The 72,089-nt window shown below is 49.3% G+C and overlaps 1 long non-coding RNA gene across 1 annotated transcript; it reads left to right on the top strand.

Annotated features, from left to right (window-relative positions):
- Window positions 1-16,661: 16,661 nt before the first annotated feature.
- On the top strand, window positions 16,662-57,444 carry LOC138265685 (uncharacterized). Its single transcript, XR_011199405.1, has 3 exons — window positions 16,662-16,953; window positions 26,403-26,485; window positions 57,106-57,444. It is a non-coding gene; the product is annotated as an uncharacterized lncRNA (long non-coding RNA).
- The last annotated feature ends 14,645 nt before the right edge of the window (window positions 57,445-72,089 follow it).

Raw genomic sequence — 72,089 nt, forward strand, 5'->3', positions numbered from 1 at the left:
CTTCGCGCATTTTAACGGTCGTCTTTGCCAGCTCCCTTCACGTATTTTAACGGTTGTCTTTGCCAGCTCCCCTCACTGCTCACGGTGGTCTCGTTTCGGTCGCAGCGGCGCTACCTCCACCTTCTTTAATGTCAGAACTCGTGCTTATTATTTATTCTCTCTCTATATATATATAATTAATACTTTATTTTTTAACGGTGTTTCTTTTGTGTCTCTGCTCTCCTGCATATTAACGTTCCTGTATTTCGTCTCTGTACCCCGTTGCGCTTTTAGAAGCAGCTAGGGCAGTGGTCTCCAAACTTTTTAATGCCCCCACACCCCCTTTGAAAAATAAAAATCATTGGGCCCTCCCTCTGAATTTTCACAATTATTTTAGAAAATGTGGCAATGTTTAAATATGCCTAGCCATATTTAAACATTGAAGTTAAGTCCTGTTACCTTTTTAAAAGTGCAATAACATGTTTCTGCTTAAAACAAAACACTGTTATATGTGTAATGCTTCTTTTGGGCAGAGCCTGGTGAGCCCCCTCCCCGGGACTACCTCATGCCCCTTCCCAGTTTGAAAACCACGGAGCTAGGGACTTTTCACGCATTTTCAGAGAAGTAAATAAATGGCAACGCGATTATGATGATAAAATGCGTGTCTTTGCTTAGGTGGCGCGCAGGCATACAGCTATGAATGAATGAATGTTATTGCTACCCGTGTGATCATTATACAGGGCAGGCCATTATCTTTACAAGTGTGTACTTTCAGGCCTGCCCTGCCTAACGATCATGGGGACAGCAAGACGCTCGCTTATTATTGCTATGTGTGACATTTGTATAATTTAATTCTATGGGTGACTTTTTAATGGCTACACTTTATCTGTATTAAAATCCAGCTATCTGAAATGTTGGCATCTATGTAGCATGCACCATGGGGCAAGAGCCTGTCGCACGTTGGTTGTCCACGCCACAGCCTATTTTCTCCTCACTCAGCAGTAACTGAGGGTCTTGTTGTCTGGATCCTTAGGCAGGGCAGGTCTGAAAGTATGCAGTTGTAAAATATTCAGTGTATTTATGAGTGCCTTTTTTTTTTGGGAGAAAATATTGAACAATGAAACCCATGAAAAATATAGATTTAAAAATTTTATGGCATGCAAGTATGAATGTGATATTTGCCTGTGGATTTTTGTCAATGTACGAGTTTACTGTTCATTTAAATACAGGTGGTGTTTGAGGTGTTACACTCCCCTAATAAATGTAACAGTTTTGTTTAGGTGATTTCACCAGCACTTTTGTCACACAGACAACAATGCACACACATTATCCCTTCTTGTTTTGCAAGTAGTCGAAACCTTTTATTTTTACAAAATATTGTTTTCTCTCCCACCAATGTGTATTCCTCTCCCCTTCCACTGCCACATACGCCACTCTCATGCACCCTGCTTCTTCTATAATATATTTAAATATTATGGGCCTCGTTCCAGCCTCGCTGTGGTGGTCCTTCCGCACTGGAGCCACCACATTAAGTTGTGGGGCTTGGTAGACGCCTTATATGCCAGCCTGATTGTCAGAGAAGTGCAAAGGTGATTACTCCATTCTGCACGTCTGCCAGAGTTGAGATGCCTATGGTCCCAACAACAAAACCCCTTCAGAGATACCAACTTTGGGAGCCTATAGCCCTCCCATAAGTGTTCTCTCGATCCATTGAGAACACTTAGCCATTTAAATTTTTTTTATCTTCCTCCAAGTCCTATCCACCAATTCCTTGCCTGGACAGCCTGTCAATTCCAGTTTACACCTGTACAGCCAAAGTAGGATAGCTTTATTTAGCCATATATTGGTGGTCAGCCCAAAATGGTGGCCTTTCCACTGGGGCATATGCACATTGAATAACTACACAAACCTGTCTAGCCTCATAATACTTGTGAATGTTTTGCAGCTCTATCCGCCTTTATATTTAGACTCCCGGAGAAAACACAGACCTACCATGGCTTCCAACCCATGCATAACAGGGTGCACACCTGCGCTTCAACCCATATAAGGAATGTGTCTGTTATATATAGGGTGTGTTTGGAAGAATGTAGAGAAAGCACAAGGCTCTAATAATCTACTCTACCACTCGCTATGGTGCGTTTTATCTGATGCGTTTGATCTATGTTTTGATTCCACTTGTCCATTCTAGCGAGTGGACAAATAAGAGGTGTTCTGTCCAATCAGAAACTGAATTAGCACTTAGGATGCCTTCAAATCTTATTATTGTCACATTTTCTCTGTGTTCAGAGACAGAGTTCAAAAATCAGTTTGTCTTCTTGGAGTGCAAATAATTTTCCTTGTGACTGCAGAGTTCCTGGATTTTGTAAGGTAAACTGTCTGACCAAAGTGAAATGAGAGGCTTTTGTTATCTGGTTTTTCTTAACACATTTATTTAACTAAGTCAACTTCGCAAACATTTCAAAATATATTTCGGTAGCTGTGAAAGGCCCTTTTTTGTACTTCTGTGTGAATTAAAAAAATATATATTTTATTAGTATTAAAAACAAGTCATAACACTGTACGTGGTAATGTGCAAATGAAAAATGTTTTCTGAAATCCAATTTTCACAGAATTTTGTTCATACACTACATAGTATTATCATTAAAGTTGTAGGATAATGAGCAGCTTTTGGGACATTTCTGGGAAATGTACTGTCTGTAAATGACAGTGTGCTACCACATCATGCCCTGGTAATATATTTATTTACAGTGAAGGTTTACACATAAACTGAGAATCACTCCTGCCCTGATGGCCAAGCTATTATTAAACTGAGGCAAGTCATGCATGGATCATGTGTTCCTATATGTGGGTTATATTTATTATACATGGAGCAAACATTTAGTGCATTGAATCAAACAAAAGAGGATTTATTTTTTTTTACAGCAGAACTGCTGAACTCGCATATTTGAATGTGCACTCATATCTGAGAATGAACAAAAAGGCGATTGTAAAATTCAATATTTGCCTAGAAACCCACAATCTGAGATCCATTTGCAGTTCAAGTATATTCCAGTTTGGTCGAGTAGATTATTCAAGCTACTTGACTTGCGTCTAGTAACATTTTTATGTTTTTTCGATGCCTGGAGCAGGTTAGTGCTCGCATTTTAAAATATGCCACACTTACCTGCGGAGAAATTGACATTGACAGCCATTGCCTTACATTCTTGTCAAAGTGGGCTAGCAGAGGGACCAAATTATCTCCCCCGATATTTAAATTTAGTCATCTCCGCTTTAAGGGCTAAAGCCAATTGTTGATCAAGTACCTTGTCCATTGTGAACAATAAACATTTGTCCCAAATATCATTAAATCCAGAGACCTTTACAAAGACCTGAAAGATCTCTTGCAACCTCTTTAGTGTTCCAGTCACTTGCGTCTAGTAATAGAAAAATAAAACATAAGCAGCATTCTGGGGAAATTACCCCCCACCCCGTGCATCTTGTTCACCTTCAAATCTGCACACCCACCCGTATCCATTTGATAACACCCTCTACCACCAGCCCAAATATCATCGGCATGAAAGGGCAGCCCTGTACTGCTGGAATTCACAGGAGGCGTGCCCGGTAATTCTTATTCTTGCACAGGGTCTGTTGTACAACAACCTACCATCTCCGGTACTTTGGGACAAAACTACTTCTCTCTAGGGTTCCCAAATGAAATAGCCACTCTTCAGAGAATGTATATGATTGTGTATTGTCTTACATCTGCCCCATTAATGTTTGTTTTATGGAAAGAAGAGTGATCTTCATGTGCATTACGGACATTTGTGGTATGTAGGTGAACCACACTACATAAGTGTGAGGTACTGGTTAGTTGAGGTACATCATCATACTTAGTATAACTCACATATAGTAGGGCTCCCCTGATAATATAGTTGATGTACAGTTAGCAGCTGAACTTAATAATGCATATATGTATTGTTTATGTGTGTATGGGCAGTCAATCTCTTCTTTCAGTTAATTGGTTAGTCCAGTCTACTGGTATTTTTGTACGAGCATCTATCCTATCTGCTCATTTTTTTTTTCTTTTTTCTGCGGGACTTATTGTTACAGTGGTTCAAAAATGAGAATCAAATACAATATCTGTATGTATTTTGTGTTTGCTTATTGTCAAATATCCTTCTCTTAAGGTTCACCCCCAAATTTTGGCCCTCCTTCTTTCTCAGACTTTTTCTTGTTGTCGGGCCTCTGAGCACTTTACAACTGCTAAAGTGTATGTGCTCTTGCATTAAATATGGTTATGTATGCTTACCCACAGTTGGCATATTTAATGTACTTATGAGTCCCTAAAAATTTTTACTTACCTATGCCCTGGATTTGTAAATTAAAGGCTACTAGTGTGCCCACAGTAATGATTGTGCATCCCAATTAAGTAGTACGTCAACATGACTTGCTTGTCATTCCAGATCCTGTGTGTGCAGTTCTAAACTTCCATTTTAATCTGTCAAGTTAAGTCTTTCCAGGTTCAAACCTTTATTTTTAAAACACATGTAACCCCTTTAGTGGGCCTGGTACAGATCAAAGGGCAGGGGCAAGTTGGACGTGTATTTGTAATTTTAACCTGCTGTGGTAATATAAAAACGATTACACTTGTCTTTCACCACCGCAAGGCCTAACTTGCACTTAAGCTAACATCCGGGTTACCGTGAAGCAGCCTGTCTAATTTCCAATTGAAAAAACAAAATTTTGACTTTTGTGTCTATGGACTCGCAATTCAAAATCACAACTTATGGTCAAGTCTAACGTTCATTTGTGTGGCTGAAAATGTCATATTAAGAAATTTGCTGTTTATTTTCTTAAATATTTACTGCCTACTGGCTGCCCCTGACTACATGTTTGGGTGGATGACGCATCACCTCTTGTGCATTCCCTCCAGACAGGCACACACCAAGGGAGCTCAGGTGTGACTGATGGACCATAAATATCCTGATGGCCCACCCTTGGCAGGATGAAATGGTGCAGCTGGCACATCTAAATGGGCTGGCTATTCTTCCCACACACATGGAAACATAATCCCCCTTAGCAAGTCTGCAACTAGTCACTGCACTTCCTGTCCTATTTGCACTTTCTTCAAAGGCCTCTTTTTTAAGTCTTCCCCCATTTCAGAGGCACCACTGGGCATAATAATTGGACCTTTTTTTCCCTTTCACTTGCTGCTTTTCTGTCCTTTTCTCTTTTTCTCCCTCTTGTGTTTACCCCGCACTGCTGGTGTCCCAGCATCCCCACCTGCCCCATGCAAAGCGCTTCTCCCACCTCTTTATTGCTGGACCACCGCCTCCATACCTCTCTTCCTTAACGACGGCCGCCACGCTAGTGCGCCACAGGGAAGCCTGTTTGTGCATGGACGCCACCCAGCACCAGGGACCCTGGTTCTCACCCCTTCTGCTGGTTTAACGCAAGCACTCTACGTGCCCTCAACCCCATAAGATCATCAGCATGCCACCAAGCTGACCACATGTACAAACATGGATCATTTTCTTGCTGCGCCTGCTCCGGCATACTCCCAAGTACCACCCCATGATTCCTCACTGCTCCTTAACACATGCTCCCTCGTCAAGCATGCACTATAAGTCTGAGACCTCGACTCAACAGCTCTGGACGTCACCATCTCGCTATGAGTTGGATCACCCCTGCAGCTACCACGGACATTGCCACGGCCATTACGCACAACTACAAAATCATACACAAGGACAGAGCCAACCTTCCTGGAGGTGTCATTGCCATAATCTACTAGAACAACCTCCGCCTTTCATCATCTAGTCGCATTCTGTCAACTCATGAGCATCTACATTTCCACATCCTGACCAACCGAAACACCTTCCTACGTGGCACCCTCATCTACAGGCCCACCTGCACCTCAACCCCAGTCTTTACAAGACATTGTCAACCTCATTGCCCCTCCAAGCACTCACTTCCTCCTGTTACATCCCACTCTGTGATCTCGATTTACAGCTTGATACCCTCAATGACCCCCAATACATCAAACATCCTGTACGACCCCACAATTCTCGGCGTCAAACAACTAGTCATCGTCCCTACCCACAAACCCCTTCACATCCTCTATGCCATTCTCTCAGCAGGGGACAACCTCACCTTCATCCACACCTCCAAACACTGTTGGCTTGACCAAGTGCATCTACTTAACCTACTCAAACACTGCACGCCACCACATTCCCTAACCCCCTGGCAAACATTGGGGTATAGTCACGGAAGCACAGATCACCAAACGCTGTCAACCACTCCAATGAATCCGCAGGCAAACTAAAGCGCTGACTCTGAATGTGCAGCCAATGTAGCCCCCCTAAGGAAATTGGCATGGAATCTACATAGCAAAACTTCCAAGTGGTTTACACAAGACCTACATCAATCCAAGCGCGCCTGCAGACGATTGTAACGCAAATGGAGCCTCCGCAAATCCACCAAACTGCACCGCCTGCAAAAATACTGACACAACGTACCACCAGAACATACGAGCCACCCAAAAAGCTGCATTTCAAGCATGCCTCAACACCAGCACTCGCAATATCAAAGAGCTCTTCATCCTTGTCAAAGAGTTCACGAACCGCAGGGCAGAAACCTCATCCATCCCTCCCTCCCAAGACCTCCGCAACGATCTTCCCCACCTTCTTTCACTGTAAGATCTGGGACATCTACAAAGGCTTCAGCATACAGAGCCCGCCTTCACCACTCAGCACCATGGACCTTGCTCCCCCACCAGATACAAACTGCTGAACCACCATTACTGTAGAGGACACCCAAAGAATAATGAACTCCATCCACTTGGGAGCACCCTCAGATCCATGCCCTCATCACATCCTCAAGCTTGTCATTCCCATCATTTCACCAGAGCTTTGCTGAACCATCAACCTATCGTTTAAGACTGCCACAATCCCCCCAGACTGTAAACACGCAGAAATCCGCCCGCTACTCAAGAAACCCAAAGCCGACCCTAGGGAGCTGAAGAATTACTGACCCATGTCTCTGCTCACTTTCCCAGCCAAGGTAACGGAAAAAGCCATCAACTATGAACTCGTAGAGTTCCTCGAGAGACACCGTATCCTAGAACTTTCCCATTTCCGATCTGGAAGCAATCACAGCACTGAAACTGCACTTTTGTCCACCACCAACAACATACGCATCATACTGCACAGCGTAGGCACTGCCGCACTCAACCTTCTAGACCTCTCTACTGCATTCTAGACAGTCTCCCACTTCAGCCTCTGTGACAGGCTGCTCGACGCTGGCATCTGAGACAAAGCCCTGAGCTGGATCTGGTCCTTCCTCACCAGAAGAACACAGAGGGTCAGACTACCACCATTCACATCAGAACTTAGACACTTGCTGCAGAGTAGCCCAAGGATCCACACACTGCCAGAAGCTTTTTAACCTCTACATGGCTCGCTCGCTAAAATCATCAAACACGAGGTAAAGATAGTCTCCTACGACAATGACACCCAACTGATCCTCTCCATGTCGGACGACTCTGCTCAAGCCAAGATGCATTTTCCCAATGGGAGGAGAGCAGTCTGCCCTTGGATGGACGTCAGCTGCCTCAAGCTCAACTCAGACAAGAAATGCTTGTGATTGCCTACACCCCATTCTGCCTGGAACGACTCCTGGTGGCCCCCCCACTCATGTTAATGCCCCCGCCCACATTAACCAATTGCGTAACCTGGCCTTTACCCTTGGCTTCTCTATCAATAACACAACAAATTAACACTGTCTCCTCAAAAAGCTTACACACCCTCTGTAGTAAAATGCCTCCTTTTTGCAGTCCACAACCCCCACCTACCCCAAACACTTTTTTCCTGCTATTGATGCTGACTCTACTGAGTACTGAAGTGTGTTGAGATCCTGCTAACCAGGCCCCACCACCAGTGTTCTTTAAGTTAAAATGTACCATTATTTCCCCAAATTGGGACACCCCTCGCACACAGATAAGTCCCTGGTACCGACCTCCAGGACCAAGAGCCCCCTTCAGTGACACCATTTCCGACCTCACAAGCACTTACGCCCTCGCCTCAACGGACTACATCCTCCTGGGAGATCTCAGCTTCCACCTGGAGAACAACGACGACGCCAACACCGCATCACTGACCACCAACCTCGGACTCAGACAACTGGTCAACACACCCACCCACATCGCCGGTCACACCCTAGACCCACTCTTCACTGCAAGCAACCACATCTCATTCAGCCACACCTCCGAACTCCACTGGACCGACCACCACTGCGTCCACTTCACATTCAAGAAAAACACCGAACACCACCGCACCCCACTACCGGCACACCGCCGCTGGGGAAAAGTCACCGAAGACCAACTAACCAGCACCCTCGCCAAGAACCCACCGTCCGACCCCACCGACCCGGACTCCGCCGCCATCAACCTCCAACAGTGGATCCTCAACTGCGCCAACACCCTCGCACCACTCAAGAGGCCCACCGTCAACCAAGAAAAGAAAAAAGCAGCCTGGTTCACAGATGAACTGATCACCTCCAAACGCACCTGCCAGAAACTCAAGAAAAAATGGCTTCTCGGGCGCACACCCGACAGCCTCGCAACCCACAAGGAAGCCACCCGCAAGCACCACCAACTTATCCGACTCGCCAAACGCTCCCACTTCACAGAACGCCGAAACAACAACGCACACAACAGCAAGGAACTCTTCTGCATCGTGAAGGAGCTCTCCAAACCAAACGCCAACGTCAACGATGTCCCACCATCCCAGAAACTCTGCGACGCACTCTCCACCTTTTTCTACCAGAAAATCGCCGCCATCCACGACAGCCTCAACACCACACCTCCGCCAGACCCCACCCCCAACAACTCCTCCCACGCCGACCGCCTCACCACCTGGACCCACGTAGATGACGCCGAAACCCGAAAGACCATGAACTCCATCCACTCAGGATCCCCCTCAGACCCCTGCCCACACCACGTCTACAACAAAGCCGACTCCACCATCGCCCCCCAACTTCGTAAGATCATCAACCTATCCTTCGACACCGCAACCTTTCCGGACAGCTGGAAGCACGCCGATATCCAAGCCCTCCTCAAGAAACCAAAGGCCGACCTCAAAAACTTCCACCCGATCTCCCTTCTCCCCTTCCCAGCAAAGGTCATCGAGAAGATCGTCATCGCACAGCTCACCCACTACCTCGAAGACAACTCCACCCTAGACCCCTCTAAATCCGGATTCAGACGCAATCACAGCATCGAGACTGCACTCCTTGCCGCCACAGACGACATCAGACAGCAAATGGACAATGGCGAAACTTCAGCCCTCATCCTCCTAGACCTATCCGCCGCCTTCGATACGGTCTGCCACCGCACCCTACTAACTCGTCTCCACGAAGCCGGAATTCAAGACAAAGCCCTCAACTGGATCTCCTCTTTTCTCTCCGGCAGAACCCAGAGAGTCCGACTCTCACCCTTCCGCTCCGAAGCCACCAACCTCATCTGCGGCGTCCCCCAAGGCTCCTCGCTAAGCCCAACACTGTTCAACGTATACATGGCACCCCTCGCACAGCTGGCCCGTCAGCATAACCTCAGCATCCTCTCCTACGCCGACGACACCCAGCTCATCCTTTCCCGTACTAAAGATCCACACACCGCCAAAGCCAACCTCCACGAGGGACTGAAATCCATTGCCCAATGGATGAGAAACAGCTGACTGAAATTAAACTCCGATAAGACGGAAGTCCTCATCCTCGGACGCTCCCCCTCGGCCTGGGACGACTCCTGGTGGCCCACCGTACTGGGTCCCCCACCTACTCCTGCCAACCACGCACGCAACCTCGGCTTCATCCTCTACTCCACTCTCACCATGTCCAAACAGGTCAACGCAGTCTCCTCCTCCTGCTTCAACATCCTCCGCATCCTCTGCAGAATCTACAAGTGGATCCCGACGGAAACCAGAAAAACGGTGACTCAGGCCCTTGTCAGTAGCAGACTTGACTACGGCAACACACTCTACACATGCATCCCAGCAAAAGACATCAAACGACTCCAACGCATCCAGAACGCATCCGCCCGCTTGATCCTCGACATACCCTGCCGATGCCACATCTCCCACAACCTGAAGGACCTCCTCTGGCTCCCCGTGGACAAGAGGATCACCTTTAAACTCCTCACCCACGCGCACAAAAAGCACTACACGACTCCGGACCCGCCTACCTGAACAACAGACTCAACTTCTACGTCCCCTCCCGCCAACTCCGCTCTGCCAACCTCTCCCTCGCCATCGCTCCCCGAATTCAACGCAAGACCTCTGGTGGCAGATCCTTCTCCTACCTCGCCGCCAAGACCTGGAACTCACTGCCGACCTCCCTGCGCCAGACCCAGGACCTCCTCACCTTCAGGAAACTCCTCAAGACATGGCTCTTCGACCGATAGCAGCTGCCCCCCCCCCCTCAGCGCCTTGAAACCCTAACGGGTACATAGCGCGCTTTATAAATTTAATGATTGATTGATTGGCAAAAGGTACCTGTGGTACCAAGGGCCCTGTGACCAGGGAAGGTCCCTAAGGGCTGCAGCATGTGTTGTGCCAACCTAAGGGATCCCTCACATAACACAGGCACACTGCCATTGCAGTTGGTGTGTGTTGGTAGGGATAAAAAGGCAAAGTTGACATGGCATCCCCTTCAGGATGGCATGCACACCAAATACTGCCTTGGCATACGTAAGTCACCCCTCTAGCAGGCCTTAAAGCACCCTGCCTTAGGGCTTTATTCCACAGGTGAGGGCATAGCTGCATGAGCAATATGCCCCTACAGTGTCAAAGTCCATTCTTAGACATTGTAAATATAGTGTGGCCATATTAAGAACATGGTCTGTGGGTTTGTCAAAACGAACTCCACAGCTCCATAAGTACTACACTGAGCACTGTGAAGTTTGATATCAAACTTCTCCAAATAAGAAACCCACACTGATGCCAGTGCTGGATTTATTACAAAATGCACTCAGGGCATCTTAGAAATGCCCCCTGTATTTTACCCAATCCTTCAATGCAAGACTGACTGGTCTGTGCCAGCCTGCCACAGAGGGACTAGTTTCTGACCTCCTGGCGTGAGAGCCTTTGTGCTCTCTGAGGCCAGAAACCAAGCCTGCACTGGGTGGAGGTGCTTCACGCCTCCCCCTGCAGGAACAGTAACACCTAGCAGTGAGCCACAAAGGCTCAGGCTTTGTGTTACACTGCCACAGGGCACTCTGGCTAGTGGAGATGCCCGCCCCCCTGGACACAGCCCCAACTTTGGGCGGAAAGTCCGGCGGAGATAATGAGAAAAACAAGGATGTGTCACCCCCTCAGCCAGTTCCACCCCTAAGTTGACCAGAGCTGTAGTGTCCCCCTCCTTGGAAAATCCTCCATCTTGTTTTGGAGGATTTACCCAATAAGGATAGGGATGTGCCCCCCTCCCCAAAGAGAGGCACAAGGAGGGTGTAGCCATCCTCAAGATCAGTAGCCTACTACTGCCCTTCAGCCCTAACACCCTCCTTTTCCTGAAAACCTAAAGGACTGCTGACCTCAAAACACCCGTGGAGAAGATGGAGACAACAACTGACTTGGCCCCAGCCCTACCTGCCTGTCTCCAGACTCAAAGAACCTGCAACAGCGACGCATCCTGCGGGTCCAGCGACCTCTGCCGACTCGGGGTACTGCCCTTCAACCCAAAGGACCAAAAAACTCTAGTGGATATGGGCTCTGTCAAACAACAAGGAAGAAACCATCTTTAAAGGGACACCCACCTCACTCCTGAAGCGTGAGTCCCCACCACTCTGCACCAACGCCCCAGCTTGTGTCCAGAGAAACCAACACTGCAGCGCGGACCCCCAGGTGACTCCAACGACGTGGCCACCCGGAGACAATCTCCCTGCATCCCCACGGTGAAGCCTGCAGAGAGAATCCAGAGGCTCCCCCTCACCGCAACTTCCTGCTAACAGAGATCCCAACGCCTGGAAGAAGCACTGCCCCTGCAGCCCCCAGGCCCAAGAGGAACCAACTACCGGTCCAGAAGTGACCAGCAGGCGTCCCTCATCCTAGCCCAGTCAGTGGCTGGCCCAAGAAGAACCCCATGCCCTGCCTGCATCACCAGAGTGACCCCTGGGTCCCTCCATTGATTTCTATTCAAAACCTGACACCTACTTTGCACACTGCACCTGGCTGGTCCTGTGCGCCTGTTTGGGACACCCCCCAACCCAGTGCTGTACAAAACTCCCCTGGTCTGCTCCCTGTTAGCAGAGTGGTACCGGAGCACCCCTTTTCTCCATAAGCGCCTATGCTACTTTGACCTCTGCACTTGACCGCCCCTGTGTTGCTGGTGCTGGGTGTTTGTGGTTGACTTGAACCCCCAACAGTCGGCTGTCTATGCCCTGGAGACTGAACTTGTAAGTGCTTTACTTACCTGCTAAATTAACTTCTACTTACCTCCTACAGGAACTGTTGAATTTTGCAGTGTCCTCTTTTAAAATAGGTTATTTGCATATTTGCCAGAACTGTGTACCTTACTGTTTTCATTCCAAGTTCTATATTTGCTTATGCCAAGTACCTTACAATTTATGTACTTACTTGAATTCAGAATCTTGTGGTTCTAAAGTAAATTAAGAGAAGAATATTTTTCTATATAAAAAACCTATTGGTCTGGGGTTAAGTCATTGAGTGTGTGTTCATTTGACCCTGTCACCAGGCAGGTCGCTCCCCCCATCTGCCATGCAGCCCCCTGTGGGTTGAACCTCCGTTGCCACTTTTGCCGCCTGACTACTCGCTCCCTTTTTTCTATTCCCCTGAGCTTGTGCTTCTGTGCCACTTGTTTTTTCCATTCTGTGCCCCTGTGTTTTGCTTTCTGTACCCCTGTGCTCTGTTGTCCCTCTCCCGTCGTCTTTTCCCGCCGTTTTTTCCCCGGGTTTTCCCCTGGGTTTTTCCCTTGCTGCTGAGCCCCTGCTGCCCCGCCCCCTTCACTCCCATTGGCCACCCCGCTCCCACCTCCCAGCTGCTCCTCCCTCTGCCCTCATATGGAGGCCGCAAAGCGGTGGTAGAGAGCGACCTTTGACCTTGTCACCAGGCAGGTCGCTCCCCCCATCTGCCACGCAGCCCCCTGTGGGTTGAACCTCCGTTGCCACTTTTGCCGCCTGACTACTCGCTCACTTTTTTCTATTCCCATGAGCTTGTGCTTCTGTGCCACTTGTTTTTTCCATTCTGTGCCCCTGTGTTTTGCTTTCTGTACCCCTGTGCTCTGTTGTCCCTCTCCCGCCGTCTTTTCCCGCCGTTTTTCCCCGGGTTTTTCCCCTGGGTTTTTCCCCGGGCTTTTACCTTGCTGCTGAGCCCCTGCTGCCCGCCCCGTTCACTCCCATTGGCCGCCCCGCTCCCACCTCCTCCTCCCTCCCTCTGCCCTCATATGGAGGCCGCGAAGCGGGCACGCCGCTGGCGCGCCTAAGGCAAGCCCGTCTGCGCCTGGACCGCACCCAGAACCCCTGGAACTCGCACCCCCCGAAACGCCAGACTGCACTACGACGCAAGCACCCTTCACGCACTAAACAGCAGACGAGACCACCCCTGCTACCGGGCCACCCCGAAACGCACCCAGGGGCCTTTCACCTGCCGGAACTGCAGATTCACCAGCATCCAACCCTCCACACCACCAGCCAGAGAACCCAACCACCTCCGCTGCATCCTCCTCAACACCCGCTCCGCTCGCAAGCACACCATCGAACTTTGGGACCTCCTAGACTCCACTGCCCCTGACGGAGACCTGGCTGAACGCCACCTCAGCACCAGACATTGCCATAGCCATCCCACAGGGCTACAAGATCTCCCGCAGAGACCGCACCAATGGAGTGGGAGGAGGAATCGCCATCATCCACAAAGACTCCATCAAAATCTCAACGAACACCGATGACACCCTCACCACCGCCGAGCATATGCACTTCCAGATCCACACCAACCCCAACACCACCCTCAGAGGAACTCTCATCTACAGACCTCCCGGACCCCGCCCACAGTTCAGTGACACCATCGCTGACCTCATCAGCACCCACGCCCTCGCTTCCACGGACTACATCCTCCTCGGGGACCTGAACTTCTACCTCGAGAACAACAACGACGCCAACTCCACTGCCCTGATCGACAACCGCGCCAACCTCGGACTCAAACAGCTAGTAACGACACCCACTCACGCCGCTGGACACACGCTTGACCCCATCTTCTCCGCAAGCCCCCACGTCTCCTTCAACCACACCACCGAACCACACTGGACCGACCACAGAAGCGTCCACTTCACCTTCAGAAAACCCACCACACACCACCGCACCCAACAGCTACCACGCCGCTGCTGGGGCAAGATCACCGGGGACCAACTGACTACCGCCCTCGCCCTGAGACCACCCACCGACCCAGACACTGCTGCGACCAACCTCACACAGTGGATCAACGACTGCGCCAACACCCTCGCCCCTCTCAAGACCTTTACAACCAACCACACCAACAAGAAAGCCGCCTGGTTCACCGAGGACCTCCGGATCTCCAAGCACACCTGTCGGAAGCTGGAGAAGAAATGGCTCCACGACCGAACACCAGACAACCACACAGCCCTCAAGAGCGCCACCCGCAGACATCACCAACTCATCAGGACCGCCAAGAAGACCGCCTTCAAGGACCGCCTAGACAACAACGCACACAACACCAAAGAGCTCTTCAGCATCGTGAAAGAACTCTCCAACCCCAGCTCCATCACCAACGACATCCCGCCATCTCAAGACCTGTGCGACTCCCTGGCCACCTTCTTCCACCGCAAGATCACCGACATCCACAACAGCTTCAACCCCGACCCCCCAGCACCCACCACCGAGTCCACCACCCCTGCGACTACCACTCGCACCAGTCGCCTGACCGTCTGGTCCAGCGTCAGCGATGAAGACACCATCAAAACCATGAACTCCATCCACTCAGGATCCCCATCGGACCCCTGCCCTCACCACGTCTTCAACAAAGCCAGCGCAGCCATCGCGCCCCACCTCCGGAAAACAATCTACTGTTCCTTCGAGACAGCAACCTTCCCAGAAAGCTGGAAGCACGCCGAGATCAACGCCCTTCTGAAGAAGCCCAAGGCGGACCCCAAGGACCGCAAGAACTTCCGTCCCATCTCCCTGCTCCCTTTCCCGGCAAAAGTGACTGAGAAGATTGTCAACAAACAGCTGACCCGCTACCTCGAAGTCAACAACATCCTGGACCCGTCCCAATCTGGTTTTCGCAGTAACCACAGCACCGAGACCGCCCTCATCGCCGCCACTGACGACATCCAGACCCTGATGGACAAAGGAGAAACAGCCGCCCTCATCCTCCTGGACTTATCAGCAGCCTTTGACACGGTCTGCCACCGCACCCTATCAGCACGCCTCCATGACGCCGGTATCCAAGAGAAGGCCCTGGCCTGGACCACATCCTTCCTCTCCGGCAGAACCCAGAGCGTCCGCCTCCCACCCTTCCGCTCCAAAACCACTGAGATCATCTGCGGCGTCCCACAGGGATCCTTCCCTCAGCCCGACGCTGTTCAATATCTACATGGCCCCCCTCGCCCACGTCGCACGACAACACAACCTCAACATCATCTCCTACGCCGACGACACCCAGCTGATCATATCCCTCACCGAAGATCCCCACACTGCCAAAGCTAACCTCCACCGAGGAATGAAGGCCATAGCCGACTGGATGAAGGACAGCAGACTGAAGCTGAACTCAGACAAGACGGAGGTCCTCATTCTCGGACCCACCCCATCAGCCTGGGACAACTCTTGGTGGCCCGCGTCACTAGGCACAGCCCTGGAACCCACGGACCACGCACGCAACCTGGGGGTCATCCTCAACTCCACTCTCTCCATGACCAGGCAAGTCAACGCCATCTCCGCGTCCTGCTTCAACACCCTCCGTATGCTCCGCAGGATCTTCAAATGGATCCCCCTCGACACGAGAAAAAACATTACCCAGGCCCTCATCACCAACAGACTCGACTACGGGAACGCCCTCTACTCAGGAACTACAAACAAGCTCCTGAGACGACTCCAACGCATCCAGAACGCCTCGATGTCCCCCGCCGCAGCCACATCACACTCCACCTGAGAGGCCTGCACTGGCTCCCCGTCAACAAAAGGATCACCTTCAAGCTCCTGATCCACGCACACAAAGCACTGCACAACACCGTACCCACCTACCTCAACAACCGACTCAGCTTCCGAAGCCTCCGCTCAGCCAACCTCGCCGTCGCCACAGTCCCCCGCATCCGAAAAACCACCACCGGCGGCAGATCCTTCTCCTACCTCGCCGCCAAGACCTGGAACACTCTCCCCACCATCCTACGACAGACCCAGGACCTGCTGGCCTTCAGAAGACTCCTCAAGACCTGGCTCTTCGACCAGTAGCACCCCCTCTCCCCAGCGCCTTGAGACCCTTGCAGGTATGTAGCGCGCTTTACAAATGCAGTGATTGATTGATTGATATTTACTGCCCGTGTGTGTACAACAAATGTTCCATTTAATACTTGTCTTTTAATTAAATATCACACGCAAGATAGAACATAGTGTGTCAAAATAATAGTCTTTCTTAGAACTGTAGTCTACAGCTGTTTGTGTGGGCTCTTTGTCTCTTACCCACTATTATTCCTCAGTCTAGTGTGGTGACATACAGCCTGCTAGTCAATATGAGTCTTTAAAGTCACAACATAATCTGGCTGAGGTCTATGCGTTTTTGTGCCCTCTGTTATAAAGTTTCAGTTTTAGACACCCACAGGCTCTGCACAAGAAAGTTCAAGCTTGTACACACCATGGAAGATCCACAGGCAGCTATCAAAATGTTCTGCACTTGTGTGACTAACGCCTCAACATTTGGTGCTGGCAAGGAAGAGCAGGCTATGTGGGATCGGCTCTGGATGTGGATCTTCGCAGACTTGACGGTAAAGTGCCTTTGGCTTGGTATTTTTTATTTTTTCAGTGCCAAGGTTTGTGCTGACTAACAGAAATGGGAGGGAGTCATTGGGAGGGATGGAGATGGCAAAAGCAACAGCAGTGGTCATCTACGTTTAGAAACCTGCGAAGCTCATGACCTGTTGCTATGTTCATTCAGTGTCTGATGGAGAGCTAATCTTCCTTGCTCCAGCGGGTGTTTCCATCGCTCTTCTGCACAAGCGCAGAGTAGGTTGTCCTACCTCCAGAGATAGGTTGTGGTTCCTTTTCTTTTTCATTTCTTTGTGCACAAAAAAAACTAAAAGGTCCTTTTTTTTTTTGGTGGTCAGTCAACAGCTACCTCCACAATGACAATTTCTAAATGCACACCCTTGCTGAGGTGTTGTCAGTGCTCAAACAGGATACTTTATAGTAGTGCTGGACCTTCACAATGCTTATTCACACACCCGCATCCTGAATTTTTCACACATGTTAACTGTGTTTCAAAGTGAGCAAGTAGCTTTTTAAGTTTACTGTGATCCTCTTTCGTGTCTTCACAAAACTGATGATGGTGGTGTCAGCTCATTGGCGTGGGACTATAGTCATCTTTGAGCACAAACAAAGGTTATCTTTCAGTGTTTCCAGCCTGTTTGCGGGTGCCTGACCGATCTTCCATGTTAGTCACCAGCTGTCGATAGTATTTCAAGCAGCTTGTTTCACTAGCAGCCTAAAAATGTTTTTTTAGAGCACACTGAAATCTTACATTTGTTTTTTGAGATTTTCTCGTGAACGCCATTTGAGCATAATCACTATGGCCCTCATTACAACATTGGCGGTAACACCAAAGGTCAGTGATAAACTTGCGATAACACACAGCCGCGCTCAAAATACACTCTCTTACAAAACACAAGCACATTGGACAATTCCAAATACACGCACCTTATACACATACACACACCACTCCCACATCACCCACAAACCCTTACTACCTAAAATATTGACGAAGGCCAGAGAGACAGCACAGCAAAGATGACACCATACAGAGGCACAAAACACCATCACCAACACATCCACGCACAAAACACCACACACCCCTAAACATCACCTCAGACATCACCCACACCACCCCATGTTCACCGCAGGTTTTCTGAGGAGGAGCTCAGGGTCATGGTGGATGAAATCATCCGGGTAGAGCCACAGCTATTCGAATCACAAGTGCAGCACACCACCATAGCTAGGAAGATGGAGCTATGGCGCAGAATCGTGGACAGGGTCAGCGCAGTGGGAGGGACAGCACCCAAGAACACGGGATAACATCAGTAAGAGGTGGAACGGCCCATGGGGGAAGGTGTGTTCCGTGGTCTCAAGACACCACATCGCGGTTCAGAGGACTGGCGGCGGACCCCCACCTCCTCCCCCACAACTAACATGGGAGGAGCAGGTCTTGGCTATACTGCATCCTGAGGGCCTCACAGGAGTAGCTGGAGGAATTGGTAAGTCAAAGCTTTCACTACTTCATCCCCCACCCTACTTGCATGCAATCACATACCCTCACCCTCCCCCCCCATCACTCCAACTCCTCACAGATGTCCCACTATCACAAACCACACATCCCAACACCAGGCCCTTCATTCAACAACAAAGCATGGGTACCCATCATAAATGCATGTCCACTGCACATACCCACACAGACCCCTAAACATCAAGCGCACAAGCTCCTACACAGGAATGCAACCACTGGGGTACAGGGTCACCCACCCATTGCACACCATGGAACACACAGATAAACTAGGCCTTTAAACCCCCTGCAGGACCCCTAACCAACGTCACCGGACAGGATGTTCCAGACATGTCCACTCCACCCACAGAAGAGGCCCACATTGATGACAGCAGCTCTGTCCAACTGGATCTAGATGACCAGCCCGGCCCATCTGGCACCTCAGGACAGTCGGTTCCCCTCACACTGGCAGAAGCCACAACAGAGCCTCCCCCCTCTGGAAACACCAGCACCCACCGGGCCCATACCTCTGTCCCCATGACACGTCAAGCAGCAGTGTGTCCACCACTTCAGGGAACTCAGGCTAACCCACCACCCCAAGAACAGCAGGGACTTGGGGGCATTGGCAGTGGGCACACGGTTCAGGGGACAGAGGCCCAGGAACACAGGGGAACTGGGAGGGCTGCTGTGCAACAGGGGGAGGACAGGCCTAGGGAACCCACTCTCCATGAGGCCCTCCAACGTCATGGGAACCTACCGCTATTCCCAGGAGACGATGGCAACAGTACTGTCCAAGTTTCAGGAGATCCAGCGGCTGCAGGAGGAACAGTATTTGGGGTTCAGGGAGGAACTCGGATCCATCAATACCACCCTGGGCACCATTGTAGGGGGTGCTGAAGGAACTCGTGAACACCAGGAGGGACACTGTGGCACAACAAGGGGCCCCTGACACTAGCCTGGACGATGAACTGCCCACCGCCGGCGCTAGTAGACAGGAGGCACCACCACAGGACCTCGACACCAGCACCCCACCCCCTGCAGATGGAGAACCACCCTGCAAGCGGTCCCTGAGATCTAGGACAAAGACAGAGCACGATGCCAAGACCCCCGTCAAGAAATAAGACCACCCTGATTGTCATCCTTCTGTCCCACTTTGTTCAACCACCAACTGCCCCAGCTCCACTTCCTATGTCCCTTTGGACAATGCACCTGTGAAACAAATAGACTGGACTCTGCCATGGACATTCCTCCACCATCACCCCTGACCATTTTACAACCCCCTCCACTATTTAGCACTTAAATAAACACACTTAAATCACAAAACAATCTGGAGTCAGTCTGTGCTTTCACAAATGTGAGGAAAATAGCAATATCCATTGTATTGTCAGCATACCTATGTCACACAGCTCTAGTCCATGAGGAAACATAGCAGAGGTCACACAGTGGGACCCACATCTGTGAAATCGAAAGGGAAAATGACAAATCAGGGTCCATACACTGGGTGAAAGTGACAGACAGATGAGAGGTAGAACAAGTGTATCAGATGTAGCAGGCAGTGATGTCGTCTTACCTGTGTCTCACTGGAAGTATTGATGAATCACCTTGTTTCTGTTGTCGATTTCCTGTTCTGCTTCCTCGTCTTCACTATCCACAGGCTCCACAGCTGCCACAAGACCTCCTTCAGGACCATCCTCCTGCAGAAAAGGCAGCTGTCGTCGCAAAGCCAAGTTGTGCAGCATACAGCAGGCCACGATGATCTGGCACACCTTCTTTGGTGCGTAGAATAGGGAAACACCTGTCATGTAGGCACCTAAACCTGGCCTTCAGGAGGCCGAAGGTCTTTCTCTATAACCCTCCTAGTTCGCCCATGTGCCTCATTGTAGCGTTCCTCTGCCCTTGTCCTGGGATTCCTCACTGGGGTCAGTAGCCATGACAGGTTGGGGTAGCCAGAGTCATCTGCAAATGTTGTTACAACTGTTAGACACACACTTACCCTTAGGGGCAACCCCATTCCCAGACACCTAGTCACACTATACAGGGTCCATGTCCTCACCTAATAGCCACACACAGTGTCTCTGGAGTTGCCCCATCACATAAGGGATGCTGCTATTCCTCAGAATGTAAGCGTCATGCACTGATCCAGGAAACTTGGCATTCACATGGGAGATGTACTGGTCGGCCAAACACACCATCTGCACATTCATTGAATGGTAGCTCTTCCGGTTACTGTACACCTGTTCACTCCTGCGGGGGGGCCAAGGCCACATGTGTCCCATCAATGGCACCTATGATGTTGGGGATATGTCCCAGGGCATAGAAGTCACCTTTCACTGTAGGCAAATCCTCCATCTGAGGGAGCACGATGTAGCTGTGTATGTGTTTCAGCAGGGCAGACAACACTCTGGACAACACGTTGGAGAACATAGGCTGGGACATCCCAGAGGCTATGGCCACTGTCGTCTGAAAAGACCCACTTGCCAGGAAATGGAGTACTGACAGCACCTGCACTATAGGGGGGGATACCTGTGGGATGGCGGATAGCTGACATCAGGTCTGGCTCCAACTGGGCACACAGTTCATGGATTGTGGCACGGTCCAGTCTGTAGGTGACAATTACATGTCGCTCTTCCATTGTCAACAGGTCCACCAGCGGTCTGTACACCGTAGGATGCCGCCATCTCCTCACCTGCCCCAGCGGACGTACTCTGTGGAGGAGAACAGCGAGCAGAGGGTCAGCCAACACTGATGTACGAAAACACAACTTTATTGCACATATTTTTCAATCCGATATGTGCCTGTCTTAGTGTGTATGCAAGGCCTAGGTATGTGTGACGCATTTAAACATAATGCCATGTGGCCCCCTGAAATGGCGGCTGCCTGACCTGTAAGGTGGGACAATGGGATATGAGGTAACTGCGCTGGCGTTGTACACCGTCGCAGACCGCCGCGCAATCCTGCATTGGGCCCTATGGGTCCCAGGAGCCAATGACGATGTACGCTGGCGATGACGGTACGCACCGCAGCGGACATGACCGCCGTTTTCTATCTGTTCACTCACTTGATACCTGATGTTCAACAGGAGATGACCTACACTGCAAGTGCTGCTGTGACCTCAGTCTGGAAGAGACAATAGCTCATGTGTCTGGGAAAAGGGCCCCTGCCTTCACCACGGAGGAGTTTGAGAAACTAGTGGATGGGGTCCTCCCCCCCCGTACACGCTGCTCTACGTTCCTCCAGACAAACAGGTAAGTACACTGTGAGCATGCTGTATGGGCAATGCCTGTGTGGATGGAAGATGGAAGGGGAGAATTAGGCGTGGATGAAACGACGGTGAGTGTATGTGTGTCATGGCAAGTGTAGGAATGCGGGCCAATGACTGTGACGGTGCGGACGGTTATATCTTCTCCTTATTCCTGTAGGTCAGCGCCCACCAGAAGAAGGATATTTGGCGTGTCATCGCCAAGGAAGTCAGGACCCTGGGTGTCCACCACAGACGTAGCACCCACTGCCGGAAAAGATGGGAGGACATTCGCCGCTTGAGCAAGAAGACAGCGGAGGCCCAGCTGAGGATGGCCTCCCAACGTGGGGAGGGGTGCCCGTCGCACCATGACACCCCTGATGTTCCAGATCCTGGTGGTGGCGTACCCGGAGTTGGATGGGCGCTTGAGAGCATCACAGCAGCCACAAGGGGGTGAGTACGCTCTCATTCAGCTGATTCAGCGCACATTGGAGGTGTCTGGTTGGGGGAGGTGGGCTGTGGGTACCCCTTGGCCAGGACGAGTTTTGTAGGTATGTTCCCTCCGTAAGGCAGGCTATGTGGCACCCCACCAGTGTTAAGAGCCATCTACACCTAGTCAGGCTCCTGTGACTCGTGTGTAGCAGTCGGGCATAGGCTTTGTACCCCATGTCCCTGTGATTAATTAGGGAACTCTAAGTGCATGGCGTAGTGCAGAGGGCTGCTGTGTCTGTAGCGTCCGCCAACTGTAGCGGTATTGCATGCACTGAACATGTCTTTCTTCTGTCTTCCCCACCTTTTTGTGGTCTACCTGTTCTTGTGTGCATTAGCATCATCAGGCAGAGGAGCAGTGGCACCGGAGCAGGAGGGAGCTGCATCCCACATGGCCCTGGAGGGCGAAACGGCGGGCGAGGGGAGGTCCACAGCGGGGACAGGAGCTGAGACCAGCGACACGGACTCCTCCTCTGATGGGAGCTCCTTTGCGGTGGCGGGCCCCTCTGTGCCCCCTGCATCTACAGGTACAGCCGCCACCCCCCCCCCCCAGCACCGCCCTCACAGCAGCACCTCAGCCCCTGCCCCTGTCAGCCCTGCTGCCCTCAGTGAGGAGGCCATTGACCTCCTCAGATCCCTCACTGTTGGGCAGTCTACCATTCTGAATGCTATCCAGGGTGTAGAGAGGCAGTTGCAACAGACAAATGCATACCTGGAGGGCATTCATTCTGGTCAGGCAGCCCAACAGCAAGCTTTTCATACGCTGGCCTCAGCACTGATGGCAGCCATTGTCCCGGTGTCCAGCCTCCCCCCTCCAACTTCCTCCACCCAGACCTAATCCCCTGTACCTCAGCCTATCCCAAGCACACTATCAGACCAGCATGCACACACCTCAACACACAAGGGTAGCTCTGGCAAACATAAGCACCACACATCCCACAGGCACTCACACAAGCATCATACCCATGCAGACATAACCAACATCCACTGCCTCCACTGTGTCCCCCTCCTCCTCGTCTCCCTCATCCCTCCCTGTCACTTCTCCACTCACACCTGCATGCACTACATCTTCAGCCACTACGTCCATCACCACACACCGCTCATGTGCACTCACCACACCACTACCAGTCACACATCCCCAGTTTCCTCTCCCAGTGTGTCTGTGATCCCTCCTCCCAAAGTACACAAACGCAGGCACCCACCCACCCAACACCCATCCACCTCAACAGCCTCCAGCCCATGCACCTTCACCCAAATTCAGCAGATGTACACCTCCTACAACCACTACCTCTTCCTCCACTCCCAAACCCCCTCCATCTACCCTTCCCAGTGTCTAAAACTTTTCCTGTCAAACCTTGACCTCTTCCCCCTCACCTCCCCCACCCCTTCCGTCCCCTGTGGCACGGCTTTCCAGGTCACAACCCAGCACCTCAGCCACCACATCAACGGGAACAGTGGTGCCAGCAGTAACCGGCTTCTGGAGTGCGCCAAGCAGCAGGGCAGCCAGTGTGCCAAGGAGCCAGACACAGACAGTCCCCCACCTCAGAAACATAAGAAGTTGGCCACAGCCCGGAGGGAGAAGGGCAAAATACCTGCCACCAAGGGCTCTCCCAGGACTACAGTTGGGAGTGTGAAGACAGCTGCGCCACCATCCAAGGTGGGGAAGGGGCACAGAAAGAAAGGGAAGTCGCCGCCAACCTGCACGGCGGACAAGACCGCTTCCCAGGACACCGCCGCCACCAGCACTGCTTCCCAGGACACCGCCGCCACCAGCACTGCTTCCCAGGACACCGCCACCACCAGCACCGCTTCCCAGGACACCGGCGCTACCATCACCGCGTCCCAGGACACCACCGCCACCAGCACGCTCACTGAGCCACCCACCAGCCCTGCAGGCCAATGAGCGCCGCAAGCACCGCCGCTACTGAGGCTGCCACAATCACTGCCAGTGGACACGCCACATATGCCAGTGGCACCACCGCAGATATGGCTGCCACCCTCCGTGGTCAGTCGTACGGAGCTGGTGGTCAGTTTCAGGGGCCTGGACAGCTTCCATGGCCCACCGTGAGTGGAGATTCACATCCACTACCTCTGTCCTTGGCAGGATGAAGCACTCTGGGAACCAAGCCCCCTCCTGAACCAGTGGAGATTCACATCCACTACCTCAGTCCTTGGCAGGATGAAGCACGCTGGGCACAAACCCCCCTCCAGAACCAGTGGAGACTGTTATTCACTTGTGAGACTGTGGCTTTGCACTCCCCAGGATGCAGCAGTGGGCAAACCACCCACTGAAAAGACTTGAGACTGTGGCGTTGCACTCCCCAGGATACATCAATGGGCATGGAGGCCCCTCATGGATCTGGTGTTGTGCACTCATCCGGCTGAGGTGCCCCCCCTTCCCTTCCCCCTGAGGTGCCTGTTGTATTTCGATCTGATGCCCCTGCAGTGTTCGCTCCGTTTTTATTGGATATCTTGTGTGGGCCTCGCCCATGCATTTTGGGCCCAGTGGTCCACGGACTATGTATGTGCAGCACATGGTCTTTAATTCTTGGTGTATATATTTGTTAATAGTGTGTGTGTGTATATATATATATATTTATGAGTACTGGATTTTTATTGATCAGAATCGTTAGTCATTTCCATTGTCCTTGCCTTCTTCCGGGGGCCTTGGGGGGTGTAACTGTAATGTATCAACATGTATTTGTGTGTGTGTGTGCTGTAGTGGGTGAGGGTGGGGGTGTTGCGTGTGTGTGTCACTCTTTTCCCTCCCCCCTCCCCTGTGTCGTAGGTGCAATACTCACTGTGGTCTTTGCCGCTGGCGTTCGTGCTCCTGGTAGAGGAGTAGGAAGACAATGGCTGGTAGAATATGGAGTTCCGGCTCCATGGCATCCTGGTTCCTCGTATGGTGTGTAGAGGTGAGCATTTTTCCTTCCAAGTTCTTTTTCCGCCGTGTTTTTGTTCGCGTTGAATCCGCCCCTGAAAAGGTGGCGGATTAGCCTCTCATGATACTGTGGGCGATACATTGTCTTCCGCCTGTCTGTTGGTGGTGACCACCATGCTGTTTGTTTGTACCACTGTGGCAGTAAGAGTGTTAAAGTGGCTGTCTATGTTGGCGGTTTCCACCACGGTTGTGATTACATTTCTTTTACCGCCGGCCTGTTGGCTGTTTTACCGCCGCTTTAACACCGACCGCCAGGGTTGTAATGAGGACCTATAGGTTTGTTGACTATACAATATTCTTTTTTTCCCGTAATTACTTCTTACATAAGGGTTAACAAGCATCTAACCCTCTCTGTAGCCACACATTTAACTACCATCTATTGAGGCAAGCTGGTTCTCTTTTTCCAAAAGTGTTCACTCTTTCACGTTGGTCTAAATATTGTCCTGACGACTTTTTCTCTACCTCCTCATTCTTACATATATTTGACCCACAGCGGTCATTCATTGTACTAAAGAACGCTAAATGGATGATCAGCTTTTTATTTGCTTAATTGCTGTGAAAATTAGGCAAGCTGATGAGAGAAGAGGACCATCTCCAACTATCTTTTTCTTCCTATTAAAAGGTGCAATGCCTTGGCGAAGAAGCAGACTTCTGATGGCTTATGTGCTCCTCCCACCAGAGCGGAGGCAGCTACTGTGGAGAGATATTCTTATGGTATCCATTCTCAAAAAACGAATGTGTGGGTGCAAATTGTCAATCAGAGGAACACATTATTTACCTTTGTTAATGTATATTCATCCATGTGATTTTATTTTTTTACTATTACGATGTTTAGATTTTCTTCAGTTTATATTTATTTTGTTATTGTAAAGAACAATGGATGCTACAAAGTACAACCAGATTCTGAATTTTATATACGCAGTAATGTGTACCCTGATGATTTCAGTAAAATAATGAAGCATGGATTACGGAGACTTTCCAAAAAAATCACCATTGATGGTAAGTTATTTTTCAAATTACTTTGGAATTAGAAAATTGTTATACATTCATACAATTTACTGTACTTGTTTGAATGAAGCTTCATGAATTGGTGATCCTTTCAATTATATTGATCTACCTACTTATGTGTTAACAAATATTGTTTAGTCTGATTCATTTCATTATATTTTATTTTTTTAAATGATTGTTAGCGTGTGTATATATATATTACGTGCTTTTAATGTATCTCTCGTGCAACATCTGCAGTAAATAGAAATCGTCCTTTAAACGTTCTCATGTTTTTTTGGCAAATTAGGTGAAAAGGTGTTCTTTGTAGGAAAGGGGAAGAAGGCACAAGTTATCGTTGGTGAAGAATTGGCAAAACACATTTTTAATAAGGTACATTCTTCACTAATTGGAGATCACTCTGGAACTAACAAAACTAAAAAGAGTATTGGCAGCCATTTCTAGTGGCCAAACATGACTGATATTGAACAGTGGGTGAGTTATGTGTTGCTAATCTTTCAAAATAACTTCTAGGTAAAACATTTATTTTCTTTTATGTTTTTATTGAGACATACTTGTAAAGCTATTATTCGGCAAGTTTTTCATTCCTAATAAAGGTATTTTTGCACACATCAGTCATTTGAGCAATCAGACGCTTTTAAAGGGTGGCTTATCACCCATGGAGGCTCAAATAGCTGTTGCGGACGTGCTGCACACTCTGCGATCCATGTCTTTAGATCCTTTGTGAGCTGGTTCAGTGAGTCTGCATGTCTGAGTTTGAGTGGAAGCGTGTTTGACTGGGCTACAAGGTAAGAAAACCATCTGCCTTCAGATGTGCTCTTCCTGATTCTGTGGATGGCAGCAAGGGTGGGTTTGGAGGATAAGATCTGCCTAGTGTTCTTTCACTAACCGGTACCCACAATTGGCACGGCACGGCACACAGATATGTCCATTGTAAATGGTACACCTGGTACCAAGGGCCTGTTGCCAAGGAAGGTCTCTAAGGGCTGCAGCATGCCGTATGACACCCTGGAGACCCCTCACTCAGCACAGACACACTGCTTGCCAGCTTGTGTGTGCTGGTTGTGAGAAAATGACTAAGTCGACATGGCACTCCCCTCAGGGTGACATGCCAACCTCACACTGCCTATGGCATAGATAAGTCACCCCTCTAGCAGGCCTTACAGCCCTAAGGCAGGGTGTACTATGCCCCAGGTGAGGGAATAGCTGCATGAGCACTATGCACCTACGGTGTCTTAGCAAAACCTTGGACATTGTAATTGCAGGTTAGCCATAAGGGTATAAGGTCTGGGGGTTTAACAAGCACGAACTCCACAGTTCCATAATGGCTAAACTGAAATATGAGAAGTTTGGTATCCAACTTCTCAGCACAATAAATGCACACTGATGCCAGTGTGGTATTTGTTTTAAAATACACCCAGAGGGCATCTTAGAGAGGGACCCGGAATACCAGTCCGACTCCTAGTGCTAGGCTGACCAGTTTCTGCCAGTCTGACACAACCAGACTAGTTTCTGGCAACATGGGGAGAGTACATTTGTCAATCTGTGGCCAGGAACAAAGACTGTACTGGGTGGATATGCTTCTCACCTCCCCCTGCAGGAACTGTAACACCTGGCGGGAGCCTCAAAGGCTCATGCCTTTTGTTACAACACCCCAGGGCATCCCAGCTAGTGGAGATGGACTCTCCCCCGCCCCCACTTTAGGCGGCAAGGCTGGAGGAGATGATGAGGGAAACAAGGAGGAGCCACCCACCAATCAGGACAGCCCCTAAGGTGACTCTTAACTTTTATAATTCCTCCATCTTGAGATTGGAAGATGCCCCCAAAAGCAATATGGATGTGCCCCCATCACCTAAGGGTGGAGGCACCAAGAGGGTGTAGCCATTGGCTACTGCCCCAAGACCTAAACACCCCCCTAAATTGAGTATTTAGGGGCGACCCTGAACCCAGGAAATCAGATTCCTGCAACCTGCACAAATAAGTTCTGCTGACCTGAAAGCCCCGCAGAGATGACGGAAACACCAACTGACTTGGCTCCAGCCCTACCGGCCTGTCCCCAGACTCAAACTGCACAGCGACGCATCTGTCGGGGAACAGCCACTCTTGAAAGAACTCTCCCTTCCCGCCAGAAGCGTGAGACTTCTCACTCTGCATCCAATGCCCCCACCTCGAGCTCCAGAAAACAAATACCGCAGAGGGGACTCCCAGGCGACTGCGATAACGTGAGTAACCTGAGTTGAATATTGTGGTTCTAAAATAAATTAAAATATATTTCTGATGGATACAACTACCTGTGGATTCCTCACCTTATGAATTGTATCCTTGCGCCAGCATCCGACGGAAAGTCTTCTTCCTAGCTGTCTACGTCGACGAGGACGTCATAATGGCATGGCTCCACGTGACTCTGTCTGACGTCAACGTGCCAATCATAGGTCCTTGTCGGCGTACTGACATCAGTTTTCCTTTTTTCCGTGCCTTCGCCAATGGTTTTTCTTCCTGGCTCGTTGTTAACTGTAACGATTTTCGGTGGTTACAGTGTCGCCTCCGAAGAAGTCCGGTTTCAAGCTGTGTAGAGAATGCGGGGGGTCGGATGTCAGTGACCGACCCCCACTCGGACTGTATTTGGTGCCTTAGTTCAGAGCATGATGTGGAAGGTTACTCTTCGTGTCAGAGCATGAATCCAAAAGCTCTGAAGGAGCGCGAAGCGAAGCTCTTCTTAGCCAAAGCAAAGAAGAAGGGCCATAAAAAGGATTCCTTCCATGTTTCTCCCAAAAAGCATAAGAAGCAGCGTCATCATGACTCTCGGCGCCGTTTGGAGCGGAGCCGATCGAGGTCGAGGTCTCGATCTTCACGATGCGAGAAGACATGGGAGATGAGTCCTACTGTCACGCCTCAGCAGGAGAGTCCGGAGTTGTCACTGGTCCCTTCAGTTTTGAGGTCGCTCAAAGTAGCCCTCACTTTTCGCCGGTGCCGAGGGATCCTGATGTTCTGCAGGCAAACTATTGGACTTGGGTTAAGTCTTTTGAGTGTGTGTGTTCCTCATTTATTGCCTGTGTGTGTACAACAAATGTTTAAAACTACCCTCTGACAAGCCTACTGCTCAACTACACCACCCAAAAATAGAGCATTCAAATTATCTAATTTTCCCACTATCAACCTCTAAGGGGAACCCTTAGACTCTGTGCACACTATCTCTCACTTTGAGATAGTATATTCAGAGCCAACTTCCTACATACATCAAAATAGAACCTCATATATTGTAAATGTGAGGGTGTCGCACATTATTTCCATGAATAGTAGTGAGCTGCTCCCGTGTTACAATAATGGAAAGACCTCCCTATCCCTGAAAATGAGATGTTAAAACTTTTAGAATGTAGACCAGTGTGCCAGTGACCTGGCCAAAGAGCAAAAGGCAGAATGGGAAGGGGAACAGGGTCATAGAGAAGCAATCACCAGGAGAAAGTAGAGAAGAAAATGAACCTGCAAGGATAAAATAAGGATAAAGGAAGAGTAGGACGGTAGAAGAAAATGGGATAAGGTGAAACCAAGTAAGTCTTGTTTGCCTTGGAACTGAGCAGCCCTATATTTAACATGGGCGGTCATAATACATTCAATGGCAAGATTTTTTTGGCACCACGTGCCATACTCACAAATTCATCTCAACTCCCAGCCCGTCCTCCTTGTGTAACATTGCAACCAATTAACGAACATCACAAAAAAGTCATACTCACACTTGTACTTAGCTGTCCGTCCCTTGCCCCCTCCCAACTTGTTGCCAAGTTTTGATGCAGCTTTAACTGAAGTTCACTGGCTTCCTGGTAAGCTGGTCCCCAGTGCCAGTCTTTCCCCAAAACAAGACACCTGATCCCAAGTGATAAGGCTCTGTAGCACCCTTCTAAGTCCCATAGTAAGTGTTACCTAGAGTGCCTCGGTACTGCAGAGGGTCGCTAAGAGCTGTAGCAGAACTTGTTCTTCTCTAAGGGACCCAGCACTGACCTCATGCAGACTGCTTGACAAGGTGCCCCCTAAAAGTGAAAACGCAACATAAATTATGGACTGTGTGCCATGTCCCCAAAACATTGCATGTAATATTTGTAAGTCACCCCTATAGCAGGCCTTATAGCCCTAAGGCATGGTGCATATTATTATATGCGTGGTCATATCTGCAAGAGAAGATATGCCCCTGCTAGGTCTGTTGTTTCTTAGATATATTAGGTGAACAGGGAATCCATTTTAGTTGGCCACTGATTAATACGAGTTGCCCAGCTCCATGATGTCTTTAATGAAAATAGGGATGTTGAACCTCTCAGGTTTTATAAGCCCTGGCGATGGATTTATTAATGCACGCATCCAGAGTGTACCTTACAGTTTCCTCCTGAAAACATAACAACTGCTTCTGAGCTAACTGACCAGTTCTAGCCAGTTTGCCACCAACAGACTAGAGTGAGATCCAGGGGTGAGATCCTTTGCTCTTTGGAGGTCAGACACAAAGCTTCTCAGGGTGAGGTGTTGGACACCCCTTCCCATAGCATGATCTGCATTCCGAGACAGATCTAGTCTCTGAAAGGGAGATGCCCACCCCCAGACCCCATCTGGCACCTGGATATTCAGGAACATTAGCTATGTAGGAGGCATTTTGCATTTCGAGGCTGGACACACCCCTAGGGTGACCAGCCCGAAATGGACACAGCCTAGGAAATTCTACTTGTGTCTGGTGGAATTTAGGACCTCTGGACATGGTGTTGCCCACTCCCCACAGAAAGTGGTCATCTACAGGGTGTTGTGACTCCAGGGTATGTAGCTGTAGCAAAGTACCCTTATTGTGGCATGGTTACCCCCACTTTTTGCTTGTCAGTATGCTAACCAGGACCCCAGTTACTGTGCACTCCCCCTGTACATTTGTTTGCTATGACTTCATACCTCCCACATTTGCATACTGGTGCCCCCATGTAAGTCCCTAGTATATGGTGCCCAGGGCGGGGAGACACCAGGGGTTCCCCATGGGCTGCAGCATGTTATGCCACCCATGGGGACCTATGTAAAATGTGTTTGCAGGGCTGGCATTGCAGCCTGCATGTAAAGGTGCATGCACCCTTTCACTGAAGATCACTGCACCAGGTCCCTGTAAGTCACTCCTAAGGCAGGGCCTCCTAGCCCAGAGGGCCTGCTGCAAGTACCGATGTCGGAGGGCACCCCTGCATGAGCAGAGATTCCCCCACAGACTCATCTCCATTTTCCTGGACTTCATTAGTGCGGGGATGCCATTTCACGCTTGTACTGGACATAGGTCACTACCTTTGCCAGCTACATAAGGGTAACTCTGAATATGGGCATGTTTGGTATCAAACATTTCCGACTTTTAGTCCAGGAAGGCAGATCAAAAGAATTTCCTTTAGGTGACGGAGTCAACACCCTTTGCCTTTGGGTAGAAAAAAGGTGTTAAATGACTTGTGAGGGGTAGCCTCGCCAAGCCACTGGTATGCTTTGATGGCCACCATTGGTGCCATCCTCTCATAAAACCAATCTGCACCAGTTGAGGGACCCCTAATCCCTGCTCTGTCCTGGAACTGAACAATGGAAATGGGAATGACCACTCCCCTGTCTATCACCACCCCAGATGGCCCTTTGATTCTGCCATCTTGACCTTAGGGTGGGCAGAGGCCTCTGGGGGCATCTTAGTGGCCATGTGGTTAGGTGACCAGTTCCCCTTCCAGGGCTATTTAGGGTCTTCCTCATGGGTGGGTTCCCAGATTCGACATGCAAGACTCCAGCAGGAATCATCTGCATCGTTTACTGAAACTTCTGGCCTCTCGAACCGCAGCTGGACTCCACAGGGACCTACAGTCCGCATCTACAGCTACGCCTCTGCTCTCCAACATTGTTTCTCTGGCTTCTTCTAGCAACTGCAACATTTCCCCGGCTGTGCATCATATGAGGGTGGCGAGTCTTCAGTCTGCCCTAAGAAGCAAACTTCCCGTGGAATTAAAGAGTCGCTCCTGTGCATCTGCAGGCATTCTGCTGCAATGATGACCGGCTGCATGGATCTCCTCTTCTATGGATTTTGTGGATCCTGCATCACAGTTGGTGGTCCTTTGTGTCCTCCCTACCAGCTGTCCAACTTGGGTGAAGGTAGGACCTTCCCTTCTCCATGCATAGTGTCTCTTGCAACTGACAAGGCTTGATGGCACCGCCTCCAGGGGAACTTCAGTCTTTGTGTTGCTCCTGTCCACATCACTCTTCCCTGTGACGCTCAGCCCTTCGCATGGTTATTCAGCGACGTGGGACTCCTTTTTAAGTGTCCTGCATGGGCCTCACCGTGACTCCTGTGCTCCTTGCCTGCGAGTCATCTGTGTGGGCTGCATCTTCTTCTTTGGACGCTCCGCACTGCCGAGGGTCGCTACGGACATCTCCTGTGGGTTTAGTTCCCTCTCCCCCTCACTTGGCCTTCCTGGACCCCAACAGCTCCACTGCTAGCAACTGCGATATTTTCCTTTTTCAGGTCTTGTATGTGTTTTTTTCACTCCACAGACTGACTGCAATTCTTCATCCAGCGTGGGACGTCGACCGCATCAGCCAGGAACTCTTCACCTGCCCCAGTGTTGACCGTCTTCTTTCCACCGTCGACCAACTCCTGCATCCACCTAACACCAACACCACCCCACCCCCACTCCCCCTGGTCTAGAGTTTTGTCTGCTGTTTTTCAGTGTTCTCAATTGCTTTTTAAGCCTATTCCTGATTGTTACTGTACATGTGTAGTATGTTTACTTACCTACAATTAGAGTATTGCCTAACTAGTGTTTGTATTACTCTAATAAAGAGCCTCTATTTTCGTAGCACTGAGTGCCTTCTTTCATTTGTGTAAGTGCTGTATGACTACAGTGGTATTGCATGAGAGCTTTGCGTGTCTCCTAAATAAGCCTTGGCTACTTATCCACAGCTACCTTTAGAGAGCCTGGCTTCCTTGACACTGACTCCACTTCACTCATAAGGGATACATGGACCTTGTATAAGGTGATCATACCATAGGTAGTTAGCACACACCAGGCCAGATTCCTACAGTACTCCAGTGATTGCTACCCTTCACTCTCAATACCGGTTCCCCTAAATTGACTATTTAGGGGAACCACTGATACAAGATTGTAGGAAGATGGCTCTGGATATGCTATATCAAATCGAGATATAGTCTGTACAGGGATTCACCAGAGTTTAGAGGCAACAAATATGATACTAATGCTGTTTTGTTGTACTGTGGTCGAGCAGTTAGGCTTATCAGAGGGTAGTGCAAAGCATTTTTTGTACACACAGGTAATAAATGAAGCATGCTCTCAAAGCCCTAATTTCAGGGCAATTCTTTTTAGATACCAAAACTTGTTTTTGTCCATTTATTTCTAGAACCACAAGATTCAATTTGCAAGGAAAGCACATTTACAAGTAAGTATCCAAAATATGTATCAATACCGATTTGTTTTAATTTGGCAATATAAATGGCTTATTTGAATATAGCAAATATGTTTTAAAAGTTGACACACTGCAATTTTCAGGAACAGTTCCGTAGGGAATAAAAGAAAGTACAGTTATGGCGGTAAGTACCAGACCTACAGTTCCATTCTCTGGGGGTTATAATACCATGGGTCTGAGTTTGAGTTAGTGCCAAGCACCCTCCACCAGCCACACGGGGCTGGCTTTATGCAGAGGTCAACGTTGCTGCCGGGTTTTACAGTGGGAACCTATGGCGACTGGGGGCACTCAGAATCAGGCCTGCTTCTAGGTAAGAAGCCTGATCATTTGAGGCTCACCTCCAGGTGTTAACAGTTCCTGCAGGGGGAGGTGAGAAGCACTTCCACCCAGTACAGGCTTTGTTCCTGGCCAGCAACATGTCTGGTCTGTCGCAGGCTGGCAAAAACTAGTCCGCCTACACTAGAATTCTGGTTGGCATTCAGGGGGCATCTCTAAGATGCCCTCTGGGTGTATGTTACAATAAATTGCACACTGGCATCAGTGTGCATTTATTGTGCTGATAAGTTTGATACCAAACTTCCCAGATTTCAGTGTTACCATTATGGAACTGTGGAGTTCATGTTTGACCAACTCCCAGACCATATACTCTTATGGCTAGCCTGCACTTACAATGTCTAAGGTTTTGCTTGGCCACTGTATGGGCATAGTACTTATGCCCTCACCTGTGGTAGAGTGCACCCTGCCTTAGGGCTGTAAGGCCTGATAGAGGGGTTACTTACCTATGCCACAGGCAGTGGGAGGTAGGCATGGCACTCTGAGGGGAGTCCTATGTCGACTTAGTCATTTTCTCCCCACCAGCACACAAGCTGTGAAGCAATGGGCATTAGGGGCAATAGGATTAGGGATGTGCCCTCCTCCCCACAGGGAAGAGGCACAAAGAGGGTGCAGCCACCCTCCAGGCCAGTAGCCATCGGCTACTGCCCTCCCAGACCTAAACACACCCCTAAATTTAGTATTTAGGGGCACTCCAGAACCTAGGAAACTAGATTCCTGCAACCTGAAGAAACGAGGAGGACTGCTGACCTACAAGCCTGCAGAGAAGACTGGCGACCACACCTGCTGTATCCCCAGCCCTACCGGCCTGTCTCCAACTTTGAAAACCTATGACCAGCAGCGCATCCATCAGGGACCAGTGACCTCTGAAGCCTCAAAGGACTGCCCTGGATTAAAGGACCAAGAAACTCCCTTGAACAACGGCCCTGTTCAAAACCAGCTACTTCTTTGCAACAAAGAAGCAACTTTCAAAGACTTCACGTTTCCCGCCGGAAGTGTGAGACTTCACACTCTGCACCCGACGCCCCCGGCTCAAGATCCAGAGAACACAAACTACAGGGAGGACTACCCGGTGTCTGCGAGCCAGTGAGTGACAAGAGACGACCCCTCCCTGAGCCCCCACAGCGATGCCTGCAGAGAATCCAGAAGCGCCCCCTGACCGCGACCTCCAACAAGGGTCCGGCGCCTGGAACCAACACTGCACCCTCAGCACCCAGGACCTGAAGGAACCAAACTTCAGCGCAGGAGTGACCCCCAGGTGACCCTCTCCCTTGTCCAGGTGGTGGCTGTCCCAAGAACCACCCCCTGTGCCTGCCTGCACCACTAGAGTGACCCCCAGGTCCCTCCATTGAAACCAGACGCCTGCTTTGCACACTGCACCCGGCTGGCCCTGTGCTGCCGAGGGTGTATTTTGTATGCCTACTTGTGCGCCCAATCCTCCCTCCCTTTCCCCCCCTCCATTCCCCCCCAGTCTGCCCCTAAGGACGCAGGTACTAAATTGCTGGCAGACTGGAACCGGAGCACCCCTGTTCTCCATAGGCACCTATGTGTTTTGGGCACCACTTTGACATCTGCACCTGACTGGCCCTGAGTTGCTGGTGTGGTAATTTTGGGGTTGCCTTGAACCCCCCCAACGGTGGGCTGCCTATGCCCCAGAACTGAGACTTGAAAGTGTTTTACTTTCCTCCTAATCTAACCTTTACTTACCTCCCCCAGGAACTGTTGATTTTTGCACTGTCCATTTTGAAAATAGTTTATTGCCATTTTTGCAAACACTGTATATGATAGTGCTTTTATTCAAAGTTCCTAAAGTATCTAAGTGAAGTACCTTACATTTAAAGTGTTAACTGTAAATCTTGAACCTGTGGTTCTTAAAATAAACTATGAAAATATTTTTCAATATAAAAACCTATTGGACTGGAGTAAGTCTTTGTTCCTCATTTATTGCCTGTGTGTGTACAACAAATGCTTAAGAGTACTCTCGGATAAGCCTACTGCTCGACCACACTCCCACAAATAGTGCATTAGTATTATCTGATTTTGCCACCTTCTTACCTGTAAGGGGAAACCTTGGGATTTGTGAAGACTATTTCATACTTTGAAATAGTATACACAGAGCCAACTTCCTACACATGGCCCCAGAGGTTCACACTCCTACTAAAGTCTTCTGCCCACCTCAAGGACCGTGTGAATCCTAAGGACTTGCGGTTCTTACTCCCTATCAGTTGGTGGATACTGCTCAGAACTCCGAGGCTACAGCTCACTGTTAGGTGCCTTTGGATTCCAGCTCATCTTCTGATCACCTGATTTCATTGGACGGACTGGATAAGAACCAGTTTTTTCATCCATACAATGTGATTCATAAAACTTCTTGGTACTAGAAATTGTTTATCCTCCAAATCCAGAGGGTAAAGTACATTGCGTATTTTGTTCCTCATCAGACAACCACATGAAGTCTTGTGTTTTTCCTTCACTTTCTTTTGCCTGTTATTGAAAGTCTTACTGTTACAGAAGCGGCAGCCTCCACTTCATATGTTCTGGAGAACGTAGCAAGGGTGAAAAGGACACTTTGTGATTTCATACCTGAAACGCCCAAAAAAGGCTCAACCATGTTGTCCTTCTAAAGTCTGACCTAAGCAGGGGAAAAGGCTGTAGTGTTGTTTGCTGCCCCCAGTTCCCATCTCAACCAGACCTGTATTTTCCTACTTGTATCTTGTTGTATCATACAAAAGTTAAGTACTTCGAAATTGACTGAGGTTTACCTTCCATTAGAGAAACCTTTCAAAAGTCTGTGTATGGATACCTACCTTCCATAAGCCACTACTTTGCCATGCAATCATCCACAACATTTTAGTTCCACTACTTGAGGAAATCGGCGTAGTGACGTCTGTTCTTTTCTGTGCCACACGCTGATGTGGAGAAGAGATACCCTGTTAATTTTTTAAGTGTATTGGACCCTTTTGTCAGTTTTTTGTGTTGACCCTTGGCGCCTCATGATGTCCCCGAAGAACGGGTTCAAGCCTTGCGAGGCCTGTCACCATATGATGTCTGGGACAGATCGGCATCCGGTCCGTTTGTGTTTGTAGTGCAACCCGAAGTTGTGCTTTGAGTGCCAGGCCATGCACCCGAAGGCTTTGAGGGAGCGGTCCCTAAAGCTCATGAAGGCCCGACGCTCGACTGCATCGTTCATGGTGTCACTCATGAGGAGTGCCTTGAGACTGTTCGCGGAGTCACCACCACTCATCATCATACTATTCGTGTCATTCAGGTCAGAGAAAGAAGTCGTCAAAGAAGGCCAGGCGTTTTCCAACTTCACCGCATCGCTCAGCCGATGCGACATGGGAGGAGTGTCCTTGCTGTGCTCCGCACCTCCCCAGTTTTCCGTGAGCCAGGGCGACCCTTGCCAAACTCAATGTGTTTTGAGGCCATGCGCCTCATATTTGGTCATTCTGACCCTTCTGTGGCACCTTCGAGGCCTAGGGGTTCATATGAGGGCCCTTTTGGTTCCACGCCAGCGTCTTTGGCCTCTGCCCCCAGTGGTCCCTCCGGATCCTTGCTGACCCTGGTTCGTGGCATTGCGACCTTCCCCGACACCAGCTAGGTCATCAGTGCTTCTGACATTGGTGGTGCACACGATCGACGTTGACCCAATTCTTACCCACGATGACCCGGAGAAAGAACGGCGCCTGCCGACGCTGCTTCTGACTTCGATGTGGTTCTCACCCCAGATTGGGTTTGGACCCTTATTACTATGGGTACAAATACAAGGAAGGATAGGAGGGGACGCTGGACCCTTTAGAATACCAGCTAGATAACCCTGATTTGGACTGGGCACAGGAATAGGGTGAAGCTAATGGTCTGGATACTTCTCCAGATGCTGGCATGCATTCTCCTCCTACCGTGGCTACGGCGGAGGGAACCTCTTATTCTGTTGTGGTCAGTAGGGTGGCTGAGGTCATTGACATGGAGCTGTCCACTGTAGCGGTCAGGACGAATCTCCTGACGGAGGTGCTTCAAGCTGGGGCTTCTACCGCCGAGCCTCCCCTTCAATGAAGCCCTTATTGATGTCCTTCCGGGTACTTGGTCCAGACCCAGAACATGGGCTCCTGTAAACAGTAGAATTGCTCGCCCCCATCAGCCTGCTCCAAACGACCCTAAATTCCTGGCCCATCACCCCTCACCTGAGAGCCTTTTCATCCAGGCATCATTCTCATCTGGTGCATTACTTTCCACTCCCCCGGATAGAGAATCAAAGACTAACTTGGTAAGAAGATTAGGTTTTCTTCCTCCAGTCTGGCGTTGCGGTCGGTGAGCACTGCATGCCTTTTGTGCTGCTTTAACCACTGCTTGTGGGATACGGTCGTGCAAGTTCTGCCGCAGATCCTGGAGAAGACCCGGGCTAACATCTCCCAAGCCTTTGCTGATGGGAGAGATGCAGCTAAGTTCACCATTCCCTGTGAAATGGACACAACCAATTCTACAGGTAAATGGGATGCGTTGACGGTGGCCTTGAGGAGCCATGCCTGGTTGAGGGCATCTGTTTTTCCAGGAAATGTCCAACAGACCCTCATGGACATGCCCTTTGATGGCACCTGTCTCTTTGGGGACAAGGCGGACTCAGCGCATGAGAGGTTTGAGTGCCGGGCTATGGCTCGATCCCTTGGCCTCTCTGTTTCACCTCACCACCAACAGTCCATATTTTGCCCCTTTCGTGGCAACGGAACGGGCTTCCTGTTGGGTCCCTTTTACAGCCACCGGTGATGCATAATCCTGCAGGCCCATGGGACAGGAAAACACAGGTTTTCCCACTCCACCCTGGTGCAGCCTCCAAACCTTCCTAGTACTGACTAGGAAGGTTCGGACCCTCCTATATACCAGTTGGTGGCAGGATTCGCATTCACCTGCCCCACTAGGAGACCATCACGACAGACAGGTGGGTTTTGCATATCATACAAAGGGGGTAATCCCCACCGGCCATGCCTCCATCTTACGGCCCCTTACCAGATGATCATCTGGCAATTCTCTGCTAGAAAGTCACGGCTCTCTTCGCCAAAGGTGCCATAGAGAGTGTCCCTGTGCCAGAAGTAGGTTGTAGTTGTTATTCCTGCTACTTTCTGGTGCCCAAAAAAGGCAAAGACTTATGTCCTATCCTAGACCTTCGGGCCCTCATTCTGTTCTGCAAGAAGAAGTTCAAAATGATCACTCTGGCTCAAGTCTTGTCTGCCTTAGACCCAGGAGACTGGATGGTAGCGTTATACTTGCAGGGTGCTTGTTTCCATATTCCCATCCTGCCTGCCCACGGGTACTGTCTACGATTCCTAGTAGATCACGAGCACTTTCAATTTACTGTGATCCCTTTGGGCCTTACCAGCACCCCTCGGGTGTTCACGAAAGTGATGGCGGTGGTTGCAGCTCATCTGTGCAGGTTAGGGGTTTCGGTCTTCCCCTATCTCGATGACTGGCTGTTGAAGGCAGACACGCCCCAGAAAGTTGTCTCCCACCTTCAGACTAAGGCGAACCTCCTGCATACATTGAGGTTCACTATAAACATGCCAAAGTCTCACTTGACTTCCTATCAGATGCTCCGTTTAATCGGGGCTGTTCTGGACACAGTGCAGTTTCTGACCTATCCTCCCAAAAAGCGAATCAAGAATATTCATGCTATGATTCTGATGTTTCAGCCTCTATTCTGGCTTTCGGTGAAAACAACTCAGAGGCTGCAGGGCCTCATGGCGTCCTGCATCCTGCTAGTGACACATGCCAGATGGCATATGCGGGCTTTTCAATGGGACTTAAGTTCCAGTGGGCACAGCATCAGTGTAATCTCTCCGACATGGTCTAGATCTCGGAGGGGACTGTGAAAGATCTGCTGTGGTGGCTTTGGAATCTGGATCTCTTGCTTCCCCCAACCAGATATATCAGTAGTGACAGATGCCTCACTACTGGGATTGGGCGGCCACATAGGAGAGGCGTAGATCATAGGCCTCTGGTCTCATGCGGATTCTGGGCCCAACATCAACCTTCTGGAGCTCCAGGGAATCACGCTTGCATTGAAATACTTCCCTCTCTCAAAGGGAAAGTAGTGCAAGTGTTCACAGACGGCACTACTGGCATGTGGTACTGCAACAAACAGGGTGGAGTAGGGTCCTGGACACTTTATAAAGAGGCTCTGTGATTCTGGACATGGCTGGCACATCAGGGCATATCGCTGGTGGTTCAACATCTGGTGTGATCCCCAAGCGTCAGAGCAGACAAATGCAGTCATTGAGTCAGTCGATCTAGAATGGCGTCTACATCTAGAAAAGGTGCAAGGTCTCTTTCACAAATGGGGAGAGCTTTGGTTATCTGTTCGGCTCTGTAGAGAGCACTCAATGTCAGCTGTTTTGCATGTTGAAGTTTTCATGACTGCACTCGCTCTGCAACGCTTTTAGTCTTGAGTGGATCTCGGGCTTCCTTTACGCCTTCCTGCCGATACCACTTCTGGTCCAAGTAATCTTTGTGGCTCGACTGGGCACGGAGAGTACGGTATCCAGAGCTATTGAGCATGGCCACCGATCTTCCAGTCAGACTGCAAATTAGGGAGGCACTTCTGGTGCAGCAGCAGGGGATGGTTCTCCATCTGAAGCTGTCCAATCTTCGCTTTCCATGTGGCGATAGAGCGGCGGCAGTTGACGGCTTTTGACCTTCCACACGAAGTCTGTGAGTTTATCTTGGCAACCAGGAGTCCCTCCACCAAAATGGTATAAGCTTGTCGGCATCAATTTGTGTCATGGTGTAGAAACAAGTCTCTTGATTTCCTCCACCGACCCTTTTCTGTTACCTGTATCATTAGCTCTTCGGAAGGTATGTATTTCCAGGATGTCGGCTCCGAAAAAGTCAGGGTTGAAGCCTTGCAGGGAATGTGGAGGTTGCATGTCTGTGACTGATCCGCACAACGATTGTCTTTGGTGCCTCAGTTCCGATCACGACTTCCAAGAAGGCGGATCCTGCCAAAAGATGAATACGAAGGCATTGAAGGAACGCGAGGCAAAGCTTTTCTTGGCAAGGTCCAAGAAGGAGAGGAAGCAGCACCATCGGTCCTCTTCTGGAAAGTCATCCCATAAGAAGTGACGTCATCGTGACTCCCGACGTCAGTCCAGAAGTCGGTCGAGGTCTCCATCGTCCCGGCACCAAAGGTCTTGGGAAGTGAGTCCGACTGTGTCCCCCTCAACCTGCGACGCCGCAAACGTCCCCGGCCCCGTCAGTCTTTGAAGTTGTGGATCCTCAGTCATCTGGCTTCGCCGGTGCATCCTGAACCTGAAGAGTCCAGCCCGGCACCGGCTCCACAGGCTTATCCTTCGTTCCCGGCTCCGGGTACGGATCCTGCGGCATTCCTTAATGCCATGTTCCAGATTTTTCAAAATATGGCTCCGGGAGGTGGTGCGCCGGCTGGCCCTACTGGTCCCCTGGCTTTCAATCTCGTTCCAGCTCCATATAAACCGACGCCGTTTATACCATTTTGTTTGGCTGGAGATTCAAGTCAGGCCCCTCTGCCGACAGTGCAGCCCTCGACGTCGAGGGAGAGACCTTTGATGCTGGTGTTGGAGGTGATGGGGTCGGATGTCGGCATCGGATGCGGGTGCCTTCTCCATGGCGCTTATGGATCCATCTGCGGCGTCGGTGGATCCGGAGAACCTGTCATGACGCCTTCCCGGCGCCATTCACCGACGTTGCTCTGCTCCATGACTTAGACTTTTAGAGGAGAGGGAATATCAACAGCAATTCCTCGAAGAAGGGGAGATCACTGACCCCCAGGGTGATTTCCCTGGGTTGGACACAGCAAGTGGTCTTGAAACCTCTCAAATATGATCTGCCATCCCCTGATGAATATACAGAGGAGGCAGCCTCGTACCAATCTTATTAGGAAGGCCGCAGCATTTCTGGATCTTCCTTTACCGACAGCGCAGGTGAAGACCAACCTTTCGACTGAGGATTTGCATTCTGCTACAGCCGTGGTGGATCCTCTTTTACCATTTAATGAAGCCCTGATGGATCCGATCGAAGAGGTTTGGAAGAAGCCTGTTTTTTTCTTTGGCTGATAGTAGGTCGGTGGCCAGGCATTATAGATCTGCGCCTGGGGACCCGGAGTTTTTATCCAAACACCCTTCACCAGAGAGCTTGGTGGTCAAGCATCCTGCTCTTTGAGGTCGGCCCCTGGTTCGTTTCCGGGAGTACCCTCGGACCGGGAATCCAAATGGATGTACCAATCGGCCAGGAAGGTGTGTTCTTTTTGCAGCATGGCTCTAAAATTGCCAATGCAACATGTATTCTGGGCAGGTATATCCATGCCATAATGGATGCGACGAAGACTGTACTTCCGGACATGTGCCAGGATTTGTGTAGTCTTCTTTCGGACGCTCGGGTGGCGGCTACACAAGTTATTCAGACAGGGCTGGATACCACGGACTCTATTGCAAGAGCCATGGGGACTTCCGTTGCCTCCAGACGGCATGCGTGGTTACGCACTTCCGGATTTTCGACAGACGTCCAGTCTATGTTGCTGGATCTGCCCTTTGATGGGGCAAAACTGTTTGGTTCAAAAGCGGACTCTTCGCTAGAGCGCTTTAAAGAATGTAGGGCCACAGCTAGATCTTTGGGTCTGCAGGCTGCTGCTACCCCATTTCGATCTCTTAGACGGCTGCATGTTTTTGGAAGAGGTTCTTCCTTTCGTGGGAGATCGCAGCAGTCCTCCAGCCTCCCTTATCGCTCATACAGGGGGCGGGGTAGAGTCGGCACAAGAGGTGCCACCCAGCAGCAGCACCCTTCCTCTTCCGCTGGAGGGTTACCTCAAGGAAAGAAGCCCTAGTTCTCTCACCATTGTTTCTTATACCTCTCCGGTAGGGGGAGGCTTTCACTCTTTCTTCCCATATGGGAGTCTATAACAACAGACTTCATCAGTTTGGTGAGGAGAGGTTACGCCCTTCCCTTTCGGGAGATCCCACCTCACTTCCCTCCCCGTCTTTCCTTTTTGTTCAGAAGATCATCTCTTGCTGTTACAACAGGAGCTTCTCTCCCTATTATTGAAAGGTGCAGTGGGGTTGGTTCCAGAGTAAGAAAGGGGTCAGGGGTGTTATTCCAGGTACTTCCTGATCCCCAAGAAGGATGGTCATCTGAGGCCTATTTTGGACCTGAGGATTTTGAATTGGTTCCTCAAACAGGAGAAATTAAAAATGCTGACTCTATCACAGGTGCTTTTGGTGTTGGACAAGGAGGATTGGATGGTGTCGGTCGGCTTGCAGGATGCTTATTTTCACATTCCCATTCTCAAGTCGCACAGGAAGTATCTCCGGTTTGTGGTAGGATCGCAGCACTACCAGTTTGCGGTCCTTCCTTTTGGTCTTACTTCCGCACCACGGGTCTTCACGAAGGTGATTGCAGTTGTTGCAGCACACCTCAGGAGAAAGGGAGTAGCAGTATTCCCTTACCTGGACGATTGGTTTATCAAAGCTCGGTCTCCGGGGCTTGTGCTGCGTCATCTGCAGCTGACAACCCAGTTGTTGTTCAGTCTGTGTTTTACAATAAATGTGCCCAAGTCTCACCTAGAGCCCTCTCAACGTCTCCTGTTCATAGGGGCAGTACTGGACACAACATTGAATCGAGCCTTTCCTCCGCCACAGCGGATACAGGACATTCAGGCGCTGGTTCCAATGTTTCAAGAAGGAGCAGTAGTTCCGGTCCTCAAGGTCCTTTGTTTGCTCGGTCTGTTCGCTTCTTGCATTCTGTTGGTCACGCATGCACACTGGCATATGAGGGCTCTTCAGTGGTGCTTCCGCAAGCAGTGGCTTCAGCACAGAGGAGATCTCGGGGAATCGATGAGGGTCTCCAGAGACACTGCAGCGGATCTCCGATGGTGGGCTGTGGAAGGCAACCTTTCTCAAGAGAAGCCGTTCTCGCAGCCAACTCTGGTGGCCACAGTGATAACGGATGCCTCCACCGTAGGGTGGGGAGCTCATCTGGAGGATCTGGAGATCAAGGATCGTTGGTCTCCAGTAGAGCAGAGGTTTCATATTAATCTGCTGGAACTACGGGCGATTCGTTTGGCCCTCAAGGCCTTCCTCCCTTCCCTTTGCGGTCAGTCAGTTCTGATTCTGATGGACAACACAACTGCGATTTGGTATATCAACAAACAGGGGGGTGTAGGGTCGTACCTTCTTTGCAGAGAGGCTCTGCGACTCTGGTCCCGGGTGCGGGACCATCGGCTTTGTGTAGTGGCAAACCTTTTGGCCGGGGTCCTAAACGTACATGCGGACAAGCTCAGTCGCTTCTTCTCGGACAACCACGAGTGGTGTCTGCATCCGGATCTAGTTCTTTACATCTTTCGGATGGTTTTTTTTCCCTGAATAGACCTCTTTGCCACTCGAGAATGCGCATTGTCAGTCGTTATGCAGCCTCCAGTATCCGATGCAAGGAGCGTTGGGGGGCGCTTTTCAGATGTCCTGGTGCGACCAGTTGCTTTATGCGTTTCCTCCCATACCCTTGATTCCTCGGGCCCGGTCTTGCCGAATCTTCCCCAAAACCCAAGTCATTCTGAAAGCTCTGGATTGGCCATGAAGGGTGTGGTATGCAGACCTTCTCCGACTCACTGTACCCTCCGCTCCGTCTCCCTCTCAGGGCAGACCTCCTTTCGCAGGGGCAGGTTCGACACACCACCTCCAAAGCCTGCAGCTTCATGCCTGGCGATCGAACGGGGCAACCGGAGTTCCTTTTCTCTCCCACCAAAGGTGGTGGACGTTCTTTTATCAGCCAGACGACACTCCACCAAGTTGGTCTATGCAAGTAGGTGGGCTAATTTTGTTCGTTGGTGTGGGGAGAAGAAAATGTATCCCTTAAGTGCCCATCTTTCTGATGTTTTGTTGTTCGCGTTGTCATTGGCTCAGCGTGGTTGTGCTTTGCCCACGGTTAAGGGCTATCTTTCGGCCCTTTCGACTTTTTTTATATCTTCCAGATCAGCCCTCCCTATTCAGATCTCCTTTTGTTGTTCGATTTTTGAGGGGGCTTACTAATAAATTTCCTCCCAGGCCTTTTATTATGCCGCAGTGGGACTTGAATTTGGTGTTGACTTCCTTGCTGCCCATTAGGATATTTGTTTTTCAAAACGGTGGCCATCACTTCGGCTAGACGTGTTAGCAAACTGCAGGCTCTTTCTGCTCACCCGCCTTTCACCACTTTTTATAAGGATTAGGTGGTTTTGAGGACCAGGGTGGCTTTCCTCCCCAAGGTGGTGTCTCCATTTCACTTGGGACAATCAATAACTCTCTTGACGTTCTACCCTCCTCCTCATCCATCTAAGGAGGAGGAAAGACTCCATCGTCTGGACCCTAAGAGGGCTCTCAGTTTTTATGTCGACAGGACGAGAGAGTTCCGGTTGGATGAACAACTCTTTATTGGATACGTGAGGAAGGGGAAGGCCGTCCACAAGAGAGCGATCTCCAGGTGGGCCGTTCTTTGTATTAAAATATGTTACTCATTGGCAAAGAAGGATCCTCCTGAGGGGATCAGGGCTCATTCCACCAGGGCCAAGTCAACCTCATCGGCTTTGGCCAGAGGTGTTCTGATGGTGGACATCTGCAAGGCTGTGACTTGGTCTTCCCTCTACACCTTTGTGAAGCATTATTGTTTGGATGCAGAGGTGCGAATGGATGGCAATTTTGCGCGGTCGGTGCTGCAGGATTTCCTGGTTTGACCAGACAGACACCCTCCGAGGTGGTACTGCTTTGGGACTCTATTCATTAGGTGAGGAATCCACAGGTAGTTGTATCCATCAGAAGAGCAAGTTACTTACCTTCGGTAACGCTTTTTCTGGTGGATATATTAGCTACCTGTGGATTCCTCATGGTCCCTCCCGCCTCCCAGTTGTCTGTCTGGTCATACCAGGATCGGCATGGGTGTGAAGAGACGAAGAAAGGGAAGGCGGTGCGAGAAGTGCAACATCTCACGATGGGTGCTTCTTTGCATCAAAAAGTGCTACGCTTTGGCTAAGAAGTTTAAAAAAAAAAAAAAAAAACGTATTTATTTTTATTTATATTTTTGCCAACTTCATAGGGATTCGAGAGGTACCCATAGTTTGTGGGTTCCCCTGGAGGAGAACAAGAATTTATCCCAGACGACTCGGAGAGGCATCGGTCGACTGCACCATCGGCTTCAGTGGGGCCTATTCACCCAAGGTCTGATTGGACCCTTTTTCCTATGGGGAGGAATTGGATGGATCCCTGGACCATTATGAATACCAGGATGACCATGCTGTGGACTGGGAACAGGATTTGGGTGAAGCAAGTGGTCTGGATACTTCTCCTGACGCTGGCATGCTGTCTCCTCCTAGTGTGGCTACGGCGGAGGAAGCAACTTACAGTATGGTGGTCAGTAGGGCAGCTGAGGTCCTCAGCCTTGAGCTACCTACTGTGGAAGTCAGGTCTAATCTCCTGACTGAGGTGCTTCAGCCTGGGGCTTCTACTTCAGAACCCCTTCTCTCATTCAATGAGGCCCTCACCGATGTCCTTTTGGGTACATGGTCCAAACCCAACACAGGGGCTCCTGTGAACAGGACTATTGCTATCCGCCATTGGCCTGCACCGACCGACCCAAAATTCCTGTCCCAACACCCCACTCCTGAGAGTCGTGTTATCCAGGCTTCCACTTCTTCAGGCGCATTCCCTTCCGTACCCCAGGATAGTGAATCCAAAAGGCTGGAACAATTTGCCAAGAAGTTGTTTTCTTCCTGCAGCCTCGCACTGCGGTCTGTGAACACTGCATGTTTTTTGTGACGTTATACCCACTCCCTGTGGGTTACAGTTGCGCAAGTCCTGCCGCAGATACCGGAGGAGGCCCGTGCTATCGTCTCCCAAGCAGTGAAAGATGGGAGAGATGCAGAAAAGTTCACTATCCGTTGTGGGCGGGATACGAGAGACTTTCTGGGCAGATCGGTTGCAACAACAGTGGTCTTACGGCGCCATGCCTGGTTATGCACTTGTGGCTTCTCGGGGGATGTCAAACAGTCACTCATGGACATGCCCTTTGATGGCACCCATCTCTTTGGAGACAAAGCGGACTCTGCCTTGGAGAGATTCAATGATTCCCAGTCTACGGCTCGGACCCTTGGTCTTTCCTCCGCCACTCGCCCACCGCATTCAGCTTTTCATCCATTTCGTGGAACACGGAAGGGGCACCCTGTCATGTCCTCAACCCAGCCATCGTGCCACACACGCTGGGCAGCCTATGCATGGCCGAGGTCGCGGAATTCCACGTGGCTGTGAGACAGGGAACCATAGGTCTGTCCATTCCACCTCAGCCCCCCCCCCCCCGCTGCAGTCTCCAAACCCTCCTAGTCCCGTCACTCCTACCCAGTTAGGGGCAGGATCCGCCATCACCTGCCCCTCTGGGAACTTATCACCACTGATGGGTGGGTTTTGCAGATCATTCGGAAGGGCTACTCCTCCCCACCCTCCTTTGGAATCTGCAGCACCACACATGCCACCATCCTCCCATCATCTTCCGGAGGATCATTTTGTGCTTCTCCACCAGGAAGTCATGGTTCTCTTGGCCAAGGGAGCTATAGAAAGAGTCCCTGTGCCAGAAGTGGGTCGTGGTTGTTATTCCTGCTACTTTCTTATACCAACGAAGGACAAGGGCTTACACCCAATCCTAGACTTTCGGGTCCTGAACTACTTCCTCAAGAAGGAGAAATTAAAAATGGTCACCCTGGCTCAGGTTCTTTCTGCCTTAGACCCATGAGACTGGATGGTAGCGTTGGACTTGCAGGACACTTCTTTTCACATCCCCATCCTGCCTGCCCACAGACGTTACCTACGATTCATGGTAGGTCACGAGCACTTTCAGTTTACCATGCTCCTTTTCGGCCTTACCACCGCCCCTCTGGTGTTCACAAAAATGATGGCGGTGGTTGCAGCTTATCTGTGCAGGTTAGGGGTCTCAGTTTTCCTCTACCTCAATGACTGGCTGTTGAAGGCGCCTTCTCCCCAGACAGTTGTCTCTCACCTTCAGACTATGGAGAACCTCCTGCACAAGCTGGGGTTCACTATAAACGTGCCGAAGTCACACCTGACTCCCTCTCAGACGCTCACTTTCATTGGAGCTGTTCTGGATACAGTGCGATTTCTCGCTTATTCTCCAGACAAGCGAGTCCAAGACCTTCAGGCTATGATTCAGATCTTTCTTTAGCCTCGGTCTTGGGTTTCGGTGAGTGTGAGCCTGCTGGGCCTCATGGCCTCCTGTCTCCTGCTAGTACACATGCCAGATGGCATATGCGCACTCTGCAGTGGGACCTAAAGTTCCACTGCGCAGCATCAGGGAAATCGCTCAGACATGGTCCATATCTCGGAGGGGACTGCGAAAGACCTGCAGTGGTGGCTTTAGAATCCAAATTGTGTCAACAGCAGATCCCTCTCCCTTCCCCAACCAGATCTCTCTATAGTGACAGATGCGTCACTTGTGGGTTGGTGTGGCCACATGGGAGAAGCAGAGATCAGAGGCCTCTGGTTTCCGGCGGAGTCGGGCTCCACATAAAAATGCTGGAGCTCCGGGCAATCAGGCTTAGGTCAAAAACATTCCTTCCCTCTCTAAGGGAAAGTGGTGCAGGTGTTCACAGACCACACTACCGCCATGTGGTACTCCAACAGACAACTCGGGGTAGGGTCCTGGACCCTTTGTCAGGAAGCACTACGCCTCTGAACATGGCTGGAATATCAGGGCATTACGCTGATGGTTGAACATCTGGCAGGCTCTCAACGCCAGAGCAGACAAACTCAGCCGCCGACGCACAGTCGATCACGAATGGCGTCTCTATCTGGAGGTGACGCAAGGTCTCAAGTGGGGAGAGCCTTGGTTAGATCTGTTTGCCTCCGCAGAGAACACGCAATGTCAGCTGTTTTGCACGTTGGAATTTTCGAAGACGGCACTCGCTCAGAGACGCTTTTCATCTCGAGTGGAGCTCCAGCCTCCTGTACGCCTTCCCGTCTAGCCCTCTTCTACCCAGAGTTCTCAAGAAAATCAAGTACGACCGGGCCCAAGTTATCTTGGTGGCTCCGGACTGGGCTTGAAGAGTGTGGTATCCAGAGCTATTGAGCATGTCCATCCATCCTCCACTCAGACTGCCTCTTTGGGCGGATCTTCTGTCACAGCAGCAGGAGACGGTTCTCCACCGGCACCTGTCCAACCTCCACCTTCATGCGTGGAGATTGAGCTGCAACAGTTGAATGCATTTGCCCTTCCACCCAAAGTCTGCAATGTTTCTTGGCAGCCAGGCATCCATCGACTAAAACTGTATATGCCTGTTGTTGGAATAAATCTTGTGGCATGGTGTACCAACAAATCTGTTGATCACATTTGTGCCCCTCTGTCAGAGGTTCTTCTGTTCATTATTTAGCCCAGCAGGGCTCTGCTTTGGGCACCCTTAAAGGTTACCTGATCAGCCCTCACTCTTTAAATCTCCTATTGTCAGTAGGTTCTTAAAAGGGCTCACCCACTTAATTATCTCCCACTCCATTTATTATGCCTCAGTGGGATCTTAATCTTGTACTTACTTATTTAATGTGTACCCCCTTTGAGCCAATGCATAATTGTCCCTTGCGGATCCTCGCATTCAAACTGTCTTTCTTTGTCGCTATCACCTCTGCTTGCAGGGTAAGTGAGCTCCAGGTGCTTTCTTCAATGCCTCTAAACTTGTCTGTACACCCTGACAAAGTGGTGTTACGCATTAGAGCTTCATTCCTTCCTAAGGTATTTACACCATTTTATGTAGGCCAGTCCATCACTTTGCCTACCTTCTACACACTCCCACACCCTTCCCATGAGAAGGGGAGAGACTCCACTGTCTGGACCCAAAAAGAGTGTTGGTGTTCTACCTCCATGGTACTAAAGATTTCCAGGTGGGCAATCAACTCTTTGGCTATGTGGGTGCTAAGAAAGGGAAGGCGGTGCAAAAGCATATCATCTCTCGATGGGTGCTTCTTTGCATCAAAATGTGCTACACTTTGGCTAAAAAGCAACCTCCTGAAGGCTTGCGTGCTCATTCCAACAGAGAAATTGCGGCTTCCACTGCGTTAGCACGCGGAGTTCCTGTCCTGGATATCTGTCGGGCAGCTACATGGGCATCCCTGCACACGTTTGATAAGCATTACTGCCTGGATAGTCAGGTCCGTCGAGGCGGCTACTTTGGTCGTTCAGTCCTGCAAGACTTTCTAGTATGATCTTTGTTCGCAGCCCACCACATAGGATGGCATTGCTTGGGTATCAATTCTAAGGTGAGGAATCTGCAACTAGAAGTCTCTATCAGATGTACAGGTTAGTTGCCTTCGGTATTTGAAATATCTGGTGGGAGACACATTCTAGTTGCAGCTTCCTTACCGCCCGCTCATCCTCTCCGCTTTGCGAAATTATTTCTGGGGACAGGTGTTCCACCCTTTCAGGTCCTTAGCTCTGTCACACCAATCTCAGTGTTCTTAGCGGCTCTGCGCTCTGGCGTGGAAAGTCGTTAAAAGAAACTGACATCACTGCGGGAGGGCGGCGTCAGTGTACTACTCCAGACGTCATCAAGGCATCAGTCGATGCCTGCGGAGTCGAACAACGCCACCTACAGACGCCCAAGGGTATTGCTCAAAGAAAAATCTCCAGATACAGTCTAACGCCTGGGGGGAAATTCTAAGGTAAGGAATCTGCAACTAGAATATGTCTCTACCAGATATTTCATTACTGAAGGTAAGTAATTTGTACTTTAGGCCATTTGTGAGCTTGCATAAGGGGTCGCACCCCTTATCAGTATAAAGGTTTAAACATTTTTTTAAACAAACCCTGGTTTCTAGTGGCTTCTGCACCCCACCCCCTGCCAAAAGGGGCAGATCGGCCTAATTAATAAAGGCCAATCTGCCCCCGGGGGGGGGGGGGCAGAAATGATATTTAAAAAAAATTGCTTGAGGGGGGAACAACCCTTGCCGAAGGGGTCACTCCTGTTCTCAATATAAATAAAAGCATCCCTGGTGCCTAATGGCTTCTGCCCTCCCTGGGGGCAGATCAGCCTATTTCTGATGGATACAACTACCTGTGGATTCCTCACCTAATGAATACTCCCATTGCGCCAGCGTTCGACGGAAATCTTCCTAGCTTCTGCACGTCGACGAGGACGTCACAGTTGCCCACGCGACGCTGTCTGACGTCATACAGGCAATAAGAGGTCCTCGCCGACGTCCGTTCACTTTTTTCCGTGCCATTCGAAAAGGTTATCTTAGAGGGAGCTACTGTTGCTGTTCGACAGTGAGTGTGTTTTTTGGATCTATTTTTTTCTTTGAGATTACAATGTCGCAAAGAAAGTCAGGATTCAAGCCCTGCCGTGAGTGTGGGGGCAAAATGTCGGTAACTAACTAAGACTGTTTGTGGTGTCTTAGTTCCGATCATGATGTTGACAAGTGTGATTCGTGTCAACATATGAATCCTAAGGCCCTGAAAGAGCGCGAGGCTAAGCTTTTTCTGGCGAAGTCGAAAAGGAAGGAAAAGAGATGTCATCGAAAATCCTCGTCACCGAAGTCTCATCGGCGTCATCGGGACTCCCGGCGTCATCGAGAATCACGGCGCCGGTCGAGTAAAGAGAGGTCGAGGTCACTATCAACTCGACGTCTGAAGACTTGGGAGGTCAGTCCCACTGTCACTCCCCATCCGTCGACGCCGTTTCCTTCTCCAGCCTCACCGACTTCGCCTGGGTCATCGGGCCAACCACCTTCAGTGTTTGAGGTTCCACAGCCTCAAATATTTTCTCTGTCGTTGCAGACGTCGAGGTCGGTGTCGCCTTCGAACCAGGCACCCCAGTACCCGGCTTTCCCGGCCCCTGGAGCTGATAGTACCGCATTTTTAAATGCGATGTTTTCCATCTTCCAGCAGATGGCTCCAGGTGGTGGACCGGCTGGTCCTTCGGGCCCTTTGGCCTTCAACATGGGTGCTCCGGCTCCGCTTCGACCGGCACCCTTTATGCCCTTTCTCCCCCTGGGGAACGTGGGCTCGGCGCCGGTATCGGCTCCGGTGGCTCCTGAGACTTCGGCTCCGGTGGCTTCGATGTTTCAACCAGTGGCGCCGTCTAGACCTCCTGCAACTCCGAAGCAGTCTTCTCTCCATGCGACTCCTCGATCGGCGTCGTTCTTCAACATCAGCTGACGCCATGTCGACGCCGAGGATAGAGGAGAAGCTGCACTCGAGGAGACTTGCTCTCCACCTCCTTGAAGAGCAGGAGTACCAGAGACAAAACATGGAGGAAGGAGAGATTGAGGACTCTCGTGAGGGTCTCCATGGGCTGGACACTGCTAGTGGCCTAGATACTTCCCCCGAGTGGGACTTGTCATCTCCTGGGGAGTATACAGAAGAGGCGGCCACTTTTTATTCTGTTATCAGGAAGGCAGCTAGCTTCTTGGATCTTCCTTTGCCAGTAACTGAAGCCAAGCAGAATTTGTTGACAGAGGTGTTGCATCCGGCCTCTACATTGGCAGAACCACTTTTGCCGTTCAATGAGGCTTTGCTGGACCCTGTTTTGGAAGTCTGGAAGAAGCCGGGGTCTTCTTCAGCTGTCAATAGATCTGTGGCTGGGAGGTATCGGGCTGCACCGGCTGACCCTGGTTTTCTTACCAGACATCCAACACCTGAAAACTTGGTGGTCCAGGCTTCCTGCTCGGCAAGGTCTGCTCCTGGCTCTTTTCCATCTGTGCCCTCGGATAGAGACTCCAAGAAGATGGACATGGCACCCAAAAAGGTGTTCTCTTCATGTAGCACGGCATTGAAGTCCACCAATGCTACATGTATTTTAGGAAGATACCTTTATGCCCTGATGGACGAGATTGCATCAACGCATACGGAGGTCCCTCAGGGGCTGTTAAATCTAGTATTGGACGCTCAGGCAGCTGCAACTCTGGTTATCCAATCTGGGTTGGATACAACTGACTCCTTTGCTAGGGCAATGGGCACTGCTGTAGTTACGAGGAGGCAGGCTTGGCTTCGTAACTCATGATTTTCCTCTGATGTGCAGTCGACCCTACTGGACCTTCCTTTTGTTGGGAACAAGCTCTTTGGTGCCAAGGCGGATTCGGCCTTAGAGAGGTTCTAGGAGAGCAGGGCCACGGCCAAGTCGCTGGGCTTGCAAGCCACTTCTTCTGCCTCCTCCAGATTTTTTAGGAGGATTTGATTGTGGCTCCTCCTCCTCCTCCTCCTCCTTTCGAGGGAAATTCCAGAAGCCTACCTCTGCTCTCTCCTATAGATCTTTTAGAGGGAGGGGTAGGGTCCGTACCAGGGGAGCCTCTCAGCAGCACTCTGCCTTTTCCTCTTCCTCTGGAGGGGTGCAGCAGGGGAAGCAGCCTTAGGCTTCCAACAATTACCACTCACTCCACTCCTGTAGGGGGGAGGTTACTGAATTTTCTCCACAAGTGGGAGGTCATAACTTCAGACTCCTGGGTTACCAGCATTGTGAGAAAAGGCTACACCCTTCCCTTTTGGGACTTTCAGCCCCCCATCCCGCCCCGCCCATCTTCTTGTTCAGAAGAACACCTCCTGTTGTTGGAACAGGAGGTTCAAGTCCTCCTTTCAAAGGGCTCGGTGGAGTTGGTTCCAGAGCAATAAAGGGGTCAAGGTTGTTATTCAAGGTACTTCCTGATTCCCAAGAAGGATGGTCGTTTGAGACCAATCCTGGACCTAAGTATCTTGAATTGGTTCCTCAAACAGGAAAAGTTCAAGATGCTGACCCTAGCTCAGGTGCTTTTGGCACTGAACATTGGAGATTGGATGGTGTCTGTCGACTTGCAGGATGCTTACTTTCATATCCTGATACTGAGGTCGCACAGGAAGTATCTCCGTTTTGTGGTGGGGTCGCAGCACTATCAGTTTGCGGTCCTCCCGTTTGGTCTTACTTCAGCACCTCGAGTCTTCACGAAGGTGATGTCGGTGGTTGCGGCAGAGCTCAGAAGGAATGGGATAGCAGTATTTCCTTATCTAGACGACTGGTTGATCAAAGCCAGGTCTCCGGAGCTCGTGTTGCATCACCTGCAGTCGACAACCCAGTTGTTGTTCGACCTGGGCTTTTGGGTGAACATGCCCAAATCTCACCTAGAGCCCTCTCAGCGCCTCCTGTTCATAGGGGCAGTACTGGATACAACATTGAACCGAGCCTTTCCTCCGCCTCAGCGGATTCAGGACATTCAGGCGTTGGTTCCAATGTTTCAAAGTGGAGCAGTCATTCCAGTCCTCAAGGTCCTACGTCTGCTCGGTCTGTTTGCTTCTTGCATACTGTTGGTCATGCATGCTCGCTGGCACATGAGGGCTCTTCAGTGGTGCCTCCGAAGGCAGTAATCTCAACACAAAGGGGATCTCGAAGGCTCGGTGAGAATCTCCAGAGATGCTGCCATGGATTTGAAATGGTGGATTGCGGACGGCAATCTTTCCAGAGGAAGGCCGTTCTCGCAAGCTACGCCTGTGGCCACAGTAATAACGGATGCTTCCACTCTAGGGTGGGGAGCTCATCTGTGGGACCTGGAGATCAAGGGACTTTGGTCTCCAGTAGAACAGGTGTTTCATATCAATCTGTTGGAGTTACGGGCTGTACTTCTGGCTCTCAAGGCCTTCCTCCCGTCCCTTCTTGGTCAGTCGGTTCAGGTCCTGACGGACAACACTACTGCGATGTGGTATATAAACAAACAGGGAGGGGTAGGGTCGTACCTTCTCTGCAGAGAAGCTCTACGGCTATGGTCCTGGGCAAAGGACCATCAGATTTGCTTGGTAGCAAATTATCTGGCCGGAGTCTTGAACGTACGTGCGGACAATCTGTCGCCATTTCTCGGCCGATCACGAGTGGCGTCTCCATCCAGATCAAGTCCGGTTAATCTTCCAGATGTGGGGGTTTCCTCGGATAGATCTGTTTGCCATCCGGGAGAATTCGCACTGCCCGTTATTCTGCAGCCTCCAGTATCTGGTACAAGGAGCTTTGGGGGATGCGTTTCAGATGACCTGGTGCGACCAGTTGCTTTACGCGTTTCCCCCCATACCCTTGATTCCTTGTGTGTTGAGTAAAATTCGCCAAGACCGGGCTCAAGTCATCTTAATTGCTCCGGATTGGCCAAGGAGGGTGTGGTACTCGGACCTTCTCCAACTCTCACTGTGCCCTCCGCTCCGTCTCCCTCTCAGGGCAGACCTCCTCTCGCAGTCGCAGGGGCAGGTTTTACACCCCCACCTCCAGAGCCTGCACCTTCATGCCTGGAGATTGAACGGGGCAACCTGAGTTCTTTCTCTCTCCTGCCTGATGTAGTGGATGTTATCTTATCGGCCAGGCGACACTCCAATAAATCTATCTACGCTAATAGGTGGTCTAAATTTGTGGTTTGGTGTGGAGAGAGGCAGATTGATCCCTTACGTGCTCATTTGTCAGATGTTTTATCTTTTGCTTTGTCTTTAGCACAGAGGGGTTGTGCAGTGGCTACTGTTCAGGGTTACTTGTCTGCCTTGTCAGCCTTTCTCTGTCTTCCAGACCAGCCTTCTTTATTTAAATCACCAATAGTACTTAGATTCTTGAAGGGCCTTATGAATAAAATCCCTCCAACTCCTTTCGTTATGGCTCAATGGGATTTGACTGTGGTTCTAACTTTCCCTATGGGGGGCCCCTTTTGAGCCTATGCATTCTTGCCCCATAAGATTATTGGTTCTTAAAACGGTTTTCCTGGTTGCAATTACCTCTGCAAGGAGAGTGAGTGAGTTGCAGGCTCTATCGGTAAAACCCCCTTATACATCTTTTTATGGGGATAAGGTGGTGCTGAGGACGAAGGCTGCTTTCCTTCCGAAGGTTGTTTCACCCTTTCATTTGGCCCAGACAATTACTCTATCCACGTTTTATCCTCCGCCTCATCCGTCAAAGGAAGAAGAGAGACTACACCACTTGGACCCAAAGAGGGCGCTAAGCTTTTATATAGTCAGGACAAAGGATTTCAGGCTGGAGGATCAGCTTTTCATCGGATACGTGGGAAAGAGGAGAGGAAAGGCAGTCCACAAGAGAACACTCTCCAGGTGGGTTGCTCTTTGCATTAAAATGTGTTGCTCTTTAGCAAAGAAGGATCCTCCTGATGGTATAAGAGCTCATTCCACCAGAGCTAAGTCGGCCTCTTCGACCTTGGCTAGGGGTGTTCCTGTGGTCGACATCTGCAAGGCCGCAACTTGGTCATCCCTTCATACTTTTGCGAAGCATTACTGCTTGGACTCTGAGGTCAGAAGGGATGGCCATTTTGCACGGTCAGTGCTGCAGGATTTCTTGGTTTGACCATTCAGGCACCCACCACCGAGTGCGGTACTGCTTTGGGACTCTATTCATTAGTTGAGGAATCCACAGGTAGTTGTATCCATCAGAAGAATGAGTTACTTACCTTCGGTAGCGACTTTTCTGGTGGATACATTAGCTACCTGTGGATTCCTCGCGGTCCCGTCCGCCTCCCCGTTGCCTGTTTGGTCTAACCAAGTAATTCTTGAGTGTGCTACTCTTGGTTTTGAGGATTTGTATATATTATGTATATATGTTTATATCTATATATAGTTAATATATTTATTTACTTGTTTTTAAAAAAAAAGGGTAGGTTGAATTCTCAGAATGATGTGTTTGTTTGGAATATCATTAAATATTACTATTGTTCTTTCATCTCAATGGCCTATTATTCTCAGGCACGTAAAAAATGTTGGTACTGACGTCGGCGAGGACCTCTTATTGCCTGTATGACGTCAGACGGCATCGCGTGGGCAACTGCTCGTCGACGTGCAGAAGCTAGGAAGAAGATTTCCGTTGAATGCTGGCGCAATGGGAGTATTCATTAGGTGAGGAATCCACAGGAAGCTAATGTATCCACCAGAAAAGTCGCTACCGAAGGTAAGTAACTCGTTCTTTAATAGCATTATGTCCATGGCAGTGAAGGGCTTAAGGACATGAAGACAACACCCGCTTTAGCAAGAGGTTTCTGTTGACCCGGTGACAAAGTTGATGCAGGATACATTTGGGACTTTCCTATGGTAGTAGTATGACTGTTTTGCCATTATCATGCTTTTCAATACTGTATTTGAGATTTAAGGTGACATTGCTATTTGCGTGCCCTCCACTTGAACGTCATATTGGTTCTGCATGGAATAGTTACAAGGTGTATTTTCTCTTCTAGGGAATGACGACTCCAAACGGGAATGAACAAGAAGGAACTGACCATTTTTATCTCACGAAGAAAGAGGGGACATAAACATGGACTATGTTATGAATTTAGAGTTTGATAGGTTATGTGGAATACCCTTTCCCTAAGATTTCTGTGAAATAAAGGTTTTTTTTTCTAATTGTAAAGGCTGCTGATTAATAAAATGGACAAAGGAAATGCATAATCCATGGCTCCGGTCTTGAGATTGAATCATAGTTCATAATTTCAATAATTATCAAAAGTAAATGTGCTTTGCTAATGTGTCCCTCATTAGTGCTGACCTACCATTAGTATTTTTTTGTGAAAGCTAACTACCCAACTGCATCTCCAATAACTTTATTTTTAACCATTTTTAAATTGCATTTTCAATATCACAATCTTGAATAAATTACATCTATGAAAGTTACATTATCATTAGTAAAATCCGCAATCCAGCTACATCGTCATTAATAAAATAGTTTCACATCAGTATCAGCATGAGTCCTTGGTTCAGTCCTTAAACAGCAACATTGGAAAAAACAAGTCATGTGTTGATGTTAACTCACATTCTGCTATTACCATAAGTGCTATTCAATCTTCCTATCTCAAGCAGGTACTGCAAACATTGAAAATCAACAGTGACATCCATGAAGCTATAATGGCCACTAGGAAGCTATTCGGGGACATCAAAGGGTGTAACAGAAGGGTGTTGTCACTCACCCATGGACAGGCTGGAAGGGATTATGATGGAGGTGTGGGAATGTGGATAAAAGGGGATGGGGGAGGAGGGGGTTATGTCCCCGCCAGGGTAGGTTTAAGTACGGGCCACCAACTCTTGAATGTGTGCAAGTCAAGTAATAGTGCTTCCCATTCCACATTTCTGGGGTATTTGCGTAGTCCTCATATTTCTTGCCTCCTGAGCTCCTCTCCCTGTCCCCACTTCAGTATTGCCGCACACCAGAGGGCTATATCTAACAATACCTGGGCTTTCCAGTGCATGGCAATTAGTCTGCATGCTATCAGCAATGCTTGGTTTATAAACCGGTTCGCAGCTTTATCTGTTTTTGAGCACCTGAACAATCCCAACAATCCCAACAGTGCAACTTCCATTGTGAACACATCCAGTCACCTCTCAGCAAGTTGGACACTGACACCCATAAGGTTACAGACTGAGCAACTCCAGAATACGTGCATCGTGTCAGCACCTGCATGTTGGCATCTCGGGCAAACAGAGGAGGACCCAAACATTTAGGACAGAGTTGCAGGAGTGAGGTAAGCTATATGAAATATATTATGCAGGATCTACTGAACTTGGTATTCTGCATCATCCTGGGGTATGTAAGTACTGTTTCCAGTATTTCCTTGTCGACTCGCCACCTAAACCCCACTCCCTAAGGACTACATTTAACAGGTTGTGTGCGGTGTATGCTAGTGCACAAACAAACCAGGTGACAAGTCTACAGCCTCAACCCATTATATACAGTGTGTGTATGAGAGGGTGTTTATGGGGTTGCCATGGAGCCAAAGATGGCAGCCGTGGAGTAAATTTGCTCCAGGACCTGAATGCCGCAATCAACATTAATCCTGTCATTACACACACACACACAGAGACAGACACAGTGCTGCATCAGACTGTCGACTGGCCAGAACCAACCTTGCATACCATACCGGGCATGCCCGGCACAGGGGGAGGGGGAGGGTGTAGGGAGCTGGCTACTACAAAGACCACAGCTGACACTAGCAGACTTTTACCCCACGGAACATGATTTTAGTCATCCTGCATACAGTGATCCAGCAACGTATTGGCGCGGTAGACTGGGAACACACCATGGGTAAACCGAAATCACCAAAACCTCACCCCGTCCACCCTATCCCACGCTCCATCATGGGGAGGAGCCTTGACACGGGCAAAGACCTCCAGCTCTCCACAGGACTTGGGTGATAAACAGGCCACCATCCTACTTACCAATAAATCCTCTTGCTCATCAGTAGAAGCGCACATAAAGGAGATGTGTGGAATTTGGTCTCCTTCAGAAGGACCTGCGAAAATTGACTTCCCGGTTCCCCAACACAGAACGTAATATCACAGAGATGGTACCACAGCTGAAGACCCAAAAACAGACCACCCAAGACCTTCTGGACAAAGTGCACTTGTTAGGTACATGCTGAGTCATGCCAGGCTAACGCCAATTGAAGCATGCCAATGAAACTCATGACCAGGTTGTGACCCTGCCATTAGCAGACTACCTGTAAAAACCAAAGATCACGGGCCAGCCCATCCACTTCTTTCTTCAACACTGTAGGTGGCTTTTTAATCAGTCTGCTCCACACTATTAACGAGGGCTTCCTGAGGCACCGTACTGCAGTATCTCTCGGATTGCCAGCCTAACTCTAGCAAATACACAGCTCGAATCCACTCATAAGGAGACAAACCTTGATAACTGCTGGTGTGGTGGTCCCCTACAAGAACAGAAATGACCCTGCCTACAGGCTGGATATTACAATTGCAATCTGCCATTATTCAGTATGTATCACTCTGACCTAATAGTCTGTATTGATTGACTCTTATGGAGCACCTGTTTGCGACCCTATCATCCTTCGTTCTAGGTCCATGCCTCCTAGCTTACATCAAACTACTAAACCTAAACCTCTCTTCAAGGGTCCAAGAGGGCTGCCTAATATTGCCCCCCTTTCCTGTTGGTCGTGGTTAAACAGGGTTGTCCCATCTCCCCAATCCTGTTCTCCATATCCATGTAGCCAATGGCGCACTGCCTCAGTTGGAAGAGCCCCGTTTGTGGGGGGAGGGGGGGTGAATACAGCTGCACGGAGGAACTTAGTGTTCCTTTACGCAAATTATGTTCTACTTTACATCTGAGATATGAAAATCGACACCACCTGTTCGACATCTGCCTTTCAGGACTTCGAAGCGGTGACTGGGCTCCAAGTTAACTAGGGAAAATTCTATACTTGTTCCGAGGTGAAAACCCACACCGCCAACATTGCCCCTACAGTCTTAGCTTGGAAGTCCACAGCCTTCCGTTACCTGGGGTGCCACTTCACCACTTGCAGGAAGACAAATTTGAGGGCAACTCTGTCAGCAGCTCCCCAGAGCCCTCACCGGCAAGATTGCATTCTCAAAGATGATAATCCTTCCCCAATTGCAGTATTTTGTCAACGTACCAGCCTTTCCACCATACCACTTCTGTGATCTAGATCATTTGATGGGGATACAATTTGGAATGATGGGTTGATAGTGGTTCAGGGAGGTTTGAGGGGACCCATGTTTCGAGTCTTACTACCTGGTGGCACAGCTTGATTGGGTGGCTCGATGGCTGGTGGGCAAAAACACATTTAAGATCACCACTGATGATGCCCTGCTCCTTTCCTGGATGGTTGTCGTGGAAATGTCTAACCAGAAACTTTCGCCTAACAAACAAACCAGATTGTTCCATATGCCCCTAACATTGCAATACAGGGCCTCACCAGCGTGTAGGGCTCATTGACAAGAGAGCAGCTACCAGACTGGCAGGCACACTCATTTGACACAGTGGAAGACCTCTTCCGGGACGGCCAGCTTTTGACCAGGACTATGCCATCTCCCAGGATAATTCATCACATACTGATGCCTGCTACCTCAATGGACTCCCTATGGTAAATCCTTACAGAAAAAACTAGACACAAAGTTGTTTGTATAATATATCAAATGGTACACGGGTGACATCTTATCATTTGGCTTTGTAAAGCCATTGGAACACTTCGACATACCCCTGATGCAACTTAGGCAGTTCTGTACGGAGAACCACAGGAGGCATTTTCATGATCATCAATATGCCAGGGCCCTGGAATCACATAAGATGGTAAGACATAAAGCATGCTACAAGAATAACCAATAAGTGCTTCTACATAAGGGCTACCTCAACCCCTCCCCCCCCCCCCCTTAACAGAATATTCCTAGTGGCATACCTCACCTGCCTGAGATGCTCTTTCCCAGTGGTGCACCTTCAACACATGCTCTAGTCCTGCTCCACATTGGCACACTTTTGGGACAAGCTGCATAGCACTTTGGCCACAGTCCCATAACTTAATGCCACCGCACTAGGATTATTCCCATTGATGGAACCAACACAAAGTACAAGCCAAATTTGGTAAGCTGGCCCTCTTATTGGCCAAATGCCTCCTCTCTTTGTATTGAAAGGCCCCGCAACCGCGTCGCAGGCCCATGGCAATTGGCAGTGTCCTGCTAGGATGAGGCAGATAGGCTTGCACTACACTGGTTGTAGGCCGGCTGTATCAGACAGTGCCCCATCGCAGCAGCATGGGATGTGATGTTGCTACAATATAAGGCCCTTACAGCAGGTGCTTCACCTTGAAAAACCCATAACTCACTAAACCACAGCCTTACCCAATGACAAAGTGGAACCTTACCCATGCCAACGGAAGGCCCCATATTGATGAAGGCATCACAATTTCATCAGTTTACCCACACAACACCTCTCAATTCCCCAGTCAGATGAGAACTTTTCTTGCAATGCCCCTATGCAGGTGTACACATCACAAAGGAGAACCGCCACCTTTCTCCCCAATCCACCCATCCCCTCCTGTTAAAGCAACCTCTCATGTAACTACCCTTTATGTGCTGACTGTCACCAGGAACTTCATACAATTAAGAGGCCTGAAGGACAACCGACACATGGCCAAAGTTTGCCTTTCTGCTCCCAATTAGAGAGTTCAGCTCTTTTCAAAATAATTATTTGTTTATTTCCCAACACAGCACTTATTACATACAGCGTAACTCTGAGTGCTCCTGAATTCCTTGACCAGCAGCCTTCCACCATAGTTAGCCGCCCTCAAATTGCAAATAGTACCAGGCAATTTCCACTGCCCCAACCAGACAGCCCTCACAATGCAGTGCACATGATACCCCAAGCTGGAGTACGGCCACCCTCGAGTGACGTTCCCATGCACACGAGATTGCAAGGTACCTACATAGCTGATAGCTATGTATTGCATGATGTAATTCACTGCCAAATTTCCTTTTCCACTGTATAAACTATGTGTAATGTGTTGTTTGTCGCTGTACTGGCATATTGTCTGTGATGGCCCAGAGTATTTCTACGGTGGCCCAGCAAGCGCCCGTATGCCAAGAAATGACCTGCTGGAAGGGCATGTTCCTCCTGTAAGCATTTATAAGAAAATAATGTACCCCCCTGATACAAAGCAACTAGTGTACTTATGCCTGCCTCTACCCAGGCCCTCGTGCCCACGCTACCAAACATTTTGCTGAATGAGGTTATGTAGCTCAGTGGTATCTCAAGCAAAGAATCTGCGTGATGTATCGCAAGCTCTGATTAAAACTCTCATGTGATCAGCAATAATCCATTAGCATCATGTGAAAGCCTGTCCTGGGGAAGGAAGATCCGCTAGACCACAAAGTGTGCTCGGGCTGCTGTGGGAGATTCAAGTTCTTCTGTGTGATGACCTGACAAACAACTTGCCGACCAATGCACCTGGGCCGCCAACTAGTAATGTTCAAAATCTGGAGCCCCAAATACCCCTTAGTCTAGGGACAACTGTAGTTTACGGAGTGCAATGTGGCAACTCCCCTTGTTTTGAATGAAACTCCTTATGGCCAAGTGTAATGGATGGGATGTGCCTCTGGGTGACAGACCAGGAGGTTATAGGAAAAGTAAAGTAGCAGAGGGAGCATTACCATCTTAGATAGGGACACTCTACCTTGCAAAGTGCTCCAAAAAGCCATGTGGGGATGTGGGTTGCTATGCTTCTTATAAGGTTGTCATCTATTAGATACTTTGTCTCGTGATAGATGTTTATGCCAAGGTATCAAAACGTGCGGGGCTCCTAACACAAAGGATTGGAATCCACAATGAAATGCTGCTGGGGACAGTTCAGGTGCAGCATAAACAGGCATGATTTGGCACAGGTCACCCCCAGGCCAGAAGCAACATGAAACTCCAGGGGTATGTCTTGGATATCAGCTATGCCCTACTGTATGTTTCGGATGTAGAATAATGCATCATCTGCATATAACAAGACTACATGGATCTCCCCAGACAATGGGATACTCCAGGAACGCCCCTGCTGTTGGAGCCTCGGGGATAAGGGCTCCATTGCGAGGCCAAAGAGCAGAGGGGACAGCGGACAGACTTGCCACATTCCTCTGCTCACTCAGAAACAGGGGAAGATACACTGGCCAATATTCACCCGCACTGTGCGTTCAATGTATATGAGTAAAATTAACGCATCTAGTCATCCCTTGATGCCAAAAGTAGTCATGGTCAAAAACGGGCAATTTCAATCCACTATATCAAATGCTTCATGCAAGTCCAGCACCAAGCATGCAGCAAATGACAACTGGAACAGAGGAAGCTTCATTACCCTGTGCAGAAGGTGTATATTTAAAGTGGTGGTGGACCTACCTGTGTGCACCAGACGTGGAATGTGTTCACACAGCCTGCCCGTTATAACCTTGTTCAGGATTTTATAATCAGACCTCAACATAGAATGCGGGTATTAAGAGGCAAGCTCCATGGGGTCTTTCACAGGCTTGGAAAAGGATACTAAGATTTGCGGAGGGTGGGCAGAAGTCAACCGTCCGTTTGGAACTCTTGTTAAGGTTTGAGGAGTTTCAGGGCTAAAAGGTGCTTGTAGGCTTTGTAGAATTAGATTTGGAATTCATACCCAGTGTTTTATGAGTTGCTGTGCCCCGCCTGACACCGTCTCTTTCTCTCATGAAAGGGGTGCGTTAAGATCTTCCCTATCTAGTGGACGACGGACTACTAAGTTGACAGACGCAAGAAAGTGACATATTGCAACCTGACTGTCCATAATAGAGGGTCATATGCGGTCTGATAATGCATAGTAAATGCCTTGTGAATCTGACTGATTTGTGACAATTGCTGGTGAATCCCTGATTATCGTGATCTGTGTGGGCAGGTTCATGCTGCGCAGGAGCCAGGACAATAAACATCTGCATACTGCTTCGCATGGTACGCACGGATGTCGAGGTGTTGTAGTTGCTCACTCATTTGAGCATGTCTATGCAGTGCCTTAATCATTGCACCCAGCATTGTACAGTCAGCTTGGGCCGTAGTTTGCAGTGCACCCAGGGATGTCTAAATACAGGACATGTCACTGTGTGGGCCTGCCTTCACCCCTACAACCGCATGGATGCAGTGACCTCTGTGGATAACTTTCATCGCTTCCCAGTCAATTACCTTGGACACAGATGTTCCCCAGTTGTCGAGTAGGCTATGGGAGAGTGTCTCTGCTGTTGTGTCACAGAATACCTTATCTACAAGCATGGTGGGCTGTAAATGCCTAGTGGGAACCTGTGACTATGACACACCCCACTAAAACTGTACCTGGAGGGGATTAAGGTTGGAATAGGTCTTCCCCCAGATATTCTGCCCTTGATGCCAATAGCCTAGTAGCTGTGACACAGAGTATCCAATCGAATCAGATACGCAAAGCATGTGGTGGGGGGGGGCGGGAGAATTAAAGGAACATTCCCTAGAGTGAGTTCAGCAATCTCCTTCAGTCCAACAAAGTCCAGTGTTGAAGCCTACACCGGGGAGTATGGGAGTTGTAGGTGGGATCAATCACGCTGTGGGTCAACTAAACACCTAGAGTCAATGATACAGGGGATGCGGGCCCATTTAGTGAATATGGAGAACAAACGTGAGAAGTAGGCCTGCTATGTTGAATGGAGGGCCCTAAAAACAAGACCGTCCTCCCATCTAGTTGCCCCTCGACCAGCATGGGACCGCCCTTCAGGTCAATTTTGATTACTGTGAGCCTGAAGAGAACACCTGGTCTAAGCAAGATTATGGCTCTGCAAGCAAAGCCAGACTATGTGGTACAAAACATTTCCTTAAAGCATTTTTTAAAACGGGAACCCTCCCCTCCCATGATATGAGTCTCTTATAGCAGTGCAATTTGAACACCCCATCACCTAAGATACTGCTGAACCGCATGTCTGTTACGTGTGGAGCCCATACCATGGACATTCTACCAGATTATGCTAAGTTTAGACATGTCAGTATCCTAAGTGGGGAGAGTGTGGGCTCTGTAGCGGATCATAAGCCACATCATCACAGTTATACAAAACTGTAAAAAAAACAATTTCTACCGTGGACAGCCCTCAAACATTATGATCACCTAAACAGTAAAAAAAAAAAAAAAAGGCCCATGGCTGAAAAGGTCCTGCATGTTACCAGCATGCATCATGTTTGCTAGGCAAGGGGGGTAGCCAGGCTGTCTTCAGTTTCCACAGTGTGTAAGCAGTCTGCAGTTCTACTCTCTCTGGGTCAGTTGGGACGACCTGTTACTACAATCTGATGAATACAGATTACTTCACCTGAGGTTCTTGTTGTGATATAAGCTCCTCTGCTGTTTCCCTTGTCAGCTCCTGCAGGGTTGCTGAGACCATGCTTTGACATCGGCTATGCCATTGTCTGAACAGTAAACAAGGGGTGAATGCAGTCTGCCCACAATGTAACCTCCAACCTCAAGTCTGGGTTTGTCCCTCCTTTGCCTGTTCTGGGGTAGATGCCCCTTTGAATCCAGCACCACCATGTTTGCGTGCCCAGTGCTTCTGGCGATGCGATGTTTGTGCCTCATGTTGTCGGCATGGCAGTGAAGGGAAAGCGGATGTCTCAACCCAGTCCCAGGCATCCATGGGCTTGGTAAAGCATTAACTTTTAATTCAAACCATGTCCTTCAGTTTAACTTGAAAAAGGAGGGAATAGTGGAGGTCAGCCTGTCTCAATCTGCACGTCACCCCCAAAAAGGGAGCCCTGCGGCACTGCACTGATATAATCCGGGAAGAGGAATACTGGCATTTTTGTAACGGAATGGCTTTGCTGTTCTAGCTGAGAGCCTGTGCACACCACTTGACCAGCAGCAATGTCAGCCCCTGCTGCACTCTACACCCAGTAATATATGTTGTAAGACCCGAATTACCCCACGTAGCAGAGGGGGACAGGCAGTCCCAGTGCTGCACTGGCAAATACTCAAGTGTGGTCACTATAGGCCCTGGGGAAAAAATGGGTGGTAGCCCACACCCACTTTCAGTCTGCACTCCTTCGTGAAGCCCGCAGTGGGGTTGTTGGTCGAAGTTCAGGCCCACTGGGTCGCCGGGATTCTCAGTAACTGGTATCAACCAAAGTCTGTTCACTGATGTGTGGTGCAAGCTCCTATGCTACGGCAGTTCAATGTAAGATGCTATCTAAGGTCGCCTATGCCCTGAACTCCCCCGGTATCAGGCCTTTCTGTGGCCAAGAGTTTTGTGGTGGCGGGTGGGTCGCAAAAGGGAAGCGGCCTGCTTGGTCAGTTAGCATGACACCAGCACACTCTGATCCCCAAACATTCCAATTCCTGCTTGGGGGTCAACAGCGGATTTGTCAATAATCTCCCACAACTAGTCTGCTTTACCAGCAGAAAAAAGATGTGGAGGGGTATATGGTGGAGAGGTAAGCCAGTGTATAATACCATTGAAAAATGATCATATAAGCTATTTTACAGTGGGATAAGCTTTCTTAAGTTTTAGGTATGTCTCGCCAAAGGGGTTCCAATTGCTTAGACAAAATGCCATCTGCAGTGGTAGTCTGCCTGAAAGTTTGAAATGTGTGGGTTTGAAGAGGTGTAGAGTGTTGAATGGTCCGGTATGTATTGGAGATTAGTCCTTTAGACCCGTCATATGCGCTCACTAATTTTTCAAGTCAGTATAGGATATGGTAGCCCCAGAATAATTGGAGGGGTGCAATGCCCAATGATGCAGCTGGCAGTACTGTAGCCTTGTTGTTTCAGGGAGAGAGTAATAAGCCTTACACTGTTCAAATGACTTAATGGAGGCTCCCGCAAAGAGGTCTGTTAATTTCCTAAACTCCTCTGCCTCCAAGCTAGTAAATAATGGAGGCAGTAGCACAAGAGTGAAATCCGGGTTGCGTGCAATTGGAGTGTTGGAGGAGGGGAAGGTAGTAAGCCCTCACCTGATTCCCAATCTGTCTCATATGTCAAGTGCCGTCCTAATGGGGGGTAGCTATGTAGGTGCTGAACAATGAAACGTGCTTGGGTAGCCAGCCTAGAACCAAGAGGGGCTAGCAGTCCACTGACAGATCCATGTGGAACCAGTGTTGCGGCCAACTGGCCTGCGTCCAAGGTGGCAGTGTGGGAGTTAGGTTAATACCCCAATATCTTATTGTGTTAAGAGCCCATTGGATCTACTAGGGCTTGCATATCAGGGAGGTCCTTGGGTATAGTTAAATTGAGCAGTATTCCATGTAGGGGTGTGTGCATGGATCCAGCCCCCCTCCATATACGCAAGACTCCATGTTCTCATAATTTACTCAATGATGGGTTGGCCACTAATTAAACCGGGCCCTTAGTTGAGTGAAACAAGTCCAGTGCAGAGTTTCTTAGCAACATAAAAAACTCCAGTTGTCTGCACATAGGATTCATTCTGCAATCTCATTTTGCACTTATCAGATACAATCTGTGACAGATGACTAGCCCTATAATAAAAACACATTTTAGGAGACGCAGGCCTTCAGCCTCTGTGTGAGCCTACAGTTTAGTCCTCCGGGTCCTAGGTTTAGTTGAACCCCAATACGAATTGTTTTATCATTCTTTCAACACTCGTCAATAAAGATTTAGCAATTGTAAGCCACAGCATACCATAGACATAACTGAACCTTGATGAAAAGGTAATTATTATAATCCTTCCATGAGTTATTCTTTCCGGGGGGAGGGGGGCGGTCTTGATTTCTCTTTGCCATGTTCTAGCAACAGGGCATCAAAAACTCAACCTAGACCTTTTCTGCCAGAGCGTCCATGTAATGTTAGGTAATAGGACGTTTGAGTATTGCAGATTTAGAATTTCAGAGGGCTCACACAATAAGGCTCTGTAATGTACCCTGGCAGTCAGACTCACCGAAGAACAAAATAGCCATCTGACATGACATCATCATGTCGGAAATATTTTACAGATTGCCCGAAAAAGTGAGGCCTATTAATATAGGATGGACATAATATGTATATCTCCACGGACTTTCAAATTGGTTAACTTCTACTGTAACCTGGCAATATCTGTACCCCAATCAGGCGGTTGACCATAGACATGATATATTTCATCTATACTTTTATTAGTGTTATCTACATGTTGATGAATAAAAATCAGTTCTAATATGAAATATTTTACATTGGGTGCCATGTCTAGTAGAGTAGTGTTAAAGGTTGAGATCTTCATATATAATTAACTTCCTTAAGAATCGTGGCAAGTGTGTCTGTTTCTGCCCTTGAAAAGACTAGACCACCTTCAGCCATATTTCCAACACCTGTATTGACGTATAAAAGTTTACGGTTAGCCTCTAATCTGACATGTATATTTTGCTCCACAACAAGTTAAACTCTGATTTAACTTAAAAAGAGAACAAATAAAAACATTTAAAATGATATGACGCATAACACACAGTCACAGCATCAGTTGCTGCGAATACAGTTATCAATGATATTGGAGGATTACCCACAGTCCAACCGTCATGATCTCTGGAGGTGGGGGCATGAGGGGTGGTTAAAAACCCATTGCACTCAAAGATGTATCTAAAAATATGAAAGTAAAATATGTTTGGAGACCGCCCGCCTCAGACCAGAATTCCAGCCCCTTGGACTCCAATGGTCCTTCTCACTCACCCGTGGGAAAGACTGGAAGATCTGCCCTCATTATACCTCCAGGGAACACAAAGATTACGGAACGCCAAAGGTGTTGCAAAACAAGCATTTGCAAAATCAATAGATCTCACATATGCAGGGGTGGAACCTCCGTTAGGTCGTAGGAGCATCGCCCCCGCCAGCAGCGGCAGCTGGCAAACCTCTACAATACAGCAATAATGAACTATGTTTATTATTGTTGTATTGTAGAAGGGGTGGGGCCACGGGCCCTGACGAGCACAGAGGGGGAATACTCAGTACTCCCCCTCAGTACGCATGTATGTTAGCCGGCCGTCTCAGGCTGGGCAAACATACATGCGCACTAAACTCTGTCCAATCCAGCAATGCAGTGCTGGGTTGGAGAGAACAGGCAGACTCTCACAGTCTGCCTAGGAGCACCCTGGCTTGGCACTCCCCCAAATCTGAACACTTGTGTCATGATGGTAACATTTAGATTGGCCGCAGGGCAGGCTGGGAGCCTGTGCCTGTTGCCAAGGAAAGAGGTGATGCTTGGTGGTGGTGATGGCGGCAGCGCATTCAGGTAAGTTTTTTTTCTTCAATTATTAATTTTTCTTCACCCCTGCACCAGCCGCCCCCACCACGCACTGCTCCTGCACATATGTAAACTATATTGATTTAGAAGGAGTGGAGTGGCATTGTGTTGCATGGCACTGTGTGGAGTGGAGTATAGAGGAGTGAAATGTTATTAAGTGGACTTATGTTATGTTGCAATAAGTATAGTGCACTGACTGAAGTGGAGTGCCTTGGCTTGGGGGAAGTGTCATTTTGTGGCCTGGAGTGTAGTGTATTGTCATTTAGTGGACTGGCATGGTTTGAAGTAGCATTGTGCAACATGTAAAAGAGTAGCATTGTGTGGATTAGAGTAGTGTGGTACATTGTGGGATGGAGTGGCACTGTGTGGCTTGGAGTGTACTGGAGTGGCATTAAGTAGTGTGGAGTTGCACTTAGAGGAGTGAAGTATGGTGCCATTGTGTAGAACAGGGGGCCTTCAAACTGGGAGGTGGGTTCCCCTGGGGGGGCCTCAAATGATCCCAGGGAGGTGAGGCACCAGGCTATGGCCAAGAGAAGCATTATGGTGAGAACCGTGCTGTGTCTTAAGCTGAAGAAAATGAGCAGTACATGCCTGACCAGAATAGTATGGTTGGCATCATGTATTTGATTGCATTTTTTATAACAGTAACACAAGTTATCTGCAATATTTAAAAAAGTTTAAACATTGCACATTTAATAGAATAATTGTGAAAAAGTTGGTGTGGGTGTGTGTGTCTGTGTGGGCTTGGGGTTAAAAAGTTTGAAGATCAGTGGTGTAGGGTGGAGTGGCTTAGTGCTGGTGGAGTGGAGTTGGTATTGTGTGGTGTGGTATTAAGAGCGGTGTAATTGTGTGGTGTAGGGTGGCATTGTGTGGCTTGGAGTATAGTGGCATGGAGTGTAGTCATTATGTGGTGTGAGGTGTGAAGTGGTGAGGCACTGAGTATAGTGAAGTGGCACTGTGTGGCTTGCAGTTGCATTGAGTGGAGTGGAGCCATACTGGAACCCACAGATATACATGGACTTATGAGAAAAAGAGGAATAGCAATATTCCGGCCATAGACACAGAGGAGTACACCAAGTACAAAAGAGGACTACATGTTGGAATTTGAATAAGACACTATTAAGTCAATGCAGTAGCAGTAGGACAACAATAAAAGGGCAAAATAAAATGCAAAGAGTACAAAAGAAACACACAGACCCACCAGCCAAGACATAACCGACAACAAGCATCGAGTAACAGTGCCTAGGGGCCGAGCTGAGCATTGAAAAGAGCAACTGCAGACCAAAAACGGTGCTAGGAGATGGTGGGGGAGAGAAGGAGCCCTGCTAAACAACAAATAACAAGGCATCAACTGGACTAGCAAGAACAGCTAAGGTCACACAACCAAGGGCAAAAAGAGGCCTACCTCTCTATGTCAAGAAAGTTACATAAACACAAACCAGGCTTGGCTACTATTGAGTCTCCAACAAGGTAAGTGCAAGAAATGCATCCCTGCAATAGTGAGCTACACACTAATGAAATATACTATCATGAGGTGTGAATAAACTGTCATACAGCATGAGCATTGATACATTAAGACAACAGCTCAGCTATATAAGTAAAGATAGATGCAAATGAAGCACCTTGCAGCTGATGCACGTCTCAAAGGAATAAGTCTGTGTTGATTGCGGTAGATAGGATTGAGGTATATCCGGGTAGGCTGCAGTAGAGTGGACTGAGATACACTGGAATGGGGTAAATTGGGGAATAGTGGATTGGGGTATACTGGAGTAGATTGGAGTGGAGTAGTTTGAAGTGGGTTAGATTATAGTGGAATAGTGTAGGTTGTAGTGGATAAGAATAGGGTATAGTGGAGTAGATTGAGGTGAAGTAGATTGTAGTGGAGTATACTGCACTAGACTGTAATGCCGTAGATTGGGGTGGAGTGGGTTAGATTGCAGTGGTGTGTGGTACATTTTTAGTGGGATTGATTGGAGTGAAGTGGGGTAGATTGGGGTTAAATACAGAGTGGTAAAGGGGATTAGAGTGGAGTGGGCTAAACTGTAGTGGAGTACAGTGGGGTGGATTGGACTGAAGTAGAGTGGGGGTAGGTTAACATGGAGTGTGATACACTGGAGCAGAGTAGATTGGGTAATTTAGAGTATGGTAGATTGAAATGGAAGGTTTGAGTGGAGTGGCATAGATTGTAGTGCAGTGGAGTGGGGTAGATTGGGTTGTATTGAATTGGAGTGGAGTGGGGTAGAATGGAGTATAGCGGTGTGGAGTGGAGTGGCGAGCCGTGTCATAGAAAGTCTTACAGTGGAGTGTCTTGGAGTGGAGTAGCACGGTATGAAGTGAGGCTTGCATGGAGTAGAAGGGCATAGAGTGGAGCAGAGTGTTGCAGAGTGAAGTGATGTAGAGTGTTGTAGGGAGGAGTAGTGTAAAGTGGAGTGGTGTGGTGTTGCCCTATGTAGGAAGCTTATGCCCAGATGTTTATCCTGTGGTCACTGTGCCACTGAATTCAAGCTAGCCTGGCCCATAGGTGGTGATACCCTAAAAACGGTCCCAGAATGCTTGTTTATGGTCCAGGGAGGATCTGGCCTGGCATTTCAGGCTGGACTGTTCCTTGAGCAGTAGGGTAAAAACTGCTTTGCATATGGCAGGTTCCAAACTGGGGTGATATGGTGGCATGGTGGGCAAAAGAAATGTTGTAATGGGA

This window comes from Pleurodeles waltl, chromosome 11, assembly GCF_031143425.1.
Source record: "Pleurodeles waltl isolate 20211129_DDA chromosome 11, aPleWal1.hap1.20221129, whole genome shotgun sequence".
Taxonomy (NCBI): domain Eukaryota; kingdom Metazoa; phylum Chordata; class Amphibia; order Caudata; family Salamandridae; genus Pleurodeles; species Pleurodeles waltl.